This window comes from Carcharhinus amblyrhynchos, chromosome 12 (genome assembly GCF_965287045.1).
Source record: "Carcharhinus amblyrhynchos chromosome 12, sCarAmb.v2.hapA, whole genome shotgun sequence".
Lineage (NCBI taxonomy): Eukaryota > Metazoa > Chordata > Chondrichthyes > Carcharhiniformes > Carcharhinidae > Carcharhinus > Carcharhinus amblyrhynchos.
In genome coordinates, this window is record NC_137335.1 from 6,002,726 (window position 1) to 6,074,814 (window position 72,089).

Here is a 72,089-nt window from a genome sequence, read left to right on the forward strand (position 1 = left end):
ACTAGGGGATTTTCACAGTAACTTCATTGCAGTGTTAATGTAAGTCTACTTGTGACTAATAAATAAACTTTAAGGCAGGTAAATGAGTGGCTTGGAGGGAAACCTGAGGGTGAAACTGTTCCCATGTAACTGCTGCCCTCATCCTCCTATAATGTGGAGATGCTGGTGTTGGACTGGGGTGGGCACAGTATGAAGTCTCTCAACACCAGGTTAAAGTCCAGCAGGTTTATTTGGTATCACCAGCTTTTGGAGCGCTGCTCCTTCAATACCTGACCTTAAACCTGTTGGACTTGTCCTTCTAGTAGAGGTTGAGGGTTTGAGAGGATCCTTGGTGGGTGGCAGCAATGTACATTATACGTGGTACACACTGCTATCGGCCGAGGGGTGTAGGGAGTGAAAGGTGAAGATGTTGGACTGGGCGCTGATCCAATGGGGTTGCTTTGCTTTGGATGGTATCAAGCTTCTCCTCACCGATGGCCAGCCAAGGCCGGAATCGAAACCGGGTCCCTGGTGCTGTGGGGCAGCAGCGCTAACCACTGTGCCACCCTCGCCACCCAGTCAGGGCAGCATTCGCAAGGGGGAAATGTTCACTGTTGTGTTTGCTCAGTGTGCTGTCGTGACTATTTCTGTAATTGGAGATACTTTATAAAGCAGAACCTGTCCGAGCTCGATATCTAGCACATGTAGCGAGTCCAAGGCTGAGCAGAGAATTCTTTGCTACTGTATCATCAGAATATGTTGCGATGGAATTGCTTTGGTAGGAGTGTGAGTAGATACTATACACTGAAGTTTGGGTTATCAAGACATTAAAGAGATAATAGAGTAGCGTTCAGTGTGGAGAGCAGTTTTACAGAAACTTACAAACATTCTTGTCCACTTGGAGATATCAGAAGTAACAACAAAGCTTTTCTTGTGCTATTCATAGCATAATATAACTTCTGGAAAGATAGCGGCCGCTTTGCGTTCCAAACTAACCTTCCTCTTATTCACCCATTCAAGGGATGTGGGCTTCGATGTTTAGACCAGCATTTGTTACCCAACCCGGAGGTGAATGGACTTTGCATGGTCCTGTCCCGCTCGCTCCGATTCCCGTGGCGGATGGGATAGGGAAATCCTGCCCAGAGTCTTTGAATAATTTTAAGACAGAGCCAGATAGAGTTCGATTAACATAAGTTCATAAGATATGGGAGTAGAATTAGGCCATTTGGCCCATCGAGTCCACCCCGCCATTTGATCATGGCTGATACGCTCCTCATCCCCATTTTCCTCCTCCATAATCCTTCAGCCCCATTCCCAATTAAAAATCTGTCTAACTCCTCCTGAAATTTACTCACTGTCCCAGTATCCACCCCACTTTGGGGTAGTGAATTCCACAGATTCACAACTCTTTGGGAGAATTAGTTTCTCCTCCAATGCTGTTTTAAATTTGCGACCCCTTATCCCAAGACTGTGACCTCTCATTCTAGAATGTCCCTCAAGAGGAAGCATCCGCTCCACATCTGCCTTATCCAGACCTTTTATCATCTTGTGTACCTCAATCTGATCTCCCCTCATCCTTCTCAATTCCAGAGAGTATCACCCTAAACTGTTCAATCTCTCTTCATACGACAAACCCCTCATCTCTGGAATCAACCGAGTGAACCTCCTCTGAACTGCCTCCAATGTAACCAAATCTTTCCCCAAATTCGGGGACCAGAGCTCTGCACAGTACTCCAGGTGCGGCCTCACCAATGCCTTGTATAGTTGCAGCAATACCTTCCTTCAGCTGTAAATGCCAACATCCCGTTGGCTCTCTTTATTATCTGCTGTACCTGCATGCTAGTTTTCTGTGAATCATGAACAAGGACACCCAGATCCCTCTGCACCAGAGCACCCCAAAGTCCCTCCATCTTTAGATAATAAGTCACCTCCCCATTTTTGCGATCAAAATGCATGACCTCACACTTAAAACGGGGGTGAGAGGTTATCGGGGAATGTGGTATCAGCCACGATCTTAGTGAACGGCAGCGGAACAGGCAAGAGGGACTGAGTGGCTTCCTCCTGTCCCTCCTTCAGATGTTTGGGTGCCGTTTCCCTGCCCCTCAAAAGGGAAGAAAATGGCAGCATCAATGACAGTAACTGTCGAGGGAACAGCTTAGGATGAAACCCTAAGCTTTCAGAGGGCTGGCACAGGCACGATGGGCTGAATGGTCACCTTCTACACTGCGGCATTCACACCCGTGCAACGGGACAACTTTCCACAAATACAAAAGCAAAATACTGCGGATGCTGGAATCGGAAACCAAAGTAGAAAAGTGCTGGAAGACGCGGGGCTGGACCGTATCTGCGGAGAGAGCCGGGAAAGAGACAGGGAGAAGGATAACTTTCCGAATGGTTTGTCTACCTGCGGGCCGGGGAGTGGGGACAACATCCGCTATTTCACATACAACACGCTTGGCTTGGGTGACTGGCTGTGCGGAGTCTGCACATTCTCCCCATGTCTGCGTGGGTTTCCTCCCACAGTCCAAAGATGTGCGAGTTAGGTGGATTGGCCGTGCTGAATTGCCCCTTAGTGTCAGGGGGATAAGGAGGGTAAATACATGAGGTTATGGGGACAGGGTCTGGGTGGGATTGTGGTCGGTGCAGACTCGATGCACCGTAGGGATTCTATGATTCTGCACTGAGGCGTTCACACGCGTGCAACAGGATAACTTCCCGAATGGTTTATCTATCTTCTGGGGTGGTGTGAGGGGGTGGAATCTTCTGCGATTCCACACACAACATATCAATAGGTTTCCCTGCCTAACACCTGCATCCAACAGCCCTGACCTTCCCGGGTTCACTAATGATGGTGCAGGTTTTTGGAGACAGATTTCCAGCTCTAACTTTCAAATCCTGCCTTATTAAACCGACTGACTCATTATTTTATCCACAAACCCATCCCTGCTGAACTTAACCGTGCATCGGTAATTATTTTTGAAGTGAGTTATGCGATGGAGAAAGGATCTGTGTGCTGTGCCTTCCACAAAGGCAATTAAATATTCATATAGGTCAGCTCACACTGAATAAGATCTTGAAAGGTTCCTCTGCCTCCCCCAAACATTTCCGTTTATGTACATCTTCCCTTTTGTATCCTCCCCCAGGGTGGGAGCATCGCCCACTCTCCATTTGTAGCTGGAATCAGCCAGGGATGGAGGGTCTTGCTGCTACACACACTCACACACACACACACACACACACACACACACACACACACACACACACACACACACACACACACACACACACACACACACACACACACACACACGCAGTGTCTGCTGGTTAAGTTTGAACTATCATATCGGCACTCATGAATTTACCTCCCGAAAGGTCAGGTTGCTTCATTAAGTTTTTTGTGCTTGGCACCCACGGAAGGTATTGGGTTAGTCGCCCATGCTCCATAGCATTACTAAGGAGGAATTTCATTTATACAGCACTGCTGCCTCACAGGAACCCTGGTTCGATTCCAGCCTCGGGTCACTGTCTGTGTGGAGTATGCACATTCTTCCCATGTCTGAGTGGGTTCCCTCTGGGTGAATCTTTTTAATAGGATTTGGTCCTTTCAAAATTACATACTTCAATTAAATTATTCAATCGTCTGCCCAAAAGGGATTTAGACTAGACAGCAGGTAGCATGGCGGTCCTCTCTCTGTCTGTGTGGAGTCTGCACATTCTCCTCATGTCTGCATGGGTTTTCTCCGGGTGCTCTGGTTTCCTCCCACAGATGTGTGGGTTAGGTGGATTGGCCTTGATAAATTGACCCTTAGTGTCAGGGGGATTAGCAGGGTAAATATATACGGTAAGGGGGATAGGGCTTGGCTGGGATCATTGTCGGTGCAGGCTTGATGGGCCAAATAGCCTCCTTCTCAACGATAGAGATTCGATTATTGAGAGATTGAGAGTGGCGGAGACATTAAAATGAACTGGTTGGGCCCTGGGCTCTGTTTCTGAGCTGTATACTCAATATAATGAGCATAAGTAACTGGATTTGCAAGTGCATTCATCAATCTGATGAATCTGATGCAGTGGCACGGTGGCACAGTGGTTAGCACTGTTGCCTCACAGCGGTAGGGACCCGGGTTCGATTCCTGGCTTGGCTCACTGTCTGTGTGGAGTCGGCACATTTTCCCCGTGTCTACGTGGGTTTCATCCGGGTGCTCCGGTTTCTTCCCACAGTGTGGGACAAGATGTGGGATTGAGGTTAATTGGCCATGCCTAATTGCCCCTTAGTGTTCAATGATGTGTAGGTTAGAGGAGTTAGTGGGGTATGTGTGTGGGGTTACAGGGATATGGCCTGGGTGGGATTGTTGCCTGAGAGGTGATGCAGACTTGATGGGCTGAATGGCCTCCTTCTGCAATGGTAGGGATTCTATGATTCTATTGAATGGTTCAGATTTGGAATGCCTAACAGACGGGCGGATTCCAATTTAACAGCAACTTTCAGTAATCAAGTGGATAAATACCCGAAAGAGACAAAAAGTGGAGTTAATTGAGGTTAGTGGGATTGCAGGAGCTGGCACACTCGATGGGCTGACTGGCCTCCTTCAGTGCGGTGCTACTTGTGATTAAGCATCAAGGCCCATTTGAAATGAGGATTGCGAATGTTTTGAGGTATTGAGGAGGTTGCCTTGTGTTCATATTCTTTTCCAGTGAGCAGATTCAAGACTGAGTTGTGGAGAAACTTCTCCACACAAAGGGGTTGTGAATCTATGGAACTCCCTGCCCAGTTGAGGCTCCCTCATTGAATGTTTTTAAGGCAAGGATAGGCAAATTTTTGAACAGTAAAGGAATTAAGGGTTATGGTGAGCGGGCGGGTAAGTGGAGCTGAATCCATGAAAAGATCAGCCATGATCTTACTGAATGACGGAGCAGGCTCAAGAGGGGGCAGATGGACTACTCCTGCTCCTAGTTCTTGTGTTCTCATGTAAAGTATCTTTCGTCTCATTGAAGAAGAGGCATTGGTGATGAAGAAGCTGTCAGGATTCTGGATGCAGGAAACAAGGCCTGGATTTGGGTAACCCGTGTGAGGAGGGTTGGGGGGGTCGGGGGGGGAGGAGGGGGTGGGAGAACCACAATTATGAAGCCACATCCTATCACTCCCAGTGAAACCTCAGTCCCACATATTATTACACACTCACTGTCAGTTATGGTTGCATCTTCTACGCCCATCAAGTCCTAAAGTGCGACTGTGGTGTGTAAGTGAAGTATTAGCCTACTGCGCAAGAGGAAGTTATTTAGTCCATTAAGCCTCCACCGACTCTCCAACAGAGCACCCTGCCCAGACCCCCTTGTCCTATCCCCGGAACCCCAAACATTTACCATGGCCAATTCACCTGACCTACACGCCTTTGGACACTAAGGGACAATTTAGCATGGCCAATCCACCCTAACCTGCACATCTTTGGACACTAAGGGACAATTTAGCATGGCCAATCCACCTAACCTGCACATCTTTGGACACTAAGGGACAATTTAGCATGGCCAATCCACCTAACCTGCACATCTTTGGACACTAAGGGACAATTTAGCATGGCCAATCCACCTAACCTGCACATCTTTGGACACTAAGGGACAATTTAGCATGGCCAATCCACCTAACCTGCACATCTTTGGACACTAAGGGGCAATTTAGCATGGCCAATCCACCTAACCTGCACATCTTTGGACACTAAGGGGCAATTTAGCGTGGCCAATCCACCTAACCTGCACATCTCTGAGCGCTAAGGGACAATTTAGCATGGCCAATCCACCTAACCTGCACATCTTTGGACACTAAGGGGTAATTTAGCATGGCCAATCCACCCAAACCTGCACATCTTTGGGCACTAAGGGGCAATTTAGCATGGCCAATCCACCCAACCTGGACATCTTGGATCACTAAGGGGCAATTTAGCATGGCCAATCCATCTAACCTGCACATTTTGGGATACTAATGGCAAATTTAGCATGGCCAATCCACCTGATCTACACAGCTTTGGACTGTGGGAGGAAACTGGAGCACCCGGAGGAAACCCATGCAGACATTGGGGGGGAATGTGCAAACTCCACACAAAGAGACAGTCACCCGAGGCTGGAATTGAACCCAGGTCCTTGGTGCTGTGAGGCGACAATGCTAACCACTGTGACAGGTGGAGGTGGAAGAGTAGAGACTAGGTAGATTCAACTCAGGATGTGTGTTGAGTGGGAGAAAACCTTAACATCTTGAGCTGCTTCACAATGATAATAAATAGCTGTGTAAGTTGTCGCTAGGATTGCCAATGAGAATTCATCTTCGATTATCACCACCCAGCTATGCGATAGCTCTCGACATTTGAAGAATTAGAATGGAATATCACCATTGCTTTCATTTCTTGTTCATTCAGCCAGTCTTGATCAGCGTGGCTGCTTCTTTTCTCTTGGCACGCGATCGTATTATTGCCATATATCAAACGCACTTCCCATGTGACAGGAAAATATTGGATGAAATCAGTTGGATTTACTCTAATCAAGACGTAATAGAAAGGAAAATTTCTGAAGACATTGACTTGCTGGTCCATGCCCATCCTTTGATCCATTTTAAGCTTTGCCAAAGATTAAAGTTTAAAGTTTTTATTTATTTATTCATCACAAGTGAGGCTTACATTAACACTGCAATGAAGCTACTGCGAAATTCCCCTAGTCTCCACACTCCACGTTAAGGTAGGTTGTTTCTTGGGTGGCACAGTGGCACAGTGGTTAGCACTGCTGCCTCACAGCAGTCTCCGCTCTCCGACGCCTGTTTGGGTCAATGCACCCTAACCAGCACGTCTTTTGGACTGTGGGAGGAAGCCGGAGCACCCTGAGGAAACCCACGCAGACACAGGGAGAATGTGCAAATGCCACACCAATCTGGAATCGAACTCGGGCCCCCAGCTCTGTGAGGCAGCAGTGCTAACCACTGTGCCACCTGAAAAATAACCTACCTTAATGTTAACGTTTATTTATTAGTGTCACAAGTACGCTTGCATCGCATCTGGGAGAATGCTTGCTGGAAAGAAATGTCTTTGTTAATTATTTCCTGGTTTCATTTAATGTCACACTTTGCTCCGAATAAGAATTTGGCAACAGGAGAGGAACCTTCAGTGTTAATTTGGAATGAAGTTTACTTTTCAAGTTTATTTATTAGTGTCACAAGTAGGGTTACATTAACACTGCAATGAAGTTACTGTGGAAATCCCCTAGTCGCCACACTCCGGCGCCTGTTCGGGTACACTGAGGGAGAATTCAGCGTGGCCAATGCACCCTAACCAGCACGTCTTTTGGACTGTGGAAGGAAACTGAAGGAAACCCACACAGAGAGAACGTGCAAACTCTGCACAGACAGTGCCCTGGGCTGGGAATTGAACCCGGGTCCCTGGCACTATGGGGCAGCAGTGCTACCCACAAGTTGCTGCCCCCACCTTGTCACTGGTGAAGAGGAAAAGGACATATTTATTCCTCCCCTTTGGCATGTCCGTGTCTTCCCTGGTCTCCATGTATTCACTTGAAGACTGTCAGGCCTTTATCTTAATCACCGGTTCCCATTCGGGAGAAGCACCACACAAGGTGAAAGTGCTGGAAATCCTCAGTGGGCCAGAGTCTGCGGTGAGAGAAATAGAGTTAATGATTGAAATCTTACCGCCTGGCATCAGGATTGGTTCAGACAAGAGGGCAGATCATGGACCACGTTGACCTCGGGTGGGATTTTATGGCTTTGGGGCGAGCGAGGTTGTAAAATCCCACCTAATGGGTCATGTTTTTGCATCAGAACTCAAAAGTGAACGTAGAAAATTAGGGTGGCGCAGTGGCACAGCGGGTTAGCACTGCTGCCTCACAGTGCCAGGGAGCCGGGTTCGATTCCCAGCTCGGGTCACTGTCTGTGTGGAGTTTGCACATTCTCCCCGTGTCTGCGTGGGTTTCCTCCCACAGTCACGAAGATGTGTGTGATAGACTGATTGGCCATGGTAGATCGCCTCTTAGTGTCAGGGGTACTAGCAGGGTGAAGCTATAGGGATAGGGTCTGGGTGAGATTGTGATCAGTGCAGACTCGATGGGCTGAATGGTCTCCTTCTGCACTGTAGGGATTCAATGAGCTTGTTCCATGAGAAACGTTGAAAATAGGAGCAGGAGTAGGCCACTCGCCCCTCGAGCCTGCTCCACCATTCAATATGATCATGGCGGATCCTCCATTGCGACGCCATCACCCCGCTGTCACTCCATTCCTCTATTGCTTTTAATGTTGAGAAATCCATTACCTTTTTGAATATATTCAATGACTTGGCCTGCACAACCTTCCGTGGTAGAGACTTCCACAGGTCCACCATCCCCTGAGTGAAGATCTTTCTCCTCATCTCAGTCCGAAATGGCCCACCCCTGTATCCCGAGACTGCAGCCCCTTGTTCTAGGCCGGTCACTCAGACAGTAAATGCGCCACTTTCACCGTTACCTGTGACAGTTTTGAGTAGGGTGGAATCACTGGGGGAGGGCCTGCTGGTGGGCACGGACATCAGGCCAGGGGTGCAGACACCACAAAACGAGGTAGAGATGGCCTAAGTGCAAGGCATGCTGGGATTATCTCAGTCCAAAATGGTCCACCTGCAAGATTGGAGCTTGGAGAATTGAAAACCAACATGCACCAGAACACATCAGCATGCGTAAAAGGACAGTTACACTGAGGAACAAATCATCACGATATACAGGGGACAGACTTGCCTCAGTGAAACAGGAGGTTTGATGCATATTAGCAGCTGAAACTAAATGTCTAGCACAAACACAAAGGCTGGAACTTTATCGGCGCCAGGTGTCAAATGTATTAGTAGACGGTAAAAAGTATTGCTTCTTGCGTGCTATAGAGACAAAGCATAGCAAAGGAAAGGAGAGGGTGCTGAATGTAGTGTTACAGTCATAGCTCGGGTGCAGAGAAAGATCAGCTTAATGCAGGGTAGGTCCATTCAAAAGTCTGACAGCAGCAGGGAAGAAGCTGTTCTTGAGTTGGTTGGTGCGTGACCTCAGACTTTTACATCTTTTTCCCGACGGAAGAAGGTGGAAGAGAGAATGTCCGCGGTGCGTGATGTCCTTAATTACGCCGGCTGCTTTCCCTAGGTGGGCTACAGAACTGGATTGTTGGCGTCAAACGCCTTTTTCACTTCTGGGCAAAACATATTAAACGCTCGGCTAGTAAGCCCATCACTCCGAGATCCGCCTACCACAGCTGAAAATAAACTCCTGCCACCGCTTGCTTCACTGCTGAGTAAATTCCAAACGTCGCATTTGCAATTGGAATGGTTGAAATTAATCTTCCGTTTTATTATTTAGTGGAACGGAAGCTTACAGCTGGCAAAGTGGCAGCATGATTCTCGGAGTGAAATGGGGTCGAAAGCTACACTCAGGGAACGGGGAGGGGGCGGGTGTGGGGGGAGGGGAAGGGGGGGGACAATGCAAATGTCTGGTTTCTGATCTGTGACATATAGGATGGGTTTAGCGATTCCGATCTGGGATTAACTGTTGGCAGGGCTGCAGTCACAACATTTACTGCCTGTTTTACAAGCGGCAATAAATGGGAGCAGGAACCAATTAAAAGAGGATGTGACCGCCTGACATTTTCTTCCCATCCCCGTTTCCACCTTTCTGTTAAGGAAATATTAAAAAGGGACGAGCGCACTTGGACATCGGCAGAAATCTGGCTTCTTGCAGCTCTTGACAATTTCGCTCATGAAGGAGACAAACATGGGAACAGCGAAAGGGGAGAAGCAAAGAGGCTAGAGTTACTTTTATTTGTGTGTGGGACAGGGGCGTCACTGGGGGGGGGGGCAACATTTATTGCCCATCCCTAATTGCCTGAGGGCAGTTGAGAGTCAACCACGTTGCTGTAGCTCTGGAGTCACATGTAGGCCAGACCGGGTAAGGATGGCAGATTTCCTCCCCTGAAGGAACCAGATGGGTTTTTCCGACACTAGTTTCACGGTCGTCAGCAGATTCTTAATTCCAGATTTTTTTTTTTACTGAATTCAAATTCCACCATCTGCTGCGGCGGGATTCGAACCCGGGTCCCCAGAACATTCACTGAGTTTCTAGGTCAATAGGCAAGTGATAATGTCAATAGACCATCGCCTCTCCTTACACACACTGGAGTTTAGAAGAAGGAGAGGTAAAAAGGGGACATCAGGGTAAAGGGGAGAGGAAAAGGGGTATTGGAGTAAACAGGAGGACCAAACGGTGGATTGGAATAAAGGGGAGGAGTAAAGGGGGGCCTGGTGTGGTGTCTAATGATGCTGTCAGGGCTAGCACTGAGGATGGAGCACAGAAAGACAAGGAATGAATGAGTGAGCATTGGTACTCACCAGATTCCTGATTGATGATGGGGTGAAGGGACTTTTTTCCCTGCAGCACAGAAAGCTTAGGGGCGATCTTATAGCGATCTATAAAATAATGAGTAATAAATAAGGTAGATAGTAAACATCTTTTCCCAAAGGTAGGGGTGCCTAAAACTAGAGGGCGTAGGTTTAAGGTGAGAGGGGAGAGATACAAAAGATTCCAGAGGGGCAATTTTTTGTGGTGAGTGTCTGGAACGAGCTGCCAGAGCTAGTAATAGAGGCAGATACAATTTTGTCTTTTAAAAAGCATTTAGACAGTTGCATGGATAAGATGGGTGTAGAGGGACATGGGCCAAACACGGGCAATTAGTGGTAAAAACTGGGAGACATGGACACATTGGTCTGACAAGTGGCATATACCAGCCTTGTATTTCCTTGAGTATAGGAGGTTGTTGAGTGGGTCTAGTTGAGATAGTTGAAGGATCCAGCATGGTAACAACAGAGAAACCATTCCCTCAGGCTGCAGAATCTAGAACAAGAGGGCAACATCTCAAAATTAGAAAGAGGTAGAATCGGAGTGAAACCCTTTTCGCAAGAAGGACTCGAATGGGAATATGGAACTCTACCCTCTAAAGCTTCAGACATTTGAAATTTTTACAGCTCGAATTTTGTTAGGTAAGAGTGTTAGGGTGGAGGTTGTGTGATGCATAACATCATTACCTCTAAGGTTCCAGGTTCGAGTCCCACTGCCGGGGAAGGTACATTTAAAGGATGGCCAAAGCACGTTAAGCATCAAGCTGTAAATTCTTCCAACAAGCACACCAATGGCAGACAGGAAGAGAGGGAGAGATCTCTGGTCAGCCAAGTGATGGAAAGAAAGTTGGAGCCTCTACCATCACCGTCCATAAGTCCTGACCCACATGGGAGGAAACTGGAGCACCAGAGGAAACCCATGCAGACATGGGGAGAATGTGCAGACAGTGACCCAAGCTGGGAATCAAACCCAGGTCCCCGGTGCTTGTAAGGCAGCAGTGCTAACCACCGCGCCACCATCCCGCGTCACCTCATTTCTTGGTGAAGTGGGAATCTGGAGATTTCATGCACAGAATTGAGATACTGAAACAGGATTTGAATTTCGGGATGAACATGCTTAGGGGTGTTAGTAAATTTCATTCTGCAACATCTCTGCAGATCTGTACTCAATGTGTGCAGGAACCGAGACTAGGAACTCATTTAGATTCTGTACATTTGAAAGAAATATCTCTTGACATGAAGATGAATCAATCAATCATTTAATGTATTTTTCTTTGAAGTTTCCAAAAATCATAAAAATCTTGGCAGTAATCTAAATGATATATTCTTCAGTAAGAGTGATGTTGGCTCAGTTATTTGCATTACAGTTAAGGTTTCCAAGCATAAAGTCTATACATAGATCTGTTTGCCTTTTTAACACTAATAATGTGAAGAATGTATTCACCGCAGAGTCCCGGATTATAATGCCAATTAATTTATTTATTAGTGTCACAAGTAGGTTTACATTAACACTGCAATGAAGTTACTATGAAAGATTCCCTAGTCACCATGCTCTGGAGCTTGTTCGGGTACACTGAGGGAGAATTTAGCACGGCCAATGCACCTAACCAGCACGTCATTTGGACTGTGGGGGGAAACCGGAGCACCCGGAGGAAACCCACGCAGACATGGGGAGAAGATGCAGACTTCACACAGACAGTGACCCCAAGATGGGAATCGAACCTGGGTCCTTGGCGCTGTGAGGCAGCAGGCTAACCACTGTGCCACTCCTAATTTATAGCTTGGGACGGTGTTACGGGAGAACTTAGTAGATGTTTACAAAATGATGAGGGGTTTTAATGAGTAAATAAGAAGGGTCAGCCACAGAGATTGATGATATTTGGAAAATGAAAGTGTACATAAGATAAGAAGGAATGTTTTTACGCTGTAAGCTATTGTGAACTGGAACGTGTAGCTTGAAAGGGCAGTGGAATCAGATTCAAAAGTAACTTTCAAAAGGGAAGTGGATAGATACTTGGAAAGAAGATATTTGCGCGTGTTTGTGAAGGAATAGAGCAATGGGAATAATTGGATAGCTCCTTCAAAGAGAGAGCATAAGCAGGATGGATCGAATGGCCTCCATTTGCAAGGTCACCTGAAATTTCAGCTACCGCAGCAATCTTTAGCCAACTTAGGAAAATTAAGAGTTTATTTTTAGATCAAGTCTGGGATAAAATGAATGTCCTCAAATTATTTTATATATATATATGGTTAGTGCCACAAGTAGACTTACGTTAACATTGCAATGAAGTTACTGTGAAAATCCCCCAGTTGCCACGCTCTGGCACCTGTTTGGGTACACTGAGGGAGAATTTAGCACGGCCAATTCACCCTAACCAGCACATCTTTCCGACTGTGGGAGGGAACCGGATCACCCAGAGGAAACCCGCGCAGACACGGGGAGAACGTGCAGACTCCGCACAGTATGGTGGATGGGTCTTTACTGAGATCATACAAAAAATCTTTGAGGTAAAATTTTGAAGGAATAACTTTTCACCGGTGGAAGAAGCTACTTGAATCAGCTGCCAACTCAGTTGGCATTGGATAGATATCCTATTAAAAATGGACAAAATTCATTTCCTGTTGCTGGAAAATATGAGCTACTCAACCCCCTAAATGGATCACCATGGCAACTAGTTCCATCCCAGCTATGCTGGCTAGGCTAGAGACAGGGAGAAAGGAATCAGCACCAGCATTGTCCCAGTGTAGTGTATTGGAGAATGCAATGTGCAGTTTATCTACTATGGCAGCTGTGTACACATGTACCAGCGCAGGGAGTCCAGAAATAGGTATAGAAGTGATAATGGATGGAATTCTTCGACGGGTTACACCAATGGGATTCTCCAGTCCCACTGCAGTGAACCGAGATTTGGCGGAGCGTTAAATTCTCCGTCCTCGCTGGTGGCAGCGTGTGAACAGCTGGAGAATTCCGGCCTGTATTTTAACAGCACGTGCAGTTCTGCTTTAGAAGCTTCTGGCTGGATATATTACTGCTTCTTCCCAATCAAAGCCCCATCTCCTAGGACAGGTCAATGGAAACATCGACTTGTAGGTTACATCGAAAGCCATTCATGGTTAATGTTGCAAAGAACAATCAAAAACTGATCACTGGAAAAGCCAACTATTACAACTCTGTACATTTTCCCATATTTATCTCTCTCTTGTTGACTCAGCTGTTTAGTATCTGATGTAAGTTTAGCTTATGGTTCAGTGTAGCAGCAGGGATGTCTCTCCCTGACTTATTAACTGCCTATTTCCCTGAATCTCTCTATCTCTATCCTTTTGCCTCTCCATTTCTCTATTTCTCTCTCTCTCACTATCTCTCCATTTTCCTCTCTATCTCTTTCTCTCACTCTATTTCTCTCCCTGTCTCTATCTTTCTCTGTCTCTCTCTCTATCCCTCTCTTTATTTCCCTATTTCTCTCCCTACCTCTATCCCTCGCTCTGTCTGTATCTATTTCTCTCTCTGTCTCTATTTCTCTCTCTCTGTTTCTCTCTTTCTCTTCCTATTTCTCTCTCTATATCTCTCTATTGTGCTCTCTCTATTTCTTCCTTTATCTCTATCCCTCTGCATCTCTCTGTATCTCCCTTTCTCTCTCTCTGTGTGCAGGAACTGAGACTAGGAACTAATTTGATTCTGTATATTTGAAAGAAAATCTCTCTCTCTCTATTTCTATCTCTCTCTGCCTATTTCTCTCTCTATCTCCATTTCTATCCCTCTGCCCCTCCTTATTTCTTGCTCTCTGTCTCTCCCTATTTCTCTATCTCTGGCCCCTCTCTCCTTATTTCTCTCTCTATCTGTATCTCTATTTCTATCCCTCTGCCTCACCCTATTTATGTATCTCTATATCTCTCTGTTTCTCTGTCTCTCTATTTCTCTCTCTCACTCTATTTTTCTCTGTCTCTACCTCTCTATCTCTCTGTCTCTCTATTTCTCTCTCACTCTATTTCTCTCTGTCTCTACCTCTCTATCTCTCTCTCTCTATTTCTCTGTCTCTCTATTTCTCTCTCTCACTCTATTTTTCTCTGTCTCTACCTCTCTATCTCGCTCTCTCTCTATTTCTCTCTCTGTCTCTATTTCCCTCTCTCACTCTATTTCTCTCTGTCTCTACCTCTCCATCTCTCTCAATGTCTGTCTTGATATTTTGCCACAAAGTGAAAGGGTTGACTTCTCTCTAACGGAGGGCAGCTCCAGTGTGATTTCCGCAGGGTTTATATTGACAGAACGATCTCAAGGTGCCTCATTTACAACACACACAGGGACAGTCCCGTGTGTTTGAGCAATCCTGTTTCAGACATTGGACGACGCACGGTATCACTCATTTCCATCTCTGCCACACTGCTGTCCTCCCCTCAGCTCATTCGCCGCTGAAATCTCCACATTTTTGACTTTTAGACCGGCCTCACACCTTCTATTGCGACGTACGCCAGGGGCAACCCAAACCTCAGCAGTGTGTGTCTGTCTCAGCTCACTCCGAGTCCTGTTCACATCTTACCCCCAGTGCAGGCTCAAAGCCATTGGCTTCTGGCTTGAGCAACGCCTTGGGTGGGATTTTTCACCCCCAAGACCAGAAAATCCTGCCCGGGGTCAAAGGGCCTTTCCATGGACCATCCCCTCTGCCTCCCCCCTCCTCCCCCACCCCCACCAGCCCACTCCGATTTCCGTGGCAGGCGGGATTTCCGTGTAGCTCACCTTTAAAACTCTCATCCTTGTTTTCAAATCCCTCCAACCTTGCGTCACCCCTTTCTCCGCCCCTCCAGTACCGACCTTCCAGCATCTTCCATTTTAATCGCTCCATCACTGGCAGCCGTGCCGTCGACTGCCGAGACCCTAAGTTCTGGAATTCTCGTTGTCTCCTGCTTGCTCCATCTCAATCCCCTTGAAATCCTCTCTCTGATCTCCTTAGTGGCTTGCTTTTACATTGTGCTTCATTCTGTTTCCTGCGGGCTGCTTTGGGGATGTTAAAGGTGCTATATGAATGCACATTGTTTTTGTAGCATACCTACACACTTTCCAAACGAGCAACCTTCCCAAAACATTCATGTTTGAAAAGGGGACACGGGTGTGCCTCTGTCCATGGGAAAAATATTTACTTACTCCCAGTACTTTACGGATATCACAAACAACAGCCGTGTAACTGCGTGCATCGGAACACCAAATTGCACCATGTACACAGAAGCATACACATGCACATGTGCTCACATACACGCAACATACACACAGACACACACGCACCCACACACACACACGCATTCTTACACAAATATACACACACATGTACAAATAGACACACACACATGCTCACACACAGTCATATACAAATATACATGCACACGTGTGCAAACATACACATACATATGCTCATATACACACAAATACACACACACCCATACACAAATGTACGCACACATACACAAATATATGCACACACACATGCTCACACACACAAATACACACATGCACAGACACACACACAAAACCACACACAAATATACACACACATTCTCACATACACACATATACAGGTACAGATACCTACATATATACGCACACACAAATGTACTTACACATATTCTCACACGCATATGCACACATATATACAATCACACATGTGCATACATACATTCTCAGACATGTACACACACACATATGCACACAAATACACATGCTCATGCACACACACATACACAAATACATGCATACACACACATTGTCACACATCCACACACTAAGCACATGTACACACTCACATATATGAACACAACTACACATACATGCTCACATGCACATACATATACATGTGTGGAAGAGTTGGGCTCCATTTAGCCAACTAACTTCCGGTGGGTCTACAGGGGAATTTTGCTGCTTGTCAGGAAGAGGCCTTGCTGTCAAAGTTGCATTTATGTAGCGCCTTTCACGATCTCAGAAACTCCCAAAATACTTTTCAACCGATGAAGTGTACTGTGGCAGCTAAACATGCACAAAGCAAGCCGAGCAGTAACGAACCAGTGTTCAGATGATGATTGATGGGTGAATATATTGATCCGGACAGCAGAGTGATCCCCGCTCTGATTAATGCCACGCAGAGTCCCTGACATCTGCCTGAATGGCGCAGTGCCGTGAATTGCCAGGGTGCTGTCGGCTTCATTCCGGCTGCAGGACTGGAATGGCTGTGTCGACGGCAGCTGCTCCTGACTCTGCCCATTATTCACAGTTGGTTCTGATCTGCGTAATACCGCCCAGAGGTCCCCGGGGTTGGCCAGGGCTGTGGCATCACCTCCGAGACTGTGCCAGGCAACCGTGAATCATCCCTCCCTCCCTCGGCTAGCCTGAGCTTCCCTTCCAGATAGGATCTGGGGGAGGGCAGCAGATTGTCAGTCCCAGCCTGTAGTGATAGTATTAATTATATTCCAAAACCCATCTCTCTCGGTACACTGAGGGAATACGCCTGTCTTAACAGAGACCCCCTACAGATTAGACATATCGATGGTGGGATTTTCCAGCCTCGCTCCTCCCGAAACTGTAAAAGTCCTCCCGAGGCCAACAGACCTTCCCATTATCGAATCCCTACAGTGCAAAAGGAGGCCATTCATCCCATCGACTCTGCACCAACCACAACCCCACCCGAGTCCTATCCCCATAACCCCATGCATTTACCCCAGCTAGTCCCTCTAAAGGGCAATTCAGTGCGGCCAATCCACCCTAACCCGCACGTCTTTGGACTGTGAGAGGAAACCGGAGCACCCGGAGGAAACCCACGCAGACACGGGGAGAACATGCAGACAGTGACCCAAGCCGGGAATCGAACCCGGGTCCCTGGTGCTGTGAGGCAGCAGTGCTAACCACTGCACCACCGTGCTGTCCTTAAGTGGGTATTGGGCTTCCTTCGAGCTGGAATTGAACCAGCGACCCAAGGATGTCAGTTTGAATCATCGACCGTCGTCCGCTGTACCAGCCGAGCAGTCAAAGGGAGTCTTCGTTGTTTGCCCCTCGCACGCTCCGATTCCCATGCTGGATGGGGTGATAAAATTCTGCCCATTATGCCTTGGGAATTTCAGAGTCAGGGATCAGTGATGGACTGGATTTCATTATCCCAGTTTTTGACTTGACTTATTATTGTCACTGGGATCCAGTGAAAAGTATGGTTTATTGCACGCTATGTAGACAAAGCATACTGTACATAGAGTAGATAGGGGAGTAGGAAAGGAGAGGGTGCAGAATATAGTGTTGCAATTACTAGTAGTGTGAAGAAAAAGATCTCAATATAAGGTAAGTCCATTCAAAAGTCTGACGGCAGCAGGGAAGAAGCTGTTCTTGAGTCAGTTGGTACGTGACTTCAGGCTTTCGTATTATTTTCCTGATGGAAGAAGGTGGAAGAGAGAATGTCCGGGGTGTGTGGGGGCCCTTAATTATGCTGGCTGCTTTGCTGAGGCAGCGGGAAGTGTAGACAGAGTCACTGGATGTGAGGCTGGTTTGCCTGATGGATTGGGCTACGTTCACGACCTTCTGTAGTTCCTTGCGGTCTTGGGCAGAGCAGGAGCCCAGACCGAGCTGTGATACAACCAGAAAGAATGCTTTCTATGGTGCAACTGTAAAAGTTGGTGAGCGTCGTAGCTGACATGTCAAATTTCCTTAGCCTCCTGAGAAAGTGAAGGCGTTAGTGGGCTTTCTTAATTATAGTGTCGGCATAGAGGCCAGGACAGGTTGTTGGTGATCTGGACATCTAAAAACTCCCGACCATTTCCACTTCATCCCCATTATAGAATCATAGAATCCTACAGTTCGGAAGGAGGCCATTCAGCCCATCGATTCTGCACCTACCGCAATCCCACCCAGGCCCTATCCCCATGGCACCATTTACCCTAGCTAGTCCCCCTGACACTAAGGGGCAATTTAGCATGGCCAGCCCACCTAACCTGCACATCTTTGGAGTGTGGGGGGGAAACCGGAGCACCCGGAGGAAACTCACGCGGACACGGGGAGAGCGGGGAGACTCCACACAGACAGTGACCCAAGCTGGGCATTGAACCCGGCTCCCTGGTACTGTGAGGCAGCAGTGCTAACCACTGGGCGACCGTGCCACCCACGTAGACAGGGCATGTCCTCCACTGCACCTTCTGAAGTCGATGCCTATCTCTTTGTTTTGCTAACACTGGGGGAGAGATTATTGTTGCTGCAGCAGCTCACCAGGTTCATGATTTTCCAAACCTCAGGCCATCCCAGATCACTTTCCAGCCAGCGTGGTCAATCTTGCAATGAAGGGAAGGTGGCAGCTAATTTGTGCACAGCAAGATCCCACAAACAGCAGGGCGACAATGACCCAGGTAACATTATTTTACGAATGTTAACTGAGAGGGGCCAACATTTTGAGCGGGGTATCGGGGAGAGCTCTGCAGGTAAATTAAACCTGGATGGGAAAACAAAGTTATCTGTTGTTGTTTCTCAAAGGTTGCAAGCAAATGTGAAGGGAGCAAATGTAATTACGTTGCAGGGAGCGAACAGACTGAAAGCACGAGAGGGGAGGTGCAGTTCAAATTCTGTGAGGAGATTATTACAGTAATTTCAAAAAAAAATACACTCAAAAAACAGAGGCTCAATTCTATCAACAGAGCACAAAGAAAATGCAATAGTGATCCAGTGGGGAAACTATCTGTCCCGTTTTCCAGTGGGGAAACTATCTGTCCTGTTTTCCAGTGGGGAAACTATCTGTCCCGTCTTCCAATGGGGAAACTATCTGTCCCGTCTTCCAGTGGGGAAACTATCTGTCCCGTCTTCCAGTGGGGAAACTATCTGTCCCGTCTTCCAGTGGGGAAACTATCTGTCCTGTTTTCCAATGGGGAAACTATCTGTCCCGTTTTCCAATGGGGAAACTATCTGTCCCGTTTTCCAATGGGGAAACTATCTGTCCCGTTTTCCAATGGGGAAACTATCTGTCCCGTCTTCCAGTGGGGAAACTATCTGTCCCGTTTTCCAGTGGGGAAACTATCTGTCCCGTTTTCCAATGGGGAAACTATCTGTCCCGTTTTCCAATGGGGAAACTATCTGTCCCGTTTTCCAATGGGGAAACTATCTGTCCCGTTTTCCAGTGGGGAAACTATCTGTCCCGTTTTCCAGTGGGGAAACTATCTGTCCCGTCTTCCAGTGGGGAAACTATCTGTCCCGTTTTCCAGTGGGGAAACTATCTGTCCCGTTTTCCAATGGGGAAACTATCTGTCCCGTTTTCCAATGGGGAAACTATCTGTCCCGTTTTCCAATGGGGAAACTATCTGTCCCGTTTTCCAATGGGGAAACTATCTGTCCCGTTTTCCAATGGGGAAACTATCTGTCCCGTTTTCCAATGGGGAAACTATCTGTCCCGTCTTCCAATGGGGAAACTATCTGTCCCGTTTTCCAGTGGGGAAACTATCTGTCCCGTTTTCCAATGGGGAAACTATCTGTCCCGTTTTCCAATGGGGAAACTATCTGTCCCGTTTTCCAATGGGGAAACTATCTGTCCCGTCTTCCAGTGGGGAAACTATCTGTCCCGTTTTCCAGTGGGGAAACTATCTGTCCCGTTTTCCAATGGGGAAACTATCTGTCCCGTTTTCCAATGGGGAAACTATCTGTCCCGTTTTCCAATGGGGAAACTATCTGTCCCGTTTTCCAATGGGGAAACTATCTGTTCCGTTTTCCAATGGGGAAACTATCTGTCCCGTTTTCCATCTGATAATTTTTAGTAAAGAGGTTACGTGTGGAATAACAGATGGACCTGGGCATCGATCGAAGGGAAAAGTCAGTATTTCTGAGGAGTAAATGTGTGTTTTTGCTGAGGGGATCACGAAGAGTTCATTTTGGTTCAGTCTACCTGACAAGACGCATGTGATAAAAGTCCAGTGAAATTAATGACTAAACTCGCTCCTTTAGACAACTGGCTAGACTTAATTATAAGTGTTTGGCTTTGCCAGTTAGATGCAATGTAGCATTCAGTTAGGGGAAGCGATGGTTTAGTGGTATTATGGTGGGACTATTAATCCAGACACTCAGCTAATGTTCTGGGCACCCGGGTTCGAATCCCACCACAGCAGGAGATGGAATTTGAATCCAATAAAAACATATTGGGGGTTCCATGGTGGCACAATGGTTAGCACTGCTGCCTCACAACATCAGGGACCCGGGTTCAATTTCAGCCTTGGGTCACTGCCTGTGTGGAGCTTGTACTTTCTACTTGTGTCTGTGTGGGTTTCCCCCCGGGTGCCCCGGTTTTCTCCCATTGTTCAAAGTTGTGTGAGTTACATTGATTGGCCATGCTAAGTTGATCCTAGTGTAAGGGGTATTAGCAGGGTAAATGAGGGTTATGAGAATAGGGCCTGGGTGGGATTGTGGTCGGTACAGGCTCAATGGGCCAAATGGTCTCATAGAAATAGACAATCATAGAAAGGCTACAGTACAGAAAGAGGCCATTTGACCCATCGCGTCTGTGTCAATCACAATCCCACCCAGGTCCTACCCCCATATCCCTACATATTTTACCCACTAATCCCTCTAACCTACACATCTCAGGACGCTAAGGGGCAACCAGCCTAACCCCCACATCTTTGGACTGTGGGAAGAAACTGGAGCACCTGGGGGAAACCCACACAGACACAAGGAGAATGTGCAAACTCCACACAGACAGTGACCCGAGCCGGGAATCGAACCCAGGCCCCTGGAGCTGTGAAGCAGCAGTGCTAACCCACTGTGCTACCCTGCCACTCCTTCTGCGCTGCAGCGGTTCTACGATTCTATATCTGGAATTAAGAATCTACTGATGACCATGAAACCATTGGCGATTGTCGGAAAAATTCATCTGGTTCATTGATGTCTTTTGGGGAAGGAAATCTGCCGTCCTTACCCGGTCTGGCCTACATGTGACTCCAGAGGCTGAGTCTCAGCTGCCTCTCTGAAATGGCTGAGCGAGACACTCTATTGTATCAGCGATTCAGGAAGGCAGCTCACCACCACCTTCACAAGGGGAACTAGGGATGGACAATAAAATACGAGGCCAGCCAGCGACGCCCGTGTCCCACAAATGTATTCGAAGAAAAGAATCACGAGAAACAAATTCCCTCTCCTGCACATTCCAGTTCTTAGAATAACAGTTTCTCCCAGTGCCCGTGAATTTGGAGCCTCGATACTGTTCCGAGTAATCTGCCTTTGTCGCTCGAGTGGGTAATTATGTGTCAGTCAAAATCTCATTACAGAAAAGAAATATATAAAATGTATCTGGAGCTATCCCTCAGTCCCCAGACTGAACAAAATGCTGCCAGCGGTTTGGTGACAAGCTCAATGCTCTCCAGATCACACAGACTTTTCATTTGGAATCGCTTTTTCTTTTGCACTAACTAAATATTTTATTACCTCTTTCGCTTTGTTGGAAGAACTGAACTTCCCATTCGAGTCAGCAATTTAATTTGAGGAGCGGCAGTGTTAATGTAAAGTGTGTGAGGGAGGCATTGGGACTGATTTGGGAGGGGAACGGGGCTCCTCTAATGAAGGAAGTTTTATCAGGTTGGGCCTATTTATACTCGTTGGACTGTGACAAGAATGAACGCAGATTTTATTGCAACCTATAAAGTTCTGAGGGGGCTTGGTTGGGTGTATGTTTCCCCTCCCGGGGGAATAGGATTCCTGCAGTGCAGAAGGAGGCCATTCGGCCCACCAAGTCTGCACCGACGCTCTGCAAGAGCATCTCACCCCGGCCCTCTCCCTCGCCCTTCCCCCCGTAACCCCACACATTTGCCATGGCGTCTAACCTGCACATCTTTGGCCACTAAGGGGCAACTTAAAATGGCCAATCCGCCTCACCAGCGCCTCTTTTGGGCTACGAGAGGGAACTGCAGCACCCGGAGGAAACCCACACAGACACGGGGAGAATGGGCCAGGGACCTGAGTTCAATTCCAGCCTTGGGCGGCTGTCTGTGTGGAGTTTGCACATTCTCCCCGTGTCTGCGTGGGTTTCCTCCGGGTGCTCCGGTTTCCTCCCACAGTCTAAAGATGGGCTGGTTAAGGGGATTGGCCGTGCCAAATTGCACCGAGTGTCAGGGGAATTAGCAGGGTAAATATGTGGGGTGACTGGAATAGGGCCTGGGTGGGATTGTGGTCGGTGCAGAATCGATGGGCCGAATGGCCTCCTTCTGCACTGTAGGGATTCTATAATATTGTGAGATGGGCATAAGTGATTCTGCTGTTGTCATTTACATCTCCTCTGGACTCATCTTTAGGTTCCTCTAAATCTTGTAAACTCCAGCAGAAAGAAGCCGAGACCGTCTGACAGTTCCTCATTAGACAATCCATTCATTCAGCTATTAGTCTGGTAAATCTCCTGGGAACTGCTTTTGAGGCACTTACATATTTCCAAGACACACAAGGCTATGGACCAAGTGCTGGAAAATGGGATGAGAAGATTTAGGTGGCTTGTCTTTGACTGGCACAGATGTGATGGGCTGAAGGGCCTTTTTCTGTGCTATGCTGTGCTAAGACTCCACAGAGACCTATGTACAAGGTGACACATCTCTTTTCCCAGTTGAAGAAAGTAAAGTTTATTTATTAGTCACATGTAGGCTTACATTAACACTGTAATGAAGAAGACATAAGAACATGAGAACTAGGAGCAGGAGTGGGCCATCTGGCCCCTTGAGCCGGCTCCACCATTCAGTAAGATCATGGCTGATCTTTTCATGGACTCAGCTCCACTTACCCGCCCGCTCACCATAACCCTTAATTCCTTTACTGTTCAAAAATTTATCTATCCTTGCCTTAAAAACATTCAATGAGGTTGCCTCAACTGGGCAGGGAGTTCCACAGATTCACAACCCTTTGGGTGAAGAAGTTCCTCCACAACTCAGTCCCCCTAGTTCTAGTTTCACCCGCCAGTGGAAACAACTTCCCTGCTTCTATCTTACGTATTCCCTTCATAATCTTATATGTTTCTATTAGATTTCTCCTCATTCTTCTGAATTCCAGTGAGTATAGCCCCAGTCTGCTCAGTCTCTCCTCATAAGCCAACCCTCTCAACTCCAGAATCAACCTAGTGAATCCCCTCTGCACCCCCTCCAGTGCCTGTATATCCTTTCTCAAGTAAGGAGACCAAAACTGTACACAGTACTCCAGGTGTGGCCTCACCAGCACGTTATACAGCTGCAACATAACCTCGCTGTTTTTAAACTCCATCCCTCTAGCAATGAAGGACAAATTCCATTTGCCGCCTTAATTACCTGCTCCACTTGCAAACCAACTCCTTGAGATTCCTGCACAAGGACACCCAGGTCCCTCTGCACAGCAGCATGCTGCAATTTTTTACCATTTAAATAATAGTCCATTTTGCTGTTATTCCTACCAAAATGGATGACCTCACATGTACCAACATTGTACTCCATCTGCCAAACCCTAACTGACTCACTCAGACTATCTATACCCCTTTGCAGACTTTCAGAGTCCTCTGCACACCTTGCTCTTCCACCTTCTTAGTGTCATCTGCGAATTTTCACACTTTATACTTGGTCCCCAACTCCAAACCATCTAAATAAATCATAAACAATTGCGGTCCCAACACTGATCCCTGAGGCACACCACTGGTCACTGATCGCCAACCAGAAAAATACCCATTTACCCCCACTCTTTGCTTTCTATTAGTTAACCAATCCTCTATCCATGCTAATCCATTACCTGTAACACCGTGCACCTTTACCTTATGTAGCAGTCTTTGATGCAGTACCAAAGATGGGGGTTGAAATTTTCCAGCCCCTCATGCCAGCCAGATCTTCCAGTCCTGCCAATGTGGACAGAGATTTCGAAGGCTCGCCAGCCCAGTGGGAAGAGCTGGAAAATTCCAGCTGGGAAGTGTAAAAATTGGGGTGGTGGACAAAATAGAACTGATGCTTGCAAGAATGCGTTCGCCCTCCCAGATTGTACACAATAATTTAAACAAAATCCAACATTTATAATGTGCATTTAATGTAATGGATCGTCCCAAACTGCATCATGGAGTGTTATAAAACAGCCTGGCATCAAGCCACATGAGGAGATATCAAAGGCCAAAAGCTTGTCAGGTTGTTTTAAGGAGCGTGTTTTGGAGGAAAGCGAGGTGGCGAAGGTTAGGGAGGGAATTCCAGAGCTGGGAATCCAGGCAACGGAAGACATAGCCTCCAATTTTAGAGCGATTCGAATTGGAAATGGGCAAGAGGCCAGGGAGCACAGATATCTCAGAGGGGTTGTGGGGTTGGCGGAGACGATGTAGAAACATCAAGGAGTAAGGGCTGGTTGGGGGGAGATTTGGAAACAAGGATGAGAACTTCAGAAGAATGAGGGGAGATCTCATTGAGACGTATAAGATGATGAATGGGATGGATAGGATAGAGGTGGAGAGACTCTTCCCGCTCAGAAAGGACAGTAGGACTAGGGGCCACAGCCTCAAGATAAAGGGGGGGTGGTTTAGAACGGAGTTGAGGAAGAACTTCTTCACTCAAAGGGTGGTGAATCTCTGGAATTCTCTGCCTGCTGAAGTGGTGGAGGCTACCTCGCTAAATATTTTTAAGACACGGGTTGATGGGTTTTTGATAAGCGAGGGGATTAAGGGTTATGGAGAGAGGGTGGGAATGTGGAACTGAGCAGGCTCGAAGGGCTAGATGGCCTACTCCTGCTCCTATTTCTTATGTTCTTATGTTCTTATGCTCTTAAAAATCAAAACTTGACCAGGACCTCCGTTGCTAACTGATCCTTCCTCCCGGGTAGGTAGGTGAACAAGCACCTGGGGTGATAAGGGGATGGCAATGGGATTGCCAAGGCATGGCAGCAAAACTTTGGATGATCTCAACTTTACAGAGGGTAGAATGTGGGAGAGCATCCAGGAATGTGTTGGAACATGGGGCAGCACAGATACACAATGGTTAGCACTGCTGCCTCACAGCGCCAGGGATGTGGGTTCGATTCCTGGCTTGGGTCACTGTCTGTGTGGAGTCTGTATGTTCTCCCCGTGTCTGTGTGGGTTTCCTCCGGGTGCTCCAATTTCTCCCACAGTTCAAAAGATGTGCTGGTTAGGGTGCATTGGCCGTGCTAAACTCCCCCTCAGTGTACTGAACAGGCGCCGGATTGTGGCAACTCGGAAATTTTCAGAGTAACTTCATTGCAGTGTTAATGTAAGCCTACTTGTGACACTAATAAATGGATGGCCTCCCATCTATTGACTCTGTCTACACTTCCCGCTGCCTCGGCAAAGCAGCCAGCATAATTAAGACCCCACGCACCCCGGGCATTCTCTCTTCCAGCATCTCCCGTCGGGGAAAAGATACAAAAGTCTGAGGACACGTACCGACCGAATCAAGAACAACTTCTTCCCTGCTGCCGTCAACTTACCTTGCATTAAGTTAATCTTTCTCTACGGCCTGGTGATGACAGTAACACTACACTCTACACTCTCTTATTTCCTTCTCAATGAATAGTATGCTTTGTCTGTGTAACATGCAAGAAATAATATTTTCCACTGTATGTTAATACATGTGATAGTAATAAATCAAATCAACTTAAACTTCAGAACATCAAACAAACAAGAATTGAATTTTTTGGAGCAATCTCTAAAGGCTTGGGTCACAGATATCAGTCTGAAGGAGTGTTAGGAAGGATGAGAGAGAGGGAGGGAGGCTGGAGAGGTTTAAGCACCGGGACCCCAGCTTGAAAGGGTGATGGGTCACTCTGTTAGTTAGGAAATCACTGAGGAGGATCCCACCTCTTATCTGAAGTATGTTAGATCATCAAAGTGTGGGAAACTGAAGGAAATCAAAGGCTGAATATTAATTTGCTGACTGCTAGGAATCACAGATTGCAATTAGGAGACACCAGTCAAAACCCAGAACGCTCAACATCAAAGATGAACAAAATGGACCAGCATGCATATTTATCAGTAACTTTTACCATCGAAAGGGCTTTCATCTGCAAATTTATTTGTAGTGTTTTGCAAATTCCTTTACTGGAATAGTGTAATCCGACAACTTGTTGGTCTAAAGTCGGGCAGTTTAGCTTTCGTTAGCAATATTTATGCAGAAGTGATCACTTTTTTATGCAATTGTCCAGCAAGCAATTATCCCAAGAATTAAACCGAGGGTTTGAAGGTAACTGCACCCTGCGTTTCCTGCAGTTCTGTGACACCTGTTCAGGTGATGAAGGAGCAGCGCTCCGAAAGCTCGTGACGTTTGCTACCAAATAAACCTGTCGGACTTTAACCTGGTGTTGTGAGACCTCTCACTGTGTTTACCCCAGTCCAACGCCGGCATCTCCACATCGCAGCAGATTTTAACAGCCGTTTGCAGTGGTAATCTCCCACGGGTGGCGCGGCACGGTGGCACAGTGGTGAGCACCGCTGTCCCCCAGCGTCAGGTATCTGGGTTCGATTCCCGGCTCGGGTCACTGTCTGTGTGGAGTCTGCATGTTCTCCCCGTGTCTGCGTGGGTTTCCTCCGGGTTCTCCAGTTCCCTCCCACACTCCAAAGATGTGCAGGTTTAATTGATTGGCCATGTTAAATTGCCCCTAGTGTCAGGGGACTAGCAGGGTAAATATGTGGGTTTACTGGGATAGGGCCTCGGTGGGATTGTGGTCGGCGCCAACTCGATGGGTTAAATGGCCTCCTCCTGCACTGTAGAGATTTTATGATCTTTGGAGTGTGGGAGGAAACCGGAGCAGCCGGAGGAAACCCACGCAGACATGGGGAGATTGTACAAACTCCACACAGACAGTGACCCGAGGCCGGAATCGAACCCGGGTCCTCGGCACTGTGAGGCAGCAGCGCTAACCACAAAATTCAAACGTTAGTAATACCCCTTTAAGGTGGAATAACTCATTCCAGGTCTTACTGCACCCTGAGCTTTGTATCTCCCAGCTCCCTGCTCTGTACGGCAAAGGAATTCCTAATCTCCAATCATTTCCTCATTCCCACATGGTTAGATTTTTAAAATCTAATTTCAGACATGAATATAAAATCAGAATGATTATATGAACAGGGGGTTGAAAGTCCCCCCAGTGCGTGGTTGAATTTCTGATGTGCGATTCCTGTAGCTTTAGGCTTCGCTCAGTTGATACAGATTTGGACAATGATTTTTGGTGGGGTGGGGGCGGTTGGGATTCTCCAGTCCTGCTGCTGTGAATGGAGTTTCGACTGGATATCAAATTCTCCATTCTCGCTGGTGGAGGGATGTGCAGGATCCCACCCATTTACCCTGTTTCTCTCCACAGATGCTGCCAGACCTGCTGAGATTTTCCAGCATTTCCTGGTTAATAGTTCCGGCTGTGGGTGTGTACAGGAAGGGAAGCATTTCCGGATCTATCACAGCTTGGTATGGGTGCCTGCTCTGCCCAGGACTGCAAGGAACTACAAAGGGTTGTGAATGTAGCCCAATCCATCACGCAAACCAACCTCCCCTCCATTGACTCTGTCTACACTTCCCGCTGCCTCGGAAAAGAAGCCAAGATAATCAAGGACCCCCACACACCCCGGACATTCTCTCTTCCACCTTCTTCCGTTGGGAAAAAGATACAAAAGTCTGAGGTCACGTAGCAACCAACTCAAGAACAGCTTCTTCCCTGCTGCTGTCAGACTTTTGAATGGACCTAATGTATTATAATAAGTCCTCAGAGGCAGAAGTCTCTTCACTAAAATCCCTTTATTTACAAACTCTTTATTTACAGAGTGCCCGCAGTCAGCAGTCTATCTCTGGGTGTATCAGAGGAACCGACACGCCCAGTTAACTACAAGGCAAAGACTCCCTGATTGGCCCATTAATTGGATCCTTAATCAGGGAGTTCATGCTCCATTGGCCAATCTCAATGGCCTGACTGAAATCATTACACATTTATTAAGTTGATCTTTCTCTACACCCTTGCTATGACTGTAACACTACATTCTACACTCTCTCCTTTCCTTCTCCCCTCTGTACTCTATGAACGGTATGTGTGGTCTGTATAGCGTGCAAGAAACACTGTACCCCAATAATAAATCAAATCAATTCAATTGTCTGTGGGTTTTCAGCAGATGGATAAAGGACTGTGATGTGGGTCACCTCCTAGTTGGCACATCGCTGACTGAGTGATTTTAGGTAAACTTCCGAACACAGGGAGTGAAAAGCCGAAACTGCCCCAAAATCTCAGCTGCTTCCTGATCATCGGTTTGGCTTCCAAGGGAACCAATGAACTGTGACGCTTTAAACCCACGGCTCAGTGATGGACACCCGGAGTGAGGTCAGAATGCTCGCTGCTGCAAGGTGCAGAGCGTCCGATAGGCGTAAACCATCCAAACGTCGAGGGGCAAACAACCGCATTTAGAATGTAGGGCGACCCACTTAACAAATCCATCGTTCTGTTTTGTAGGACACGAGAAGTGGGCCACGGTGAAACCAGGGCTGTGGGTTCATTCCCAGAACCTGAGTAAGATTATCTAAATTCTGACACCCCAGTGCGACACTGAGGGGTAATATCACTGATCTCTGTGTGCTTTCCCATGTGCGGGCCCGCACTTATTTCTCAGTTAACAACACCGTAAAGCAGATTCTCCGGTCATTATCATGTGGCTGTTTGTGGGATCTTGCTGTGCACCCATTGGCTGCCGCGTTTCCTGCGTGTCGACGGTGACTGCATTTCAAAAGCACCTCACCGGGTGTGGAGCGCTGTGGCGAGCTCTGAGGCTGTGGGAGGTGCTATCTTAACATACGGTTCTTTGAATAAGTTGACCTTGTTCGGTCATCAGTTTTTAAAATTCTTTATTCATTCGTGGGATTTGGGTATCGCTGGCTGGACCAGGACGAGGGAGCTCATTAACAGAGCATTTTCCAACTCACTGTTTCTGGTTCTTTTTATTCATTCGTGAGGTCTCACTGTCTAGACCAATACATAGTGCCCATCCCTAGTTGCCCCTTGAGAAGGTGGGGGTGAGCTGCCCTCTTGAATCGCTGCAGTCCGCGTGCTGTGGGTTGACCCACAATGCCGTTTAGGGAGGGAATTCCAGGATTTTGACCCAGTGAAGGAATGGCGAGTCAGGGTGGTGAGTGGCTTGGAGGGGAACTTGCAGGTGGGGGTGTTCCCCACGTATCTGCTGCTCTTCTAGATGGAAGTGGTTGTGGGTTTGGAAGGTGCTGTCTAAGAATCTGTGGTGAATTGCTGCAGTGCATCTTGTAGATGGCACACACTGCTGCTACTGAGCGTCCATGGTGGAGGGAGTGGATGTTTGTAGATGTGGTGCCAATCAAGTGGGCTGCTTTATCCTGGGTGGTGTTGAGCTTCTTGAGTGTTGTTGGACCCATCCAGGCAAGTGGGGAGTATTCCATCACACTCCTCACTTGTACCTTGTAGATGGACAGGCTTTGGGGCGTCAGGAACTGAGTTACTCACCGCAGTATTCCTAACCTCTGACCTGGTCTTGTAGCCACTGTGTTTATGTGGTGAGTCCAGTTGGCTTTGGAAATCAAGTTGATTTGGGGGCCGCGATTTCACCTCAGGGTGCTTTGCCACGGGGGAGGCCGCTTGCCATTGGTTGTTGGTGGGATGATCCAGCCCTGCTGAAATTGGCAGCGGTTTGTATGGTCCCCACTGCCGGAGTACCAGCCATGGATGGGGGAATGAGGGCAGGGTGGGGGGTGTAGTGGGGGGGGTTGGGGGATTGGGGGGATGCAGGGTCACTTTTGGCGAGATCCCACCAGCAGGAAAGGCTGGAAAATCATGGCGTGTGTGCTACATTTTTCATCTGTTATCTTTTCCCATGTAGCAGAAGCAAATCTCTCTCGGCCTGTAAACCAAGGCTCAGGGAGGCCTCCAAATACCATGTGGTGAGTAACACGAGCCCACAGCGGGAGCTGAATTAGGAGCAGGAGTGATGGCCTAATGGCATTATTGCTAGACTATTAATCCAGGCACTCAGCTAATGCCCCGGGAACCCGGGTTCGAATCCTGTCATGGCAGATGGTGGAATTTGAATTCAATAAAAGAATATCTGGAATTAAGAATCTACTGATGAAACCATGTCGGAAAAACCCATCTGGTTCACTAATGTCCTTTAGGGAAGGAAATCTGCCGTCCTTGCCCGGTCTGGCCTACATGTGACTCCAGAGCCACAGCAATGTGGTTGTTCCTTAACTGCCCTCAAATCCCACTCTCTGCCCACCCATGGGCAACTAGGAATGGGCAATAAATTCTGGCCCAGCCAGCGATACCCATGTCCCATAAATGAATCAAAATAAAGTAGGCCGTTCAGCCCTTCACACTGGTTCTGTCATTCAATATGATCATAGCTAGTCTGATTTTTCGCCCTTAACTCCACTTTCCTGTCTACTCTACCGCCCCCCCCCCCCCCCCACTCCATAACTTTGATGCCCTTGTCAATCAGAAATCTATCTAATCTCGGCCTTGAACATTCTTGATGACCCTGCAGCCCCCACTGCCCTTTGGGGAAGAGAGTTCCACGGACCAACTTCCCGGTGGCACAGTGGTTAGCACCTCACAGTGCCAGGGACCCAGGTTCGATTCCAGGCTTGGGTCACTCTCTGTGCACGTTCTCCCTGTGTCTGCGTGGGTTTCCCCCCAGCGCTCCCACAATCCGAAAGACGTGCTGGTTAGGTGCATTGGCCGTACTAAATTCTCCCTCAGTGTACACCCGAACAGGAGTGTGGCAACTAGGGGATTTTCACGCTGACTTCATTGCGGTACTTTAACTCTGAGAGAAGAAACTTCATTTCATCTCTGTCTTAACTAGGGGAAAGTGTAATTTTTTTTAACTGTGTCCACTAATTATAGATTTCCGAACAAGCAGTCCTTATTTCTGCCCGTTTTGAAATTAATTTTGGGTGGGATTCTCCGATCTCATCCACATCGAGCAGGAGCAGGAAACTTGACATTCCAGGCAAAACTCTGTTCAGCAGCACTGGAGAATCCCAGCCCGGAAGCAGGATGGTAGATTTTGGCCGTTGTCTTTGTACGATGACCAAAATAACAAATGTAAACATTAGAACACAGAGATCGCCACATGTCGAGGTGTGTCTAAGGCAGGGTAATAGATCAACACCTTGACAACAACCAATGTCACACCCAGTTTATTCAAAATAATGAGGGACAGTCATAACTTAAGGCAAGATTGGATAAATTCCTATTTATAGAATCCCTACAGTGCAGAAGGAGGCCACTCAGCCCATCAAGTTTGCACTGACCACAATCCCATCCAGGCCCTATTCCTATGACCCCACATATTTACCCTCCTAGTCCTTGATATCAGGGAGAAATTTACCATGGCCAATCCAACTAGCCCACACATCCTTAGACTTTGGAAGGAAACCGAAACACCTGGAGGAAACCCACGCAGACACAGGGAGAATGTGCAGACTCCATACAGATAGTCATCCCAGCCGGGAATCGATCCCGGGTCCCTGGCACTCTGAGGCAGCAGTGCTAGCCACTGTGTCACCGTGCCATCTTCAACTTCCAAAGCTGGGGGCCGTTTGGGGAACTTTTGAGTGTGTAATGATCAGTGTAACATCTTCAGGTTCCCATTCCTTTTAGAATAATTTGGACAGTCTAGTGACTAAATATAGTCAAAGGTGACACATATACATCCCCAGGGAGAATTGACAGGGAACAAGGTGAGATGTGCAGTGATTAGACATTTAACCCGTTCCTGTTATCTTCAATTCTGCCTTGATTTTCAAACAGGAGAACAGTTTCTCACCGAGAGCAGCCTTCTTTAACTGTCTGCAGTTTCTGATCTTACAGCTTGCTTTGTCTGCTAAAGAATTTGCTAAAATTCACCTTGAATTTCATCCCAAGGTGGCCCGCTGCAACATTGTGAAGTTTGTATTGTTGAAGCCGCAATGCCATCTGAGCTTGAACTGGAACGACACGATGGCACAGTGGTTAACGCTGCTGCCTCACAACCCCAGGGGCCCAGGTTCAATTCCCAGCTCGGGTCGCTGTTTGTGTGGAGTTTGCACATTCTCCCCGTGTCTGCATGGGTTTCCTCCGGGTGCTCCAGTGTCCTCCCACAGTCTGAAAGATGTGTGTGAGTTAACTCACGCTAAATTGTCCCTTAGCGCTGCCCCAAGATATGTAGACTAGGTAGATTTAGCTGGGTAAAAATGTGCAGTTACGGTGATAGAGCCTGAGTAAGGTAAAAAAGGTGGGCTGGTGTAGACTCGATGGGCTAAATGGTCTCCTCTTGCACTGTAGGGATTCAATGATGAAACAGCAATTATCTTGAGGTAGAAGATGAGTCCTGATTGTATTGAAAGACAGACCAGACTGGAAGGGCTGAATGGCCTACTCCTGCATCTATTTCTGGTAGCTTTAACTACTACAGGACATCCCAAAGTGCTTTACAGCCAATGAAGTACTTTTGCGAGTAGCGAATTTGTGCACAGCAAGCTCCCACCAATAGCAATGTGGTACTGACCCGATGATGTGTCTTTCCTCATGAAGAATAGGAATTGGCCTGGATACTCGGGGAGAATCCCCTCTGCTCCTCATCGAAAACAGCATCATGGGATTGATTCTGTCCGCCTGAGAGGGCTGAAGGGTCTCGATTTGACCTTTCACCTGAACTCAGCACCTCCAGCCTTGTCTTTCACCCTCAGTAGCTGGAGTGGGACTCGAACCGGCAACCTGCTGATTGCATGGCGAGAGTGCTACCAATTAAAACACAGCTGGCCTATAGTGAGGCGCTATATGATTAAGCGCAACAATACCTGGGTAAAATCCTGCATGGCAGAGAATTGTGTTGTGCTGGGTGTTTTAGGTCCTTCATTTGTAGTTAGCTGTATGGAAGCTACCATTGTAATAATGATTTAATTTGAATTGATTTATTATTGTCACATACATTGGGATACAGTGAAAAGTATTATTTCTTGCGCGCTATTCAGACAAAGCATGCCATTCATAGAGAAGGAAAGGAGAGAGTACAGAATGTACTGTTACAGTCATAGCTAGGGTTATTGATTTAATTTGAATTGATTTATTATTGTCACATACATTGGGATACAGTGAAAAGTGTTATTTCTTGCGCACTATACAGATAAAGCATACCATTCATAGAGAAGGAAATGAGAGAGTACAAAATGTACTGTTACAGTCATAGCTAGGGTTATTGATTTAATTTGAATTGATTTATTATTGTCACACGCATCGGGATACAGTGAAAAGTATTGTTTCTTGCGCGTTATACAAATCATACTGTTCATAGAGTACTTAGGGGAGAAAGAGAGGAGAAAGTGCAGAATGTAGTGTTACAGTCACAGCTAGGGTGTAGAGAAAGATAAGAGATCGAATGAAAGCATTGTTAGCGAGTTTAAAGGAGTTAGAATTAAGTTTTAGAAGCAGAGAACAAGAGTAAAAAATAAAATTAGAATGTATGCTGGGCACAGCTCGTAAGAGGTCGTCTCGCTCCTGTGCCATCTTGGAAGAATTGAGAAAGATCAGCTTAATATAAAGTAGGTGGCCTCAAAAGTCTGATGGCAACAGGGAAGAAGCTGTTCTTGAATTGGTTGGTACCTGCCTCAGACTTTTGTATCTTAATTCTGATGGAAGAAGGTGGAAGAGAGAATGTCCGGGGTGCGTGGGGTCCTTAATTATGCTGGCTGCTTTTCCAAGGCAGCGGGAAGTGTAGACAGAGTCAGTGGATGGGAGGCTGGTTTGCGTGATGGACTGGGCTACATTCACGTGCAGTAGTTAAGGTTTATATTACAGCCCCAGTTCCCACTGCGGCTCGATTCTCTGACTGTTCCAGCGGACATTGTTCCGTTTATTCCAGAGGCGTCCACTGAGTTTGAGAAATGTCTCCCCTTTGTAACTCAATCGCATTTTCCAATTCTTTCCAGCACTCACCGGTGCTTGATTCGTATTTTTAGTTATTTCTCTACGATATTCAGCGAAATGAAAGTTGATTTCACTCCCCGTTTCCTCACTGCTGCTCGGGTTATTCGATACAGTCACACAGCCACCATATTTCTGCAGTGATCAATGTGATAAATACTGTAAAATAATGAATATTAATGTGCAGAGATGAAAGAGGAAAGGGAAAGAGTTCGAGCGACATTGAAAAATTGTTTGAGTTTCGGTTGCGCAGTTTTATAAAGATAGACGTGCATTTATATAGCGCCTCTCATTACCCTCATGACATTCCGAACTGCTTTCATAGAACCACAGAATGTAGCATCATAGAATCCCTACAGTGTAGAAGGAGGCCATTCGGCCTATCGAGTCTGCACTGACCACAATCCCACCTAGGTCCCATCCTCGCAACCCCACATATTTACCCTGCCAGTGGCACAGTGGTTAGCAGTGCTGTTTGTCAGCGCCAGCGACCCAGGTTCGATTCCCGGCTTGGGTCACTGTCTGTGCAGAGTTTGCACTTTTCCCCTGTGTGGGTTTCCTCTGGGTGCTCCGGTTCCCTCCCACACTGCGGGTTAAGTGGATTGGCCACGCTAAATTGCCCATTGGTGTCAGGGAGATTGGCGGGAGAAATAAATGGAGGTTATGGGGATAGGAGAGTTGTCAGCATGGGCTCAATGGGCCAAATGGCCTCCCTCTGCGCTGTAGGGATTCTATGATAATGGGCTAAGTAAAGAAACAAGAGATCTGCTTGTCTCAAACAAGCATATCATTACCAACAGCTAAATAAAAAGGAACAGTTGATCTGAAGTGGTTGAACTCAATGTGAAGTCCCCAAGCTTTGACACTTATCTCTGATTTCTTCTGGTTCCGATTAAAGTTCACAGAAAGTGTCTGACACACTGAGTGTGTTTCCAGCATCTCCTGTTTCGAGCTACGCTGCTGTTGTACAGTGCTTAGCCCTCAGGCTAAACAAGGCAATGAAATGACTACGTTCCTATGGATTAGTTAGAACAAAGATTGAAAAACAATATGCAAAGGCACTTATTTACTCGCTGACTTCACTGCTTGCTCTCATTGTGGGTTGGGGGTGGGGTGGGGGGAGTCAGAGTCTATCCAGACAGATTCCGGATGTTAGGCAGGGTACACCCAGGGTGGGGTGCCAGTCCACACTCACAGGCAAACTGAGGGGCAATTACTTTTTTTATTCATTCGTGGGACATGGGTGTCACTGGCTGGGCCAGCATTTATTGCCCATCCCTAGTTGCCCCTTGAGAAGGTGGGGGTGAGCTGCCTTCTTGAATCGCTGCAGTCCGCGTGCTGTGGGTTGACAATGTCGTTAGGGAGGGAATTCCAGGATTTTCCGGTCACTGTGAAGGAATGGTGATATGTTTCCAAGTCAGGATGGTGAGTGGCTTGGAGGGGAACTTGCAGGTGGTGGTGTTCCCCATGTATCTGCTGCTCTTGTCCTTCTAGATGGAAGTGGTTGTGGGTTTGGAAGGTGCTGTCTAAGGATCTTTGGTGAATTGCTGCAGTGCATCTTGTAGATGGCACACACTGCTGCTACTGAGCTTCGGTGGTGGAGGGAGTGGGTGTTTGTGGATGTGGTGCCAATCAAGTGGGTTGCTTTGTCCTGGATGGTGAGGAGATTCTTGAGTGTTGTTGGAGCTGTCCCCACCCAGGCAAGTGGGGAGTATTCCATCACACTCCTGACTTGTGTCTTGTGGATGGTGGACAGGCTTTGGGGGATCAGGAAGTGAGTTACTCACCGCAGTATTCCTAACCTCTGACCGGCTCTTGTAGCCACTGTGTTTACGTGCTGAGTCCAGTTGAGTTTCTACGCTATGGTAACACCAAAGATGTTGACAGTATGGGATTCAGTGATGGTTATGCCATTGAATGTCCAGGGGTGGTGGTCAGAGTGTCTCTTATTGGTGATGGTCATTGCCTGGCATTTGTGTGATGCGAATTTAGCGTGGCCAATCCACCAAATGTGCACATCTTTGGAATGTGGGAGGAAACTGGAGCACCCGGAGGAAACCCAGTCAGACATGGGGAGAATGTGCAGTCTCTGAACAGTCACCTGAGGCTGGGAATCGAACCCAGGTTATTGGCGCTGTGAGGCAGCAGTGCGAATCACTGTGCACCGTGCCGCTCTTTCTATCACTATTTAAAGAATTTCTAGGATGGGATTTTACGGTCTCGCTCATCCTGAAACTGGAAAATCTCGCCTGAGATCAATGGACCTTTCCATTGTCTACCCCTCGCCTGCTCCACTTCCCATGGTGGGCAGGCTGGTAAAATTCCGGTCAGTCTTCACCCTTTGAAGAACCTGTCCCAGTCCCCCCATGCCGATGCCGTAGTTAAGAAAGCCCCCAATGCTTCTACTTTCCCAGAAAACTAAGGAAAGTCAGCATGTCCGCCCTGACTCTCACTAATATTTACAGATGCACCATAGAAAGCATTCTTTCTGGTTGTATCACAGCTTGGTATGGGCTCCTGCTCTGCTCAAGACCACAAGGAACTACAAAAGGATGTGAATGTAGCCCAATCCATCTGCAAACCAATCTCCCATCCATTGACTCTGTCTACACTTCCCACTGCCTCGGCAAAGCAGCCAGCATAATTAAGGACCTCATGCTTTCTTCTGTCGGGAAAAAGATGCAAAAGTCTGAGGTCACGTGCCAACCGACTCAAGAACGGCTTCTTCCCTGCTGCTGTCAGACTTTTGAATGGACCTACCTCGCATAAAGTTGATCTTTCTCTACACCCTCGCTGTGACTGTAACACTACATTCTGCACTCTCTCCTTTCCTTTTCTACGAACGGTATGCTTTGTCTGTATAGCGCACAAGAAACAAGACTTTTCACTGTATCCCAGTACATGTGGCAATAATAAACCAAATCGAATCAAAAAAGTTGATTGACAAAACTAACCCCAAGTTTCTAAATGAGGACAAGTTTTTAATTCCTGCCTCGTGCCTGAGGACTGAATAAGATTTCACCTCAGATCCTCAGCAAATGATGGGACATAACAGAAGCCTGTCATCTCGGTGGAAATCAAATCTTCTCTGTTAAGCAGGAACTGTCTGAAACGATTTAAATAAACTGGGCGTCAAATCGCGTCTGGGAGAATGCTGGAAAGAAACGCCTCCGTTAATTATTTCCTGGTGATTTCTAACATCATGCTTTGCTCTGAATAAGGATTTGGTAACAGAAGAGGAATCTTCAGTGTTAATTTGGAATGAAGTTTACTTTCCAAGTTTATTTATTATTACAAGAAGGCTTACATTAATACTGCAATGAAGTTACTGTGGAAATCCTCTAGTCACCACACTCAGGCTCCTGTTTGGGTACACTGAGAGAACCCGGGTCCCTGGCACTGTGAGGCAACAGTGCTGGCCATTGTGCCACCGTGCCACCCCCAAAACTGTTGAGAATGAATTTAAAAAGCCTGAAACTCCTTGCAGTCAATGTATGAGGAAGTTATTTACGTTCCTAAGGTACAGTATTTACATTGGTTGGGTTCTAGAAGATCAATGAAAGCCACCAAATCAGCAAAATGGACGAACACGGAACAGAAGAGGAGAGAATATTGATTTGAACTGAGTTTTACTCACAATTAGGAATATGTAAGTGGGTTGTATTCAGGTTACTGAGTGCTTCTTGATGTTGGTTAATGGACATATTGGAATGAATATACTGGAATGAAGAACTTGTCGAATGAGGAATGGTTGAGGACTCTGGGTCTGTACTTGTTGGAGTTCGGAATAGAGTCATAGAGGTTTACATCATGGAAACAGGCCCTTTGGCCCAACTTGTCCATGCTGCCCCCTTTCTTTGAAACTCCTCAGCTAATCTCAATTGACCACATTTGGCCAATATCCCTCTATACCCATCTTACCCATGTAACTCTCTAAATGCTTTTTAAAAGACAAAATTATACCTGCCACTACTACTGCCTCTGGCAGCTTGTTCCAGACACTCACCACCCTCTGTGTGAAAAAATTGCCCCTCTGGACACTTTTGTATCTCTCCCCTCTCACCTTAAACCTATGCCCTCTAGTTTTAGACTCCCCTACCTTTGGGAAAATATATTGACCATCTACCTTGCCTATACACCTGACTTCCAAACAGCAGAACTTCAGAGAAAGAGATGCATTTTCTGGCAGGTCCCAGTCTCCAATCTCCAGCGAGAGAAAGAAAGAGACAGAGAGCAACTTCTCCCTAAAGATCCCAAGGAGCCACTCAGCTAATTTTTCTTTGTAAGCCGAGTCCCCCATCCAGTCACATGGTTTTCCCTGTCAATTAACCTAATCAAACCCTACTGTGAAAAACCCCCCCAGAGGAAAAACACTAAAATAACAACACCGTATTAGCCCAGATTAAAAGTAAACATTCCAGCAATTAGCATCAATTATGCTTCTGTAGTAGCACAGGGGCTGCCAATTGTGGACAAAGTGACGTTGGGTGAACGGAACATTCTGCTAAAAAAAACCTGCACAACAAACGTGACACAAATACATTTCTTAAAGGCACAGTAGCGTCACATTGTACTTTCTAAACCCACTGGCTCCAGCACACAAACAAACAGGACAGAGAGCACTATTTCCTGTTGCTTCATTGTGTAATCCTGCCTTGATAATTTCCCTAATATGCAAGTTGGAGCTGAGATGTGGGAGGTGCTACTCCGGAGCAACTCCGTCTAAATCAATGATAAGGGAGATATTGATTTCATTGAATAGAATCATAGAACCCCCTACAGTACAGAAGGAGGCCATTTGGCCCATCATGTCTGTACTGACCACAATCCCACCCAGGCCCTATTCCCATAACGCCACACATTTGCCCTGTTATACTCGGGTCAATTTAGCATGGCCAATTAACCTAACCCACACATCTTTGTGACTGTGGACGGAAACTGGAGCACCCGGGGAAACCCACGCAGACACAGAGAGAATGTGCAGACGCCACACAGACAGTGACCTGAGGCCGGAATTGAACCCGCATCCCTGGCACTGTCAGGCAGCAGCGCTAACCATTGTGCCACTGTGCCGCTGGTGCTCCGAGACTGCCCCGACCCCAATCATCCTCCAATACATTCCAAGATGAAAAACAGAAAGCCTTTATCACACGCAACACTTGTCATGAAATGCTGCTTTAAGCAAATACACAGGGCAATCATTGCGATTACAAATCCAATTTATTGAATTTGCCAGGGATTGCAATTTGTCTTTGCTTTTCCTGCAAGGTTATAGCAACGGTGGGTCTGAGCAACACAGTCGAAAATAATTCATGCATGCATTCATTTTATTGCACTGGGGGATAAATGAATGGACTGCCTGAGTCACATCCAGTGGGAGCGATGCCAATCCCTTTCTGCTCAAACAAGTACAAAATGATTGATATACAAAGTCTGAGCCAACAATAAAAAGGTCACGAAGGCAAGATAAGAATTTACATATTCATTGGACGAAATCCCGCCACTCCAACATGGGAGAACAAGCAAAGCACGTCAAGACTACTGATGACTTATTTCCACAATACATGGCTATTCCCCGGGATAAGGCGATACTTGGAATACAGATCTGCAAGCCAGTGCTTATTTTTCTTCCCAGGTTTTGATGAAAACATATTTAAGCTTCCCTTTGTTAAAAGACTTGTTTAAATTTCCCGAGATGGGCACGGCGCACAAGGCTATGGACCAATTGCTGGAAAATGGGATGGGTGCTTGATGGCTGGCACCGACATGATGGGCTGAAGGGCCCCCTTTTTGGGTTGTATGAGTAAACTAACGTCCAGAGCAGGTGTTACAACCCCAGTAACTGGATACTGCTGTAGAGTGAAACATTCTGTCGATTCTTTTAACCTTGCACTCATCAGGACAAACACAAGAATGCCAAATTTTAAATTTACATTCCAGGAGAACCAAGAGCTGATTGGTTCACAAGTCAACTCTGATTGGCCAAGGTGTTGCTAGGGAGAAAGCAATAGGTTCCCCAGGTTCTGGGATAATTCTAGAAAAGAGCAACAGAGAATGGGACCCTGTGTGGAGCGGCGCGGTGGCACGGTGGTTAGAACTGCTGCCCCGCATTGCCAGGCACCTGGGTTCGATTCCTGGCTTGGGTCACTGTCTGTGTGGAGTTTGCATGTCCTCCCCGTGTCTGGGTGGGTTTCCTCCGGGTGTTCCAGACTCCTCCCAGATTCTGAAAGACGTGCTGGTTAGGGTGCATTGACTCAAACAGGCGCCAGAGTATGGTGACTAGGGGAATTTCACAGTAACTTCATTGCATTGTTAACGTAAGCCTTACTTGTGACTAATTAATAAATGGGTCGTGTTACAAGTTGCTTCGTAATTCTATCAAAGAACAATATAGCACAGGAACAGGCCATTCGGCCCACCAACCCTGCACGCGGTTTATATCCCCCTTCTTAATTTCCATTCATGTCTCTATCAAGATACAGCTTGAGCTTTGCTATCATTCCTGCTTCCACTACCTTCACTGGCAATGTGCTCCAGGCACCCCCCCACCCTCTGTGTGGAAAACTTTCCCTCAAACTTACCCCCCCCCCACCCACTGTGCCCTCTTATAGTTGACCCTTCAACCCTGTGAAAAAGCCTTTACCAGCTTTGCGTTTTTGTAAAAATTGGAAAAATCTGCTTCTTAAAAGCGATGTGGGGAAGAAAATAAATCCACATCATGATTTTTTCATTCATTCGTGGGACACGGGCGTCGCTGGTTGGCCAGCATTTATTGCCCATCAATAGTTGCCACTGGGGGCAGTTGGGAGTCAACCAGAGCCACAGCAATGTGGTTGACTCTCAATTGCCCTCTGAAATGGCCACGCAAGCCATTCAGTTTCAAGAGATGGGCAATAAATGTTGGCCCAGCCAGCGATGCCCAAATCCCATGAATGAATTAACCACATTGCTGTGTCTCTGGCGTCACATGTAGGCCAGACCAGATAAGGACGACAGATTTCCTTCCCTAAAGGACATTAATGATGGGTTTTTCCAACAATGAACAATGATTTCATGATCATCAGTTGATTGTTAATTCCAGATTTTTTTTAAATTCAAACTTCACCATCTGCCGTGGTGGGATTCGAACCTGTGTCCCCCAGAACATTAGCTGAGTTTCTGGATTAATAGTCTAGCGATCATTAGGCCATCACCTCCCTGTTGTCACCTGTCCGTTGTCACTTAAGCTGCTGGAGTTTTGCTGAAGTGTTGGTAAAATTTTCACTAGTGTTGAGAAGCAGAGGCAAGTGCCTGGGATTTGGGTAGGAAAGGAACACAGAGTGGTGAAACCTGAGGCTAACACATTCTGATGTTATCACTGCCATATTTATTAGACACTGTCTTGGGTGTAAACTTTCAGTTCATTGGCCTGAGGGTAGCAAAATGAAAAATAACCTAATTCACGTTACCTAGAATAACATCAGATCTACAGCACAGGAACAGCCTAAACAATCAGAGCTTGACATTTATAGTCCACTTGAGTCTCTCCCTATTTCATTTGTCTAATCTCAACACATCTTTCTATTCAATAAAAGCAAATTTCTGCAGATGCTGGAATCTGAAATCAAAAGAGAAAATGCTGGAAAACCTCAGCAGGTCTGGCAGCGTCCGTAAGGAGAGAAAAGAGCTGATGTTTCAAGTTCATATGATTCTTCCAAAGCTTTGACAAAGGGTTATCTTGACTCAAAACGTCAGCTCTTTTCTCTCCTTACAGATGCTGCCAGACCTGCTGAGATTTTCCAGCATTTTCCCTTTTGACATCTCTCTATTCCCTTTTCTCTCATGATTTGGTTTGATTTATTATTATCACGTGTCCTGGGATACTGTGAAAAATATTGTTTCTTACGCGATGCGGTCAAAGCATACATTTCATAGAGAAGGAAAGGACAGAGTGCAGAATGTAGTGTTACAGTCATAGCAAGGATGTAAAGAAAGATCAACCTAATACGTGGTAGGTCCATTTAAAAGTCTGACGGCAGAAGGGAAGAAGCTGTTTTTGTGTCAGTTGGTACGCAACCTCAGGCTTTTGTATCTTTTTCCCAATGGAAGAAGGTGGAAGAGAGAATGTCCGGGGTGCGTGGGGTCCTTAATTATGCTGGCTGCTTTTCTGAGGCAGTGGGAAGTATAGACAGAGTCAATGGATCAGAGGCTGGTTTGCATGATGAACTGGGCAATGTTCACAATCCTTTGTAGAGGTGTGAGCAGAAACCATACCAAGCTGTGATACCTTGGGAAAGAATGCTTTCCATGGTGCAGCTGTAAAAATTAGTGAGAGTCATAGCTGACATGCCAAATTTCCTTAGTTTTCTGAGAAAGTAGAGGTGTTGGCGGGCTTTCTTAACAACAGTATCAGTATGGAGGGATCAGGACAGGTTGTTGGTAATCTGGACATCTAAGAAATTGAAGCTCTCGACCATTCCTACTTTGCCCCTGTTGATGTAGACAGGGGCATGTTCTCCACTGCTCTTCCTGAAGCCGATGACAATCTCCTTCATTTGACATTGAGGGAGAGATTATTGTCGCCGCACCAGTTCACCAGATTCTCATTCCTGTACTCCATCTCGTCATTGTTTGAGATCCCACCCACAATGCTGGTGTCATTAGTAAATTTGAAAATTGATTTGTAGGTGAATTTGGCTGCACGGTCACAGGTGTATAAGGAGTATTGTAGGGGGCTGAGAACACAGCCTTGTGGGGCACTGGTGTTGAGGATGATCGTGGAGGAGTTCTCATTTACTCATCTAGTTTCCTTTGGGAAGTATCTAAGTCAGTATTGTCCAACAGACAGCCCATGGACAGACTACAAGCCAGTCTGCCATGTCGCCCGTGCATTTGCTGTTCAAAATGCAGATAAGTCAATGCGACAGGTCTGCTCCTCCAATCACAGGCTCTTTCTCTCCCTGCTGATCAGCTCTGGGCCTGTGATTGGAGGAAAGGTGAGCACTGTGAAAGTGAGTGGCCATTCTGCATTCTCTCTCCACCTTTGGTCACACAGGGTGCCGGGTCCCCTAATGGAGAACAGGCGTAAAGATGGTGCAGTGAGGCGGGGAGGCCAGAAGGATCAACAGTTGCAGCAACTACCATTTCTCCGCACCCAGGGCAGTTGGAGTCATAGACAGGTAGGAGTGAGGAAGCTCTGATTGGTATCTTCAGAACCGTGGCAAATTTCTCTGTGACTAAGTGTCCAAGCCCCATGGACCTGGGTGGGGAGTGAGTATGTGCTAGAGAGATAGTCTGCATGAGTGAGCGAGTCTGTGCGTGCGAGAGAGCGAGAACCCTACGACTTGGAGTGAATGGGACAAACACAGACCTGTCCTCCTCCTCCTTTCTCTCTATCGAGAGAGGAAGAAGCCCTAGGTCGAAAGGCAAACCTCTTCTGACCCCAATTTTCATATGAATTTTGGCGAAGCCAGCTCAGACTGTGTGCTGCCAGAGACAAATACTCGGTCCGTGTTAGTTAAACCCAACTCCTTGGCTCAGGCTCAGGCCCAGTCACCCAGGCTGTTGGGGGCCCAGTCACCCAGGCTGTTGGGGGCCCAGTCACCCAGGCTCTTGGGGGCCCAGTCACCCAGGCTCTTGGGGGCCCAGTCACCCAGGCTCTTGGGGGCCCAGTCACCCAGGCTCTTGGGGGCCCAGTCACCCAGGCTCTTGGGGGCCCAGTCACCCAGGCTCTTGGGGGCCCAGTCACCCAGGCTCTTGGGGCCTAATCTGTCCCTCTCAAGCTCTGCATCCTTAGTGAAAAGGCAAAAACGGTTTTATTAATTAGCTCTGTTGCTTGGCACTTTATATGGTCATTTTTCTCAATTACACTTTTTTTTAAAAAATTATCAATTTGTTGCTTTGATGTTGATTTTTGAAATTAAGTTCCTGTTTAATGTTGTGCCAAACCTTATCTTTCCGAAATTGTCAGCCCCTTGAGTGAGAACATATTTTTTAATGCACTCCTTATGTGAAAGTGTCAGATAGCCCTGAGCTGAACTATTTCCTTCAACCACTTCCTGTCATGGAATCATACAGTGCACAGTGGTTAGCATTGCTGCCTCACAGCCCCAGGGACCTGGGTTCAATTCCTGGCTTGGGTCACTGTCTGCGTGGAGTTTGCATGTTCTCCCCATGTCTGCATGGGTTTCTTCCGGGTGCTCCAGTTTCCTCCCACAGTCCAAAGATGTGCGGGTTAGGTGGATTGGCCATGCTAAATTGTCCCTTAGTGTCCAAAGATGTATAAGTTAGATGGATTGGCCAAGCTAAATTGTCCCTTAGTGTCCAAAGATGTACATGTTAGGTGAATTGGCCGTATTAAATTGCCCCTTATTGTCCAAAGATGTGCTGGTTAGATGGATTGGCCAAGCTAAATTGTCCCTTAGTGTCCAAAGATGTATAAGTTAGATGGATTGGCCAAGCTAAATTGTCCCTTAGTGTCCAAAGATGTATAAGTTAGATGGATTGACCAAGCTAAATTGTCCCTTAGTTTCCAAAGATATGCAGGTTAGGTGGATTGGCCATGCTAAATTGCCCCTTCGTGTCAGGGGCACTAGCTAGGGTAAATATATGGAATTATGGGGATAGGTCCCTGCTGCTGTGAGGCAGCAGTGCTAACCACCGTGCTGCCATATATTTAAGGTTTATCTCTCTCTCCCTGCTCTGGATTTCCTTACAAGAGGAAAGAGGTTTTTCTGTAGCTCCCCTCTCATATCTCATTTTTAGCACTTCAATGATATCCTTATACCCAAAGCTCTGAAAGCACCAGTGTGAAGCCAGACCCAAGGCAGTCTGTATATTACATAAATATTTAAAAGAGCAAATAAACGTTGGTTCTTTAGCGGCAGTTAATGTAGCTCTGATTATATTTCATGCAGCAGCTGCCAATATAATGGGTTTATATTAGTTTATCCTCATTTTGTAACAGGTGCTGAATCTATTTAAAGCTTCTCATCTGATCAGGGGGTTGAATATTGACAATACAGATTACAAGCCTCTCAATTTCATTGGGTGTGCTGCAAATACTGCTGTTTAAAGAATGCTTCCTTGCCCAGACTTTGCAATTTAATGCACAATTATAGCACCATGAAGGACAGCTTTCTATTAGTTTTTCTATGCCCCCCAGTACAGCACTGTTTACCGGGGGGTGGGGACCATTGCACATGAGTCAGCTGTGGCTCATCTGGCAGTCCCCGTGCCCTTTGTCATTGAAGGTCGTGGGTTCAAGTCTCGCTCCAGGATTTGAGCACAAAAATACATCCAGTGCTGTTTTAACAGAGGCTCCGTCTACTCTCACAGCGGGGGGGGGTGGGATATGAAAGGTCCCCACAGCTCAATTGTAAAGAAGAGCAGAGGGTACTCTCCCCAGTGTCCTGGGACAACATTAAAAAGGCAGATTATCTGGTAATTCAGGGTGGCACTGTGGCACAGTGGTTAGCACGGCTGCCTCACAGCGCCAGGGACCCGGGTTTGAATCCGGCCTCGGCTCATTGTCTGTGCGGAGTTTGCACATTCTCCCCGTGTCTGCATGGGTTTCCTCCGGGTGCTCCGGTTTCCTCCCACAGTCCAACGTTAGGTGGATTAGCTGTGATAAATTGCCCCTTAGTATCCAAAAATGGGCAGATTAGGTGGATTGGCCATGCTAAATTGCCCCTTAGTGTCCCAAGATGTGTAGGTTTAGGGATTAGCAGGGTAACTACGTTGGGTTATGGGAATAGGTTGGGCATTAACCTGGGTGAGATGCTGAGTTGGTGTAGACTCGATGGACTGAATGGCCTCCTGCACTGTAGTGATTCTATGATTATGGCCCTATTTGTGGGAGCTTGCTGTGCACAAATTGGCTGCTCTGTTTCCTACATTACAATAGTGAGGGCACTTCAAAAGTACCGGATTGGCTACAAAGCATTTTCAGGCATCCTGTGGCCATGAAAGCCGCTATACAAATGCAATCTTCCCAAGATATTTTAATTTTATCATGCAGTGTGTGCTGACATGATTCTGGCGTGGATGTGGCCAACCTAGTTTCCCTTGGCTAGGCCATTTTAGGGGGCAGTTGAGAGTCAACCACATTGCTGTGGCTCTGGAGTCACATGTAGGCCAGACCGGGTAAGGACGGCAGATTTCCTTCCCTAAAGGACATCAGTGAACCAGATGGGTTTTTCCGACAATGGTTTCATGGTCATCAGTAGATTCTTAATTCCAGATATTTTTTATTGAATTCAAATTCCACCATCTGCCGTGGTGGGATTCGAACCCGGGTCCCCCAGAACATTTGCTGAATTTTTGGATGAAGTTTAATGATAATGCCACTAAACTATTGCCTCCACTAAATAATCTAAGAAGACAAGTGAGTGGACAGGGCTCTAGTCCCTCTCCATATTATGACACTTTTCATAATCAAGGACCCCACGCACCCCAGACATTCTCCCTTCCATCTTCTTCCATCGGGAAAAAGATACAAGCGTCTGAGGTCACGTACCAACCGAGGCAAGAACAGCTTCTTCCCTGCTGCCATCAGACTTTTGAATGGACCTACCTCGCATTAAGTTGATCTTTCTCGACACCCTAGCTGTGACTGTAACACAACATCCTGCACTTTTTAAAAAAAGTTTATTTATTAGTGTCACAGGTAGGCTTACATTAACACTGCAATGAAGTTACTATGAAAATCCCCTCGTCAGCACACTCCGGACCCTATTTGGGTACACTGAGGGAGAATTTAGCACGGCTGATGCACCCTAACCTGCGCGTCTTTCAGACTGTGGGAGGAAACCGGAGCTCCTGGAGGAAGCCCACTCAGACATGGGGAGAATGTGCAGACTCCATAGAGACAGTGACCCAAGCTGGAGAATCGAACCCTGGCACTGTGAGGCAGTAGTGCTAACCACTGTGCCACTTTTCTTCTCTATGAATGGCATGCTTTGTCTGTATAGCACACAAGAAGCAATACGTTTCACTGTACATTAATATATGTGACAATAATAAATCAAATCAAATCAAATCAAACCACCCTATGTATTCCCAAGCACCTTGAATTTTCTTTGAAACATTTTGAAAGCCATTTTATATTGTATCATCCTCCGTATCCCAGCCATTTTATGTTGCTAACTTGTGTTTTACAAGAGTTTAATTAATTCCCTTGTTTCCATAAACCAATTGAGACTTTGCAGAATCAGGTCAATCTCACAATGATCTGAACCTGTGTAATTGGCCTCCTGACTGGTATGAACTACTTTCTCAATCTGGCTACACATCACGGGTAAATGAAGGGTCTCAGCAGAGAGCTGTATCACACTAATGTTACAACGTACAGAATCACAGGATCTCTACAGTGTAGAAGAAGGCCATTTGGCCCAAGGAGTTTTCACCGACCACAGCCCCACCCAGGTCCTATCCCCGTAATATTTATTCTGCTAATCCCCCTGACATTAAGGGACAATTTAGCACGGCCAATCAACCTAACCTACGCATTGTTGGACTGCGGCAGGAAACAAAGGTGTTTGACAAGATGTCGCATAAAGGATTGATCCAGAAGGTGAGATCGCAGGGGACTGAGGGTACAGTATTTGTTTGATTGAAGGTTGGCTGACTGACAGAAAGCAGAGAGTCTCTGGTTGGCGAAACGTAACTAGCTAGGGGTGCAGCAGGGTCAGTCCTCAGACCTCAACTGTTTACGATCTATGTAAATGATCTACAAGCAGGCACAGGGCGTAACCCGGCAAAATTTGCGGATGGTGTTAAAATAGGTGGGAAAGCAGGCAGTGGAGAGGATTTTACAGATGGATATAGGTGGACCAGGAGAATGGGCCAAAATTTGGCAGATAGAGTTTAATATGGATTGGTGTGAGGTTGTCCATTTTGGCAGTAAAAGAATAGAAAGGCAAATTATTACCTAAATGGCAAACAGATTCAAAATGTATCTGGGCAGAGGGATCTGGGTGTCTGTGTTCATCAATCACAAAGTCAGTATGCAGGTGCAGCATGGAATAACAAAGACAAATGGGATGTTGGTTTTTATTACAAAGGGATCGGGAATATAAAAGTAGAGAACTGTTATTGAAATTGTATCAGGTGCTGTTGGGACCACATCTGGAGTATTGTGTCCACTTTTGGCCTCCTTTGGAGGCAGCTCAGAGGAGGTTCACCAGATTGATTCTGGAGATGAAGGTGTTGACGTATGAGGAGAGATTAAATGGTTTGGGTTTATACTCGTTGGAGTTTAGAAGGATGAGAGGGGATCTGATTGAGGTATATAAAATACTAAAGGGATTGATAGAGTAAATGTAGACCAAATGTCTCCCCTTTGGGGCAACCGAGAATAAGAGGTCGCAGGTATAGGTTGGGAGGCGGTAGATTTAACACTGAGATGAGGAGGAACTAATTCTCAGAGGGTGGTAAATCTGTGGAACTTGCTGTCCCGTTGCGCAGTGGAGTCTGAATCATTGAACAGTTTTGAGAAGGAGATAGATATATTTCTAATAAAAACAAGGCTTAAAGGGATATGGGGAATGGGTGGAGAGGTGGATTTGAGACCAGGGAGAGATCAGCCATAGGCCTACTTCTGCTTCTAATTCCCATAAACCCATGGGGAGAATGTACAAACTCCACATAGACAGTTACCTGAGGCCAGAATCGAACCCGGGTCCCTGGCGCTGTGAGGCAGCAGTGCTACCCACTGCACCGCTGTGCCATGGTAGGAGACCGTTCAGTCCATCGTGTCTGCCCCGGTTCTCCGAAAGATCAACCCACCTAGTTCCATTCCCCGCCTTCTCCCCGTAACCAATGATTTATGCACACATACTCTGCTCCCCCACCCTCTGGCATGGTGGCACAGTGGTTGGCACTGCTGCCTCGCAGCGCCAGGGACCGGGATTCGATTCCCAGCTTGGGTCACTGTCTGCATGGAATCTGCACATTCTCCCCATGTCTGTGTGGGTTTCCTCCGGGTCCTAGGTTTTCCTCCCACAGTCCGAAAGACGTGCGGGTGAGGTTGATTGGTCATGCTAAATTGATCCTAATATTCGGCGGATTAGCAGGGTTACAGGAATAGGGTGGGACTGTGGTTGGTTAAGTAAGTGGGACTATGGGGATAGGGCTTGGGTGGGATTATGGTCGGTGCAGACTCGTAGGGTCATAGAACCCTACAGTGCAGAAGCAGGCCATTCGGCCCATTGAGTCTGCACTGGTGGGCCAAATGGCCTCCCTCTGCATGTAGGAATTTTATGACTCTATAAATCTGCTGTTGACCGTAAAACCATTGTCAATTGTCGGAAAAACTCATCTGGTTCACTAATGGGAAGGAAATCTGCTGTCCTTACCCGGTCTGGCCTACATGCGACTCCAGAGCCACAGCAATGTGGTTGACTCTCAACTGCCATTGGGCAACTAGGGATGGACAATAAATGCCAGCGATGCCCATGTCCCACGAATGAATAAATAAAAGGAACACAATTCTTCTTCTTTCCATTTTGGGTGAATCGCGGATCCCTGCCAGGCATTTGTCTGCTTTTCAAGAATGGTTAGGTATCCGATGGTTACTGACAGGTTTGAGTTGAGTCAGTTGGGAGTGTAAGAACCTTTTAAACTTAAACCCCCATTTCGGATGGTGGAGGAAATTCTGAGCACACTTTCCAAGGAAGGTGCCAGGATGCTTTTTAATCTGAGATAAAGGTTTTCGCACTTTAAGGCTCTTAAGAAAAATGTTAATATTCTCTCCATTTTAATTAAATCTCTAATAGATCATTATCGTGTAAATCTGCTATATCTACAATTCACACATTTTTCAATCTTCTAAAGGAGACATTTTGCATTTTCCAATTATATGATGTATGTTTCAGATTGGGAATATCACCCAGACACCCACCATCCTGACTTGGAACTATTCACCAGTCCTTCCTGGAACTCCCTCCCCAACAGCGCTGTGGGTGTACCTACACCACACGGACCTAGCGACTCAAGAAGGCGGTTCACCAACACCTCCTCAGGGGGACGTTAGGGATGGGCAATGAACGCTGGCCTAGCCAATGACACCCACCTCTTTCGGGGCAAACCATATCAGTCTTTTCAATCAACATTTTGATTTGATTTGATTTATTATTGTCACATATATTAATGTGCGAGGAAGAGTATTGTTTCTTGCGCGCTGTACAGACAAAGCATACCGTTCATAGAGAAGGGAAGGAGAGGGTGCAGAATGTAGCTAGGGTGTAGAGAAAGATCAACTTAGAGATAGGTCCATTCAAAAGCCTGATGGCAGCAGGGAAGAAGCTGTTCTTGAGTCGGTTGGTACGTGACCTCAGATTATTATATCTTTTTCCCAACGGAAAGAAGTGGAAGAGAGAATACGTGGGGTCTGTAATTATACTGGCTGCTTTTCTGAGACAGCAGGAAGTGTAGGCAGCGTCAATGGATGGGAGACTGGCTTGAGTAATAGATTGGGCTTTGTTTATGACCCTCTTGCAGCCTTGGGCAGAGCAGGATACTGAATAGCTGTGATTTTATGCAAGATATTTGCACTACTTGGATGTACCGTGGGGCCAAGGATTCACCATAGGATGCACAACTTAGAAGAGAAGCTGTGTGATGGCACACTGGAACTGTAAAGCGAGGCTGTGCATTGCTATAGCCGTGGCTCAGTGGGAAACACACTCACCTTTGAGTTGAGGGTTCAAGTCCCGCCCCAGAGGATGAAACCTAAACTGACAGTTCAATGTAGCAGTGAGGGAATTAATTTATCGATGTCACAAGTAGGCTTACATTAACAGTGCAATGAAGTTACTGTGAAAATCCCCTAGTTGCCACGCTCCGGCGCCTGTTTAGTACACCGAGGGAGAATTTAGCATGGACAATGCATCCTAACCAGCATATCTTTTGGACTGTGGGAGGAAACCGGACCACCCTGAGGAAACCCACGCAGACACGGGGAGAATGCGCTGACTCTGCACAGACAGTGACCCAAGCTGGGAATCGAACCTGGATCCCTGGCGCTGTGAGGCAGCCATGCTAACCACTGTGCCACCCATAAAGAGAGAAAACTTAAACAGAAAAACAGGAGAGATTGAGTGAGAAACAGAGAGAGCGAGAGAGAGATTGTTTTAGCTTCGACAAACGGGGCGTCTGGATTTGAAACGTCAGCTTTTTTCTCTCCTTCCAGATGCTGCCAGACCTGCTGAAATTTTCCAGCGTTTTCTCTTTTGGAGCTATTGTTTTCTTGTCCATTTTAAATTGCCCTCAAACCCTTTGCATCCACTTCAGTTTATGGTTTAGTTAAGAAACAAATGTTTACCTCTGTGCTACGTAACCCTTGGAACATCTTTCCGTAGAGCAACACGTGAGGTTCTCACTGGAACATCTGTGCAGCATTACAAATATGAAGTGTCAATCTGGGAAGAATTTTACCCTTTTTATACAGAAAAATAATGATGAAAACAGCACATGCATTACAAGTAGAACAGAATAAATTACCAGTGTGTACATTTTATGTACAGATTAATCACCAGTTAGCCAACTGTTGGAGAGTCCGTCATGAACTGGCCCATTCACTGGAGACAAATACGTCTAGGATCTAAAGCTTCTAAAGATGCGGCAATTGTTCCATTTTAATTAAATGTGCAGAATTGTGAGTAAAACCAAGATGTCACAAAGCCAACTATATATTAGATTTGACTTCTTAATGTTTGTGATCATAGAATCCTGACTGAAAGAGGCCATTTGGCCCATTGAGCTTACACCAACAGCAATCCCATCCAGAACCTATCCTCAAAACCCCACTTATTTACCCTGACACTAAGGGGCAAGTTAGCATGACCTAACCCGCACATCTTTGGAGTATAGGAGGAAACTGGAGTACCCGAAGGAAACCCCAAGCAGATATGGGGAGAATGTGCAACTCCACACAGACAGTGACCCAAGCCAGGAATTGAACTGGGGACCCTGGTGCTCTGAGGCAGCGGTGCTAACCACTGTGCCACCAATGGGTTAGAAGCTTCAATGCTTCTATGATTTGAACCCAGACCCATTTCAAAGAATGAAGGCAGGCAGAGACTTCACATTCTGGCCTTTTATCCACTGTCCAATGCTCAGGGATGTCACACAAACCCCCCACCCCCCCACCCCCTCCTCCACCCCAGGGGGAAGGCAGTGTGTTTGAGTGTGGCGCACGGTACAAATATGAGGTTGCCTTGGAAACAAGAGGGCCCTAAAGACAAACTGCTCCCTAAATTCCTTGCCCTCATATTGGGCAGCAGACAAACACAGAGAGATCAGAAACCATTGGCATTGTCTGATCCCCGGTCAGGTGACATGAGGGGATCGGGCGGGCAAGGTCAAAGCCTCCTGAAGAGAGAGCCTGAGGCCTGGTGGTGGGCGGTGGGCGCTCAAAGTTGCTGAAGGAATTTCCTTTCTTCCTGTCCACCCTCAATCAATTTCCAAAGAAGAGCTGATGGAAAGCTAAGTTGATGGGATCAATCACACGGCATTCCTCTAAAGGGCTACCATCTCAACAGGGAGGTGGTGGCTTAGTGGTTTTATCGCTAGACTATTAATCCAGAAACTCAGCTAATGATCTGGGGACCCAGGTTCGAATCCTGCCACGGCAGATGGTGGAACTAGAATTCAATAAAAAATATCAGGAATTAAGAATCTACTGATGACCACGAAACCATTGTCAGAAAAACCCATCTGGTTCACTAATGTCCTTTAGGGAAGGAAATCTGCCGTCCTTACCCGGTCTGGCCTACATGTGACTCCAGAGCCACAGCAATGTGGTTGATTCTCAACTGCTTTCAGGCAACTAGGGCTAGGCCTTTTGGCGAAGATCAAGTGTAGTATGGACATGCTGTGTTTGGTTGAAGTCATTAGGTTACATTTCAGCTTCGTTTGAAGCAATTTTTTTGGCTAAGATGCAAATGAGATCAAGCCTTGGAGGAGGAGCTACACCTACTCCAATCAGCTTGGATCATGTAGATCAAGCCCAAGACAGGAGGTGAGAGTCCTGTCTTGTCAGCTTGGATTGGGAATGTCCCAACTTGTTGGGACTCTGAATTGGATTTGATTGGATTGAATTGGAATAAAAACAATAAATGCTGCCCAGCCAGTGACACCCATGTCCCAAGGAAAAAAATTAAGTGGAATCTGTTCCTTGCCCTCCAATTATTGATTCTCACTGACATTCAATCCTTGCTTTTACCCTTCCTTCATTGATGTAACTGAGAGTGAACTTTGTAACATAATGATAAGAATCTCACACAACCTTGTACCCATAGTAATCTGTATCGGATGTTTCAGGGACCTCTGTATTCCTCTGCACTTCATGCCTACCCTACACTAATAGCCTGAGCTTTGTACTCGAGGCTTTAATCAAACACTGAAGGAGACAGTGATATTTAAATCCCAGAATTACAGCCTGACCTTTCAGTGGATGAGATTAGTCGAGATGCTGAGCACCAGCACAGGAGCTGAAAATGTCATTGTGCCTTTTGGTGGTGGATAATGAATAGGAAAACAAAACCGTGTAGTTCAGCAGGAGGGCTATTTCTGACAGGGTGCCTTGCTTTTCTCTGCTTCTGTGTGACCTCGAGCTCTCTCCCCTTCATTCTGGTCTGAGTTTCGGGTAGGAATTAGACCACAAAACCATAAGATAGAGGGGTAGAATTAGGCGTGAAGGTTAGGCGCATTGACCCAAACAGGTGTGGCCACTCGGGAAATTTCACTGTAACTTCATTGCAGTGTTAATGTAAGCCTTACTTGTGACTAATAAATAAACTTTAAAGCTCATTAGAGAAGCAGATGGGTTTTTCCAATAATTGAACAATGGTTCCATGGTCATTGGTAGATTCTTAATTCCAGCTTTTTTTTATTGAATTCAAATTCTACCATCTGCCGTGGTGGGATTCGAACCCGGGTCCTGAGGACAATGTGGAATCGCTGAGCAGAAACTGATAGCCAAGTTCTGCACACATGAGGACGGCCTCAACCAGGACCTTGGGTTCATGTCACACTATCTGTAACCCCCACGACTTGCCTGGGCTTGCAAAATCTCACTAACTATCCTGGCTGGAGACAATACACATCTCTTTAGGTGCTTAACCCACTCTCCACGGGTATTGTCTATACCTGTAAAGACTTGATTACCTGTTAAGACTTGCGTTTCATCCATTATCTTGTAAATTGAATTTGTGTCTATATATGCCCTCTTTGCGAACTCAACTCCCACTCACCTAATGAAGGAGCAGCGCTCTGAAAGCTCGTGCTACCAAATAAACCTGTTGGACTTTAACCTGGTGTTGTGAGACTTCCTCAGGACATTAGCTGAGTTTCCATGGTTTGCCCCCTTGCCCATGCGGGGTCTGCAGTTCAGTAGAATTCGCCCCTATGATTCCATGGCTGGCTGTGATTTTCCTGTGCCACTTTGCGCCTCATTCAAAGCACCAGGGTTTATTTTATATTAAATTAGTGATTAATCTAGTGAGGTCACAAGACGCCACATTGCTGAAACTTTTAATGAGCAGCTACAATTAAAAGGAGAGAATTGTGGCACGTTTTATAGCAGTTTCATTTTGAGTAATATAATTGAATAGCTTTTATTAAATTGCATTGAGATTGATTAGCTTTCAATGAATTTGTGAATTAAAGTTCTTATAGACATTCAACCCAATTTGTTAAGAAGCAGCGATGTAGCTTATTGTTTTGTTCTGCTTCACGATTGCCTGGAAGTCAAATAAACTGCGGAAGGATAAAGTGTTGTGAATGAGCCCACAAAGTTTTCTAATTAAGCCTTGACACCAAATTTGTCACCACACTCCGGCAACTCATTGGAATTATAATTGGTTTATTTATAACAGGTTATATGCAAGACACAAGGTACCAAATGAGAATACCTTGGGGGTGAACAAGACGTTTAATTGAATTCTATGAATCGTAGAATCCCCACAGTGCAGGAGGAGGCCATTCAGCCCATCGCGTCCGCACCGACAACGATCTAGCCCAAGCCCTATCCCTGTAACCCCACACACCCAGCCTGCTAATCCCCCTAACACCAATGGACAGCTTAGCATGGCCAATCCACCTAACCCGCACATCTTTGGACTGGAAACCAGAGCACCCGGAGGAAACCCACGCAGACACAGGGAGAATGTGCAGACTCCACACAGACAGTCAGACGAGGCCAGAATTGAACCTTGGTCCCTGGTGCTGTGAGGCAGCAGCGCTAGACAAAGCGCCACCACGCTTCCCTTGTAGCACTTGTCGGGCACAATTGTAATACTTACCTGCTATCTTCCCACGAAACACGTAGGACTGGTACAATCAGTTACACATGAACTTATAATGCTATTTTAAGTCCTAATTACTGCCACACAACCTCTCTGGCAATGAAAATGAATTTTACAAGTGTAGAATCTCAGTCCTTCAGAAGTTAATGATTGTTACACATTAAAAAAAACACTTTTTCATTCTGTCTCTGGTTGCACACAGTGTGTTACGAACCTCCAGTGAAATACTTTCTGCAAAGAATTAGACATAAACAAGTTATTAAAATGATTACAACAAATCATGTGGCCTTTGGCAGTTCAGCTCTAGACTAATGGCAAGTCATGGATATGCATGGCCATGTAGGGACTTCACACAACTCTTTGTTTAAGAGTGAACCAACACACAAAAACTGAAAGATCAAAACTCAGTAAGTGGAAGATGGAAGTGAGTGGCCATGACCACCAGCCCACTGTATCAAGGTGACTGCCTCAAACACTCCAAGGTGTCAACACACAAAACAAACAGTATGAGCACCTCAGCTTATTTGTAAAAGGACCTGAATTTGTGAAAAGTGACATGAGGACTGTTTTTATTTATCAGTCTCACAAGTAGGCTTACCTTAACACCGCAATGAAGTTACTGTGAAAATCCCCTAGTCGCCACACTCTGTTCGGGTTACACTGAGGGAGAATTTAGCACGGCCAATGCACCCTAACCAGGACATCTTTCAGACTGTGGGAGGAAACCGGAGCACCCGGAGGAAACCCGTGCAGGCACGGCGAGAATGTGCACACTCTGCACAGATAGTGACCCAAGCCGGGAATCGAACCCAGGGTCCGTGACACAGTGAGGCAGCAGTGCCAACCATTGTGTCACCCGTGTGATTGTGAGCTTTCAAGAAACCAGTTTGCAGCAGTTTGTAGTTAATCATCAGAAAGGCAAACCATGAGCCAACCTTCAGCAACCTAAGTCACAGCAATTACTTGAAAGCAACAGGCGATGGCTGTGTGGGTGGGGGGGCTGTGGGGGAGGGGTCTGATGTTCAGGGCAGGAGGAAGTCCAGGGCAGGGGGGGGCACTGAGGGGAGGGGGGTGCTGGCCCTGATTGCCAGGGTGAATTCTGCCTTCCCCCTGAGACCCTTCATGGTGGGGTCGGAGGGGTCACTATTTCAGCTGATCTGGGTATCCTTTAAACATGGTGCCCCCATCTCAGTGCAGCTGGGTTTTGCCTACAGAGGGCTGGGGAGAGTGGAATCTCTCTCTCTAGGGCCACTTCTGCATCCCGACAGGTGGGGAAGACCTCTGGAACATTCCGGAACACCCGTACCCGTTCAGCCAGCTGCCGGGTACCCCACCTCCAACCACTGGCCCCCTGCAGCCTACGGGTAACTGGAGGTTGACTGAAGACTGAGGCTCATACTGGGTTCCACTGGCAGCAACTCCCCTATCCTGGCTTTCATTAAAGTGATGGGATGGGTACGGGGAACAGACAGGTGGGCTTGGTTAGTTTGAGCTCCTGCCCACTTCTGAGCCCAGGCGGGGCTGAAAATCTAATCCCGTTCATCATTCCTGCATTGACCCTGGAGAGCAGCCCGATATCCAGACGCCGTACCTTCCAGCAGATCTGAAAGGCGTGCTGGTGAGGTGCGTTGGCCATGGTGATGTTAGTGTCCCTTTAAGAAAGGTTTTTTTAAAATCATAATTTCTACAACTCACAGCTTCAGTGATGTCGTTGTTGTTGGTTTGACTGCAAATGTCGTGGTATTTGCTAATTCAGAGGCTTAAATGGAGTTGTCTGTCTTTACTCTGGGATTAGTTTTTTGATGCTGCACTGTTAGGAGTGTTTTTGGACAGTTTTAGTTTGGTTTCAGTTCGGAGTTGCAGGTTTGAGTTTTAGTTTTGGAAGGGGCAGCAAGCTAAAAGGAAATGTTTTCCCTCTCTCCCTGTTTTTTTTGGAAATTCTCTTATTTTCCTGAAGGGTGAAAACCTGCTGTTATTGAGGGTTGGACCAGAGTCTGTCTGGTGTTTTGGGAAGCCGTCTTGCCTACAAACTGTTTGGGGTAAATCCAGAAAACTGCAGGCTTCAACCAAAGGACTCAATTTGCAGTATCACGTGAGCAGTAGACTTTGCTGTGTTGAGCCTATTTAATGGGTTTTGACTATGGTAAGGGTTTTGGTTTGATTGGAACACATTAGGTATCTCTGTTAAGGGTTATACATTATGGTGATTGTTTTATTTCTTGTTTGTAATTGATAAAAGTTCTTGCCTTACTGTACATGTTAACCATATTCTTAAATAAACCTTGTTTGATAAAAGCTCCCCAGTGGGTTATTTGTATCACACCAGAAGTGGAACATATCATGCTTATCCTAGCCAAATTCAAGAGGCAAAACCTATGATTCATATGGGCTTCATAAAATACTTTGGAGTTTTTAACCTGAATCATAACACTATGTTAAATTCTCCCTCAGTGTCACCCGAACAGGCGCCAGAGTTTAGCAACTAGGGGATTTTCACAGTCACTTCATTGCAGTGTTAATGTAAGCCTACTTGTGACACTAATAAATAAATCTAAACTTAAAGGTGGTGGCTGGACTGCGATGAAGTGTGGGAACTTATTTGTCCTTGCACACTCCTGGGGAAAGTACAGGGTGTTGAGGTTTATGGAGTTCCCAGCTGTATGTGGTGTTAAATTCAGTGCTGGTTGAGGAATGTCAGGGCAGAGGTATAGAGAAAGAGAGAGAGAGAGTATCTGCCTCTTGCTATCAAAGTGTTATCGGGGGTACGATAGATCATGGTGGCACAGTGGTTAGCACTGCGGTCTCACAGCGCCAGGGATCCAGGTTCAATTCCAGCCTTGGGTCACTATCTGTGCGGAGTTTGCACATTCTCCACGTGTCTGTGTGGGTTCCCTCCAGTTTCCTCCCACAGTCCAAAGATATGTGGGTTAGGTTAATTGGCCATGCTAAATTGCCCCTTATTGTCCTGGAATGTGTAGGTTAGAGGGATTAGTGGGGTGGCAGGGATAGACCCTGGGTTGGATTGTTGTCAGTGCAGACTCAGTGGGCTGAATGGCCTCTTTCTGCACTGTAGGGATTCTATGATTCGATCTCAGTACCTGTGAGGGAGAAGAATGCTCCGTCTGTGTATAATCCTATAGCAAAGGCAGGAAGTGTCAAGCCTGCTCAAAATTAATGATGAACATTTTCCCATAGTCTGAACCTCATTCTCTGCTGAATTAAACAATCTCAGTCTTTGAGTGTTGCGTTTGGCAGCGATACAGGAGAGCGGATTAAAATGAAAGCTGCCACAACATGTATGTAGGTGGACATGTAGCAATGACATGATTGGACACACTTCTGACACATCTGTTGGGAGTCTCGGTGCTGTGGTGGGTAACACCCCTGTTCCCGAGCCGGAATCTCTGGGCTCTGGGCACCCCGGGATGTGATGGCCAAGGAAGTTCTTCCTTCCAAGCCACTCATCATCCTGACTTGAAAATATATCAGCCGTTCCTTCACCATCGCTGAATCAAAATGCTGGATCTCACTCCCTAATAGAAACGTGGATGTACCTACACCACAAGGATTGCACCACCTTCTCTAGGGGCAATTAGGGATGGGCTCATCGAGCCAGCGATGCCCACATCCCTTGAATGATCAAAATAAGCAGAGTGTTACCAAGCAGAAGTTGGCACTGGGCGAAGTGGGGAACTATGAGGATGGTGATCAAAGGCCTGACTGGAGTAGGCCTTAGCCAAGTGTCTGAGAGGAGGAGGGAGAGGTACAGAGGCAGAGGTGCGAGGAGCAGGAATTTGAGGCCTTAGGATAGTAAATCTGGGATGTGCAAGAAATCTCGGAGGTTTGACAGAATCAGTGCTGAAAGGTTGTTTCCTCTGGTGGGAGAGTCTAGGACATAGGGCGTAATCTCAGAGTAAGGGGAGGGTCGCCCATTGAGGACAGAGATGAAGATGAATTTCTTCTCTCAAAGGGGCAGTGAAGCTGTAAGAGATTGAATTGGAGCGTTGTCAGAGAGTTTAAAAGAGTTAGAATGAAATTTCCTTAGCATTGAACAAAAGGTAGAATTAGACGGTCTGCTGGCCGCAGCTTGCAAGAAGTTGCCTCACTCCAGCGCCATCTTGAATCTGTGGAATTCTTTACCACAGAGGGTCATTACGTATGTTCAAGGCTGAGATAGATAGATTTTTAATCAGTAAAGGAATCAAGAGGAGGAAACTGGAGTTGAGGGTTATCAGCCATGAACTGATGGACTGAATGGCCAATTTCTGCTCCTGTGTCTCATGGAGGGCTGTAGTCCTGGAGATTGTCACAGAGATTTGATTTGATTTGAGTTAATTTATTATTGTCACATATATTGGGATACAGTGAAGAGTATTGTTTCTTGTGAGCTATACAGACAAAGCATACCGTTCATAGAATACATAGGGGAGAAGGAAAGGAGAGAGTGCAGAATGTTGTGTTACAGTCATAGCTAGGGTATAGAGAAAGATCAACTTACTGCGAGGTAAGTCCATTCAAAAGTCTGATGGCAGCAGGGAAGAAGCTGTTCCTGAGTCGGTTGGTACGTGACCTCAGACTTTTGTATCTTTTTCCCGATGGAAGAAGGTGGGAGAAAGAATATCTGGGATGGGTGGGGTCTTTGATTACGTTGGCTGCTTTCCTGTGGGAAGTGTAGACAGAGGCAATGGATGGGAGGCTGGTTTGTGTGATGGACTGGGCTTTGTTCATAACTTCGTAGTTCCTTGCAGTCTTGGGCAGAGTAGGAGCCCATACCAAGCTGTGATACAACCGGAGAGAATGTTTTCTATGGTACATCTGTAAAAGTTGGTGAGAGTCGTAGCCGATAAAGAGAGGTGAGGTCTTGGAATGAAACAAGAACTTCAGTTAAAATAACATTACCTTTTAATTACATTTAAAAAAAATAAGTTTGTGTTGATTCCGTCGTGTGGAACAAAACGTTGCATTTGTCAAAGGGTAACCAAAAATTAATCGAGTGCAAGACACAATCAGCCTTAATTAACATTGCAGGAAAATGAACCAACTTTTAACTCACACTCATCGAGGTTTACAGCATGGAAACAGGCCCTTCGGCCCAACCTGTCCATGCAGCCCCTTCTTTTTAGTGATTATGTTAGTCCCAATTGCCCGTGTTTGGCCCACATCCCTCTATATCCCTCTAACATAGACAGTTACATGAGTAAGATTGGTATAGAGGGATGTGGGCCAAGCCCCACTCATTGAATCCTATGTCTGAGCTGGTGTGAGTGGGTTTCAGTCTCGATTCTGCTTTTATCTGCGACATGGAAGGACCACAGGGGGAGAAAAAAACATAATTTCTGGGATCGATTGGATCCTACAGCCCTGGAAGAACCCAGGGAGCCCAGTTTGTGAAATGCTGGAGGCAGATGATGAAGGAGCCCATGTCACACGTCAGCAAGAAAGCTTTCCTCAGACCCAGGCAGCGCGAGAACTGTGTCTAATACGGGACAGAGGTTTAATCCAACTTCCGTCTTACATACACTTTTTCGAGCACCAAGATGTTTTGGAATGTTTCCGAGCGCACATATTATTTTCTTCAGGGATTACAGCACCATCTGTTTGGTTTGATGTTTTATTTCGGATATCAGTGCCAGTATCTGAGATTTAGCACCAGGCTCACAGAGCTATTTTCGGGAGAGGGGAAAGGTTACCCCCACTGGAGTGCGCCGTCAGAAGACCAGAGTCCTGTCGTCAGGGGGAGAAATCGATTCCTGATCACTGCAGCTCCCTCTTCTGCAGGGTTCGCCAACAGATAAAGTCCTTCCCCAAAACTCCGAGGATGATCCATCAAAAAAAAAGCTGATGATTGTGGTCTAAAGGCAAAACTCTGCAGATACTGGAAATCAGAAATGAAATTGCTGGAAATATCCAGCTGGTCAGGTAGCATCTGAGAAGCAAGAACGAAACATTAACATTACAGGACGATGATGAAAACAACTTCTATTTTCATATTGGGGTGGCACGGTGGCACAGGGGTTAGCACTGCTGCCGCACAGCACCAAGAACCCGGGTTCAATTCCAGCCTTGGGGCACTGTCTGTGCAGAGTCTGCACATTCTCCCCGTATCTGCGTGGGTTTCCTCCGGGTGCACCGGTTTCCCGTCACATGCCAAAGATTAGGTTGATTGGCCATGCTACATTGACCCTAGTGTCGGGGGGGATTCGCAGGGTAAGTGTGTGGGGTTGCGGGAATAGGGCCTGTGCGTGGGATTGTGGTCGGTGAAGTCTCGATGGGCCAAAGATTCTATGGATAAAGCGCCTTTCAGATAATGAAAGCTTCACTAGAGGATGAGAAAATAATATTAGACAATGAATTATTTAAGATGGTATTAGGGCAGATGGCCCTAATCAAAAAATAAGTTTTAGGGATTGTCCCAGAAAAGAATAGAATCCCTACAGTACAGAAGGAGGCCATTCAACCCATCGAGCCTGTACCAACCACAATCCCACTCTATTACTCTATCCCCACACATATACCCTGCCAATCCCTTTGACACTAAGGGTCAATTTAGCACAGCCAATCACCCTAACCTGGATATCTTTGGAGTGTGGGAGGAAACTGGAGCACCCAGAGGAAACCCACGTCGACACGGGGAGAATGTGCAAACTCCGCACAGTGACCCAAGGCCGGAATTGAACCTGGGTCCCTGGCACTGTGAGAGGTGGAAGGTGATTATTTTAACATTGATAGTGCAGCCTTGGCTTTTATTCCAGATTGGATACCCCTCGTGATTTATTGCGTTTCACACTTCCTGTCAAAGGTTTACAGTTTATAAAAATACTCCCAAACATGCCTGCGTGGGATGACAGCATTTCAATTAAAACACGCAGCAGGAAAGGAATCCCTGCTCTCGGAGCGTTTCAAACTTTATCACAGTTCAGACCAGTTAACCTCCTGAACCCTTTATATTCCAGTTCTTAGTTATCCGGAAATAGTCATTGCACCCCTCAGAAATAACTAATACAGGTCGAGTGTCCTTTAAAGTTTATATATCAGTGTCACAAGTAGGCTTACATTAACGCTGCAATGAAGTGACTGTGAAAATCCCCTAGCTGCTGCACTGTGGTGCCTGTTCGGGTACACTGAGGGAGAATTTAGCACAGCCGATATATCTAATTGACACGTCTTTTGGACTGTGGGAGGAAACCAGAGCACCCGGAGGAAACCCACGCAGATACGGGGAAGAATTCTTCTGGTCTGCTCAATAACTGCATCAGAAATGTCTTCAGAAGGAACACGCTTTTAATTTTGAAATGTTCCATGAAAGTGGAGGTTATGGAGAAATAGAGAGCGTGACGGAGGAGGGGAGGGCGTGACGGAGACTGAGAGATCAATGAAGAAACAGAATGTGTTTATTTATTAGTCATGAGTAGGCTTACATTAACACTACAATGAAGTTACTGTGAAAATCCCCTAGTCGCCACACTCTGGCACTTGTTCGGGTACACTGAGGGAGAATTTAGCATGGTCAATGCACCTAACCAGCACCTCTTTCACTGTGGAAGTAAACCGGAGCACCTGGAGGAAACCCACGCAGACACGGGGAGAATGTGCAGATTCCACACAGACAGTGACCCAAGCCGAGAATCGAACCCGGGTCTCTGGCGCTGTGAGACAGCAGTGCTAAGCGCTGCGTCATTGTGTTTCCCCCATTATATCTAAAATCCTCAGAGCCAATTGCATTTGGATTTCGGACAGTTTTGTAGGGCGGGCACCAAATTCCGGGGGTGATTTTCCCTCCCCACTGCGCTCATTGTGCAGCGTAACAGGGCGAACAATGACACGGGGAAGGCCAGTAACGGGAATCGTGCCCAGCGCCAGAGAAACAAGAGCATGGATGGCATTACAACTAATTATTTCATCAAATCATTGGGCAGGAGTTCAAGGAAGCTTTTCTTGAAACAATTTTATTAATTGCTGTCGGGATTTTACATCTGATAAATTGATGAGGAAAGTCATGATCCCGTTTATAAATTGTACCCCTAGTTTTTAAGACAGGAAAATTAATTTGGAATAGTTTTGGGTGGTGAGGATTTAGCTTGTATTTTGATTATTATTCGGTAAATTCAATGTGTAAATTGTGTTTGATTTATTAGAGGCTTGTCCAGGAATATTTAATTTTGGTTGCTATATTTCCGGGCCACTTTTATCTTTGTGGGGGGTGGGGGGGGGCAGCGTAAGGCTGATTTTAATATTCATGACTTAATTAAAACCTGTTTAGTGAGTCCGTGATGCAATTGTCCCTGCTTACTTAGGTTCCCGACCTCGCTGGTGGAGTTCCGAGCCATTGACTTGATTTGATTTATTATTGTCACATGTATTAACAGACAGTGAAAAGTATTGTTTCTTGCCTGCTATTCAGACAAAGCATACCGTTCATAGAGAGGGAAAGGAGAGGTTGCAGAATGTAGTGTTACAGTCACAGCTAGGGTGTAGAGAAAGATCAACTTAATGTGAAGTAGGTCCATTCAAAAGTGTGATGGCAGCAGGGAAGAAGCTGTTCTTGAGTCGTGACCTCAGACTTTTATATCTTTTTCCCGACGGAAGAAGGTGGAAGAATGGGGGCTCTTGGTTATTCTGGTTGCTTTTCCGAGACAGCGGGAAGTGGCAGTGACCAGAGGCTGGCAATCGGAGGTGGGGGAGGGGTAGGGGGCCATGTCGACCCAACTCGCAGCATACTGGGGGGGGGGTCGATGCAGTCCCGATGGGTGCCTGGGCACTCGGATTCCGGCCTGTCCAGCAGGATTAGCCTCTGCGCCTCCCCGATTGCCGTGAAATTCCATTGCTGTAAACGATCAAAACTCAACTTACCCAAAAAAAGGGCGGGAGAATGGGAGGATACTTAGAAATACTTTGGGAAAATCGTTCCCACAACCTTAAATTACAACCACCCAAGCCTAGGCTAATGATAATAAAATTACCACAAAAGCAAGATAAGACTTACCAGCCTCAGTGGGAGAAGACTGGGTTATAGTCTGAGGATTCGGGGTAGACCATTTAGGACGGAGATGAGGAGACATTTCTTCACCCAAGGAGTGGTGAGCCTGTGGAATTCATTACCACAGGGAGTAGTTAATGCCAAAACATTGAGTGTATTCAAGAGGCGACTGGATATCGCACTTGGGACGAATGGGATCAAAGGTTATGGGGAGAAAGCAGGATTAGGCTATTGGGTTGGATGGTCAGCTATGATCGTGATGGATGGCGGAGCAGGCTTGAAGGGCCAAATGGCCTCCTCCTGATCCTATACTCTATGCTTTTAAAATATATATCACTGAAAAATGTTGAGTAAGATAAATTATCAATAAAACTGCACCTCTATGGATTTGAGAACATTTAGATCAGGAGGTCAGTTAAATGAAACAGCACAAATGATAATGTAGATAGATCATTTTAAACAGGTTCAAAAACAAACACACCGCAGAATCCCGACAGTGCAGAATGAGGCCAATCGGCCCACCAGTCTGTGACGACAACAATCCCATCCTGGCCCTATCCCCACAACCCCATTTATTTACCCTAGCTAGTCCCCCTGACGCCAAGGGACAATTTATCATGGCCAATCCACCAAACCTATATATCTTTGGACTGCGGGAGGAAACCGGAGCACCCAGAAGAAACCCACGCAGACATGGGGAGAACGTGCAAAGTCCGCACAGAGAGTGACCCAAGCCGGGAATTGAACCCGGGTCCCTGGCACTGTGAGGCAGCAATGCTAACCGCTGTGCCACCATGCTACCCATTGAGGGTGATCATCTGATCTTATCTGGGCGAAGTACCATTGATGTAGGACGTTAATATATTGAATGGACCCCAAAGATTAATCGGGGAACTATGGAAAGTTGAAATTGAAAATTTACTTGCTCTGTACATTTGGATTGATTAATTGTAGCTTCTGTCAATAGAACGTAACTGACATACGTCAATAGCCAGGACAGGATTTTCCCAGCAGCCTTCAGGATTCCATTGTCAAATTGGCGTCAAAACATGCATGAGTTTCACCAAATTGGCCAATCAATGGCCGGAGGCAGGTTCAACCTCCAATGGAAGGTGGTGGGCAGACTCTGGAAGCTGGGTAGTCAAGGTGAGGCCTTTGGAGCAACAGGAAGTTGCCATGTCAGGTGACCAAGGGTCATGTGCCCCAAGATGGAGGCTCCCTCTCGCAAAAATTCTTACATCTGAAAATGAGAAATGGCCTTTATTTCAGACATTTCCTCACTGTTGCTGGGTTATAAACTTGGAGCTCCTCCTTTCCAAACAGCACTGTGGATGGACTTACACCACAGGGGATGCAGTGGGTTCAAAGAAGGCGACTCACCAACGCCTTCTCAAGGGCAATTAGGGATGGGCAATAAATGCCGGCCCAGCCAGCGATGCCCACACCCCAGGAATGAATGAGAAGAAAGATGCTCAACTGATGAGAACTCATGTTGTGCAATAGTCCAATCCATCACGCAAACCAGCCTCCCATCCACTGATTCTGTCTACACTTCCCGCTGCCTTGGAAAAGCAGACACTTAAACAAGGATCCAATGCATCCCGGACATTCCCTCTTCCATCTTTTTTCCTCGGGTAAAAGACACAAAAGTCTGAGATTGTGTACCAACTGACTCAAGAACAGCTTCTTCCCTGCTGCTGACAGACATCCGAATGGACCTACCTTATATTAATCTTTCTCTACACCTTAGACTGCACTGTAACACTACATTCTACACTCTCTCCTTTCCTTCTCCCCTATGTACTCTATGAACAGTATGTTTTGTCTGTGTAGCGCGCAAGAAACAATACTTTTCACTGTATCCCAATACATGCAACAAAAACAAGTCAACCATCACAATCCATTACGCAAACCAGCCTCCCATCCACTGACTCTCCTTCCCTTCTCTATGAACGGTATGCTTTGTACAGCGCGCAAGAAACAATACTTTTCACTGTACACATGACGATAATAAATCAAATCAAATCAAATCAAACATGTTTCTATTCTTGGGGATAAAGGGATCAAGGGATATGGGGGAAGGGGAGGGAGCAGGATATTGAGTTTAGATTAGTCACAATCAAAATGAATGGATGAGCAGGCTCGGTAGACCGAATGGTTTGTATGTTTCATAGATCATTGAAACCCTACAGTGTAGAAGGAAGCCATTCGGCCCATCGAGTCTGCACCGACCACAATCCCACCCATACCCTATTCCAACAACCTCATGCATTTACCCTAGCTAGTCCCCCGGACACTAAGGGGCAATTTACTATGGCCAATCCACCTAACCTGTACATCCTTGGACTGTGGGAGGAAACTGGAGCACCTGGAAACCCACGTAGACATGGGGAGAACGTGCAGACTCCACTCAGACAGTGACTCGAGCTGGGATTCGAACCGCGTCCCTGGCGCTGTGAGACGGCAGTGCGAACCACTGTGCCACCGCGCCACAATCAAACCAAATAGTGATGGCAGCAAATTAAAAATAATAGAAATTAAAAACTATGCCGTTACTGAGTGCAGGATAACACCTGAAATTGTTGCAATCGCCCACCTGCTGCTCCTGGAACGTAAGAACGATCTGCTAAAGACAAACTGTGACAGATGTACCCCTGTTCGCTCCGTTGTGCTGAAGGTTGGCCCCTGTGCGAACAGCCTCGGTAAGGTATGAATATTCCACGCAGAAACCCGCGTCCGTGGGGAGTGGAGTCTGCCACAAAGCCAGCGAGACGGCAATTTACCATCACCGCCTGTCCCTGCACCTTGACGGCCAGAGGTGAACCTTGTCCCAGCAGTCCTCCAGCTAGCTGGAGGTCTCATTAATAAGAGGTCGTAGCGCAAATGAAACCCGTTCAGCAGGGCAGGGGAAATAAGAGTTGAGTTCTAAGTGCCCCGGCGCTGTACTGTTGAACGTACAGCGAACCTGAGCTGGGAGGGTTTAGTAAATCGGAGGTCTACTTAAGAAAACCTACTGTAAAAAAAACCCCCCCGAGCTTCCATTTCTCTCTGTTGTTACGGGGACAGGTATTGCCGACAAGTTACTTTGACCCCTTAGGTAGGCTGCAGAGGTCTCCCACATTAATATTTTTTCTCCTTCATCACAAGGCCAGTGACAGAGCAATTCTTTTTTTTAATCTCCCTGCCTCGCGGTTCCTGAAATAGGCCTTAGTCGAGATTTATTTTTCTTCCCAGGAATCAATCCAATCAACGATGAGGAATGGCTGCTGCTGCTGAGGGCGGTTGGGATCTGTTCCACTCTGCCGGAATCCCCTCAGGCCTTGGAACGTTTAATCGGAAGGGGTGATTCTCTCCGACTTTGCGTTTCTCACCAAGATGACTCCGGAATTTTCCGTACATGATTTAACTCCCTCCGAGAGTGAAGGACTTGACATTTGACAAAATTGGACATCGCTTCTTTAATAATAAATTGTTTGCACAGAGCAGATTGAGAGGGAAATATTTAAATCCTCCGCAGTGATTTAAGGAGAAGGTCTTCAGCTGACTCGCACGTGATTTTACACAAAGGAAAATCGCCTTTATTTTCCTCTGTTAGGTTTAGATCTGTTTTTCTTCAGACGGGGAGGGGGAAATTTGATTTGACTTAATTTATTATTGTCGCACGTATTAACATACAGTGAAAAATATTGTTCCTTGCATGTTATACAGACAAAACATACCGTTCATAGAGAAGGAAAGGAGGGGGTGCAGAATGTAGTAAGAACATAAGAAATAGGAGCAGGAGTCGGCCATCGAGCCCTTCGAGCCTGCCCCACCATTCAATAAGATCATGGCTGATCTGAAGTGGATCAGTTCCACTTTCCCGCTCTCTCCCTATAACCCTTAATTCCCCTGTTTATCAGAAACCTATCTACCCGTGACTTAAAAATATTTAGCGAGGTAGCCTCCACCACTTCAATGGGCAGAGAATTCCAGAGATTCACCACCCTTTGAGTGAAGAAGTTCCTCCTCAACTCCGTTCTAAACTGCCCCCCCTTTATCTTGAGGCTGTGCCCTCTAGTCCTGCTGTCCTTTCTAAGCAGGAAGAATCTCACTACCTCTACCCTATCCATCCCTTTGATTATCTTAAACGTCTCTATAAGATCCCCCCTCATCATTCTAAACTCCAACGAGTACAGACCCAGTCTATTCAGCCTCTCTTCATAGTCCAACCCCCTCATCTCCGGTATCAGCCGAGTGCACCTCTTCTGCACTCCCTCCAAGGCCAATATATCCTTGCGCAAGTGCGGCGACCAAAACAGCATGCAGTACTCCAGCTGCGGCCTCACCAGTGCCCTGTACAGTTGCAGCAAGACCTCCCTGCTTTTATATTCTAAATATAGAATATTCTTTATATTCTAGTGTTACAGTCATATCTAAAGTGTAGAGAAAGAGCAACTTATTGTGGTGTAGGTCCATTCAAAAGTCCCATGGCAACAGAGAAGAAGCTGTTCTTGAGTCGGTTGGTACATGACCTCAAACTTTTTTATCTTTTTCTCAACGGGAGAAGGTGGAAGAGAGAATGTCCGGGGTGTGTTGGGGTCCTTAATTATGCTGGCTGCTTTGCTGAGGCAGCAGGAAGTGTAGGCAGAGTCAATGGATGGGAGGTTGGTTTGAGTGATGGATTGGGCTACATTCATGACCTTTTGTAGCTCCTTGCAGTCTAGGGCAGAGCAGGAGCCCATACCAAGCTGTGATACAACCAGAAAGAATGTTTTCTATGGTGCATCTGTAAAAGTTGGTGAGCATCGTAGTGGACCTGCCAAATTTCCTTAGCCTCCTGAGAAAGTAGAGGTGTTGGTGGCCTCATGAGGAATTATCAGGCCAGCGAGAATAATTGGTGTTGAACCAAATAGGAGAAAGGAAGCCGGAGAATCGGACGCTAATCCAGAATCCCCAATCAAACGGTATGAAAATTAGGTTGGAACGTTATCGCTGCTAGTGCCAGCAGGATCTTCCTGTCCCACTGCAGTGAATGGATATTTGGTTGGATTCGAGCTTGTGTGAAGGGACGGTGCGCTCGAGTGCGTGGCCGGGTGGAAACAGTATGAGGAACTCTACAAGTCTGGGGAGGAGGCCTTTAATCTGGATGTGTTGCAGCGCTGATATGATTGGAAGAGCCTGGGGTTTAGAGAGCTGCTCCTCTGCCTTTAAGGAATCAAAAGAGCTGGTTAATCCTTTACACATTCGGTTTCCTCCCATCTCTCGCCCCCTTCATCACTCGCTGAGTGTAGGAGTAGCTTTGTGATATTCAATGCCTGAAGAGCAGTTACAGGCTGGTGCTCCCTTCCCACGGCGTGTGTGAACAAAAGACACATTTACTGTATTCTCCAGATTCACCATTACAGTTATTAATTCATTTGACAGATCGCTGGGATGAAGGGGTTTATTTTAGGAGGAACAGGTCGGGCCTGTATCCATGGGAGTTTAAAAGAATGACAGGTGATTTTATTACGTAGAAACATAGAGGATGGGAGCAGGAGGAGGCCATTTGGCCCTTCAAGCCTGCCCCGCCATTCATTACGATCATGGCTGATTGTCCAACTCAATAGCCTAATCCTGCTTTCTCCCCATAACCTTTGATCCCATTCAGCCCCCCCAAAAAGTTTATTTGTTAGTCACAAGTAAGGCTTACATTAACACTGCAATGAAGTTACTGTGAAATTCCCCTAGTCGCCACTCTCTGGCGCCTATTCAGGTCAATGCACCAAGTGCGATATCCAGTCGCCTCTTGAATACATTCAATGTTTTCCTATCAACTAATTCCTGTGGGAATGAATTCCACAGGCTCACCGGGTGAAGAAATGTCTCCTCATCTCCGTCCTATATGGTCTACCCCGAATCCTCAGACTGTGACCCCCTGGTTCTGGACTGCCCCCACCATCGGGAACATCCTCCCTGCATCTACCCTGTCTCGTCAAGTTAGAATTTTATAAATCTCTATGAGATTCTCCCCTTCATTCGCCCGAACTCCAGTGAAAACAATCCTAACCTGGTCAATCTCTCCTCGTACATCAGTCCCCCCGGAATCAGCCTGGTAAACACTCACTGCATTCCCTCCAGAGCAAGAACATCCTTACTCAGAAAAGGGGACCAAAACTGTACACAATACTCCAGGTGTGGCCTCAACAAGACCCCTGTATAATTGTAACAACACATCCCTACTCCTGTACTCCAAACCTCTCGCAGTGAAGGCCAACATACCATTTGGCTTCTTTACCACCTGCATGCTTACCTTATCGAAACATGTAAGAGCCTGAGGGAGTTTGACAAGGTGGATACTTGGAGGAATTCTCTGTGGGAGAAACCGGGGTTGGAATTATCCAGCCGTTCACGCCCCGCTGCCGCTGCCAGCGAGGATGGAGAATTTGGCGCTCCGCCGTACCTCTGTTCCCTGCAGCGGGACTGGAGAATCCCGACTGAGAATGAGGTCGGAGAATTCGGCCCCGGAACGATTGTTAAACACAGTTTAAGAATAAGGGACGGAGGTGAGGAGAACTCTTCTCTCCCAGAGGCTTATGAGTCTCTTTCCCAGAGAATTGTGGATCCATTGAGTCATCCACAGGGGTGGCACAGTGGTTAGCACTGCTGCCTCACAGCGCCAGAGACCTGGGTTCGATTCCCAGCTTGGGTCACTGTCTGTGTGGAATTTGCACATTCTCCCCATGTCTGTGTGGGTTTCCTCCGGGTGCTCCAGTTTCCTCCCACTGTCTGAAAGATGTACCGGTTAGGTGCATTGGTCATGCTAAATTCTCCCTCAGTGCAGCCGAACAGACACTGGAGTGTGGCGACTAGGGGATTTTCACAGTAACTTCATTGCGGTGTTAATGTAAGCAGATTTGTGACACAAATATTAGAAGCATTCTCGATCATCCAGAGGATCAAAGAGTATTGTGGGTAGGCAGGACAGTGGCAGCTGTGATCTTATTGAATGGCAGAACAGGCTCGAGGAGCTGCATGTACTGGGAATCATTAACACTGCAATGAAGTTACTGTGAAAATCCTTTAGTCGCCACACTTGGTGCCTGTTCGGGTACACTGAGGGAGAATTTCGCACGGCCAATGCACCCTAACCGGCACATCTTTCAGACTGTAGGAGGAAACCCAGGCAGACACGGGGAGAATGTGCATACTCCACACGGAAGTGACCCCAGCCAGGAATCGAACACGGGTTCCTGGCACTGTGAGGCAGCAATGCGAACCACTGTGCCACCCATACAGAAGATCAACAGAGCCAATTTCTCTCTGATGAGGTCAATCCCGGGTTAAAATGAATCTATTTTGATCCCTGCGGAACCACTTCCTGTTCCGTTGGGGGTGACGGCAGGTTGCGAGGCCTAGGGGAGCAGAATGTTGATTCGACCCATCAACACTGTAAATCAGGATAACCTTTTTATTTTCCTCAAATGCGAAATGTTCCCTGTGAGAGGAGTCTGCCCTTGGCAGTTTTTCCTTTAATTTGTATTAGCATCGTACAACCCTGACGGATATGTATAATCTTCTGAGCGTTTTTTACATTTCCTTCATGGGTTCCCATA